This window comes from Dipodomys merriami, unplaced genomic scaffold (assembly GCF_024711535.1).
Source record: "Dipodomys merriami isolate MVZ:Mamm:240054 unplaced genomic scaffold, mDipMer1.0.p SCAF_4, whole genome shotgun sequence".
NCBI classification, from domain to species: Eukaryota; Metazoa; Chordata; class Mammalia; order Rodentia; family Heteromyidae; genus Dipodomys; species Dipodomys merriami.
This window is the reverse complement of record NW_027205603.1, coordinates 78225931-78298019: the sequence shown is the minus strand read 5'-3', so window position 1 is coordinate 78298019 and position 72089 is coordinate 78225931. Positions and strand designations below refer to the sequence as shown.

Genomic DNA, 72089 nt, shown 5'->3' with positions numbered 1-72089 from the left:
ACGGAAAGCATTTTATGGTGATGAATTGTGGTAATTAGGTTTGGCACTTGGGGCAAATACTGCAGGGCTTATGTTTTTATGAAGGGATAAAATACTGATCCCTGAACTTGAGTAATTCATCCAACACTTACAATAAACTGGCAGCAGAAAAGGTGGTGGAGTCTGTCTTCTGACCTCTATGTCCCTGCCTTTATTAAGAGTTCACACTACTCTCTCTCTCTCTCATATACATACATACACATATATACGTATATATAAAATTTGTTTTTATTAACAGGTTTATAGTGTAGAGGTGAGTGATTTTGAAAAGTCAGAGGAAAGAAGTCTTGGCCTTCTCCCGCCTCCCATATATTTGAATGAGATGTGCAGGTAGTTCATGCTGGTTACTCTCTCTGAGCAGCTCAGTTTTTCTGCTCAGAAAGCCGTTTACAATTCATGTTTGCAGCCTGCTCGTCTCTTTCCTCAAGGACACAGCCTATTTTTCTTTTCTCTTCCTCAACGAAGTGCACGGTATTAGAAACACTACTTCAAAGGCAATACTTGGATCAGGCTACACTAAAAACATCCCTAGTCAACCTGTCATAAATTTAAAACTTTTCAGTACAGTCAATACTTTTAAATGCTAAAGATAAGAAACGTGGCAATGGAAAAATAATCAGCAAATATATTCCCTAAGGAGGACTCTCCCTTTCTCCTCACCTGGCTTAACCCAAGGAATCTTTTTTATCTTCAAAATGTTGACAGTGGGAGTGAGCCAATAGGTACTAGCTCTAGTTAGAAGATGTCCGTTTCTAGCTTATGTATCTGGGTAGGTCTACCTTTGTTATTTTCACATCCATTGGCCATGCTGAATTCTTCGAAGAGCTTCGTTTACCAAGAATTCTGCTCTTGTTTTGTTTTTGTCAGATTGGCAACATTATAATCTAATGATTCCAAAGAAAATTTTCTTATTTTCACATGCAAATTTCATATTTCTCGCTATGAGAGCAAACTGTATAGGAATGAAGTCTCTAAGATGATCATGGAAGAAATATAGTTCTTAAAATCCTGACCAAACAAACTGGGATTGCACAAAAATCAACTAGAAATCTTGCTAACTATGCCAATTCATTGGTTCCAAGAGTTGGTATTTCAACTTAGTGATTCAAATGTGACAGCCTGGTTAGGAAGTGTTTATCATAAAAGGTATAAAGAATGTATTATAGTGGTTGTTTATAACGTTGGAGACTATTTATTTCTGTCTCCACTCATCTTGATTCAATATATGTTTATTAAATCACTTTATAAATTCCTGATATATGCTAGGAATAGAGCTCTGTGATAGGTGTTACATGACTATGAATTATTGTGGGCTAGGTGTTCATGGGCACAGCAATACAGAATCATGGCCCAAAGGGAAATCTAATCAGAGAGAATGATATATAAAAATATAGGTAATCATGATATAGACCATTAAAACAATGCTAGTCAGGTTCCTGTGGCTCATGCCTCTAATCCTAGCTGCTCTGGAGGCTGAGATCTGAGGATTACAGCTCAAAGCTAGCCTGAGTAGTAAAGTATGTGAGACTCTTATCTCCAATTAACCACTAAAATGCTGGAAGTGGGGCTGTGGCTCACATGGTAGAATGCTAACCTTGAGAAAAAAAAGCTCAGAGACAGCCTAGGCTCTGTGCTCTGCTTGCTCTCTCTCCCTCCCCCTCTCTGTCTCTGTTTCTCTCTGTCTCTACGTCTCTGCCTCTCTTTCCATCTCTGCCTCTCTCTCTCTCTGTCTCTCTCTCTCTGTCTCTTTCTCTCCCTCTCTCTCTCCCCCTCTCTCTCTCTCTCTCTCTCTCTCTCTCTCTCTCTCTCTCTCTCTCTCTCTCTCTATATATATATATATATATATATCACACTGTGGGTATTGTGCTTGGTGAAGCAGATGTGATAACAGCACTGAATCCATCCTTGGGAAGTTGAAGATTTCTCAGTGGATAAAAGCTCTAATATGGGATCTGAAGTAACAGAATTGCCTAGATGAAGAAAATCTGGTAAAGATGGATGAGTTAATTAGAAATATTTTAGCTGTATTTTTTGTCTATTTTTTTTGGTACTGGGGATTGAACCCAGGACATTGCATTTGCTTTCCCACATTGCAGCCCGAGTAATACATTTTTTAAAGTGTAATTGATTCAGGGGAGATATGTGGTGATGCAGTATTACAAGGGTACAGAAAGGATTGAGTATGAAGGGTGAAGTTGTTAAGAACAGGCCTGAAAGTGTGCATAACAGGGTGGTTCACATGTCTGTACTTGTCAGCTGTAGTCTGGGTCTCTTCTCTACAGCTTAGTGGCTTCCCTTTTCACTCTCCAAAAGTGAGATGTTATGCTTGGATAATGTATCATATACTCAGCCATTTAAAGCTAATGCTCAGGAGTTTGTCTTTCTGACTAGAGGAAGATGTATTGTCTATGAAAGAATCCAGCAAGAGAATGGAGTGATGCAGTACACAGGATAGATGGTTGAAGGCCAAAATTAGCCAACAGGTCATGCCATGGCAAATTAAAGCTTTCTTTTGAGTTTTAAGTTCACAGTAAAATGAAGCAGAAGGTAGAGAGATTCATTTCAAGAGTTTTGTTGTTGTTGACTCTTTTAGGCTTTTTTAAAAAGAAAAGATGAGGGTGCTGTCTCTGAACAAGACGTTTTTTCCTTTTCCAATGTGTATACTTTCACTTCTTTACTTCATTATTGATGCATATTGAAAATTAGTGGTGAGAAGTGACACTCTTTCTCTATTCCTGGTCATAGTGGGGAAGCATCTATTTCTCAGTGATTTCCTCCTCCTCTTCTTCCTCCATCCCCTCCTTCTTCTTTTCTTCCCTTTTCCCAGTTTTGATGGCATGGGAATTTGAACTCAAAGCATTATGCTTGTTAGGCAAGTATTTGATCACTTTAGCCATGCCTTCATCCTATAATATTGCAATTATTAATGGAAATTAATAGAAGCTAAACCAATAAAGCATAGGTTTCTTCCCAAACTCCACCTAGTATAGCTAATAGTCGAGCACATTAAGCTTCCCTTTGTAAAAATAATATTTAAAATAAAAAAAAATCTTGGTGAGAAAGGAAGAAAAAGATCATGCTTGTTCAGGTGCATATGTTATTTCTTCACTCTCTTATTTATTACATAGGTACCTAGTTGCTATGACAAACAGTAAGTATTTATGGAACAAGTACTGTTTAGGTTACTGTTCAATATTCTGGAGATAACATCAGTGAACGAAAAAGAAAATTATCTTCCTCCTTGTACTAAAAAGGGATCATAGACAAAAAAGCAAGTAAGATATGTGTGCATATTATAAACAATTCTGAAGGAAGTTAGCAAGGTGATATGCAAAAGAAAGAGTAACAGGATATAAACTCCACAGATTGTATTAGCAATAAATGTCACTCTGAGATTATCGTGTAGACCAATTTGTGAAGAGTCATCAATATAGAACTTTCTAGGCAGAGGTCATGGCTTGTGCAAAGACATTGAAGTATGGAAGCATTCAAGTTCAAACTACAGAAAAGGTTATGGTATACTTCAAGAGGAGTTAGGACAAGGAGAATAGCATAGGTAAAATCAAAGATGCAGCAGAAACAAGAACAGAAAAAAGCTGGCAGATGATTTGGAAATGGAATACAAGAAGCAAGGTTTCCTTTCACCTTATTGAAGGAAAACGATGATGGACTCAGTCACTGCTGATGTTTTACTAATCCTTGTGCATTTCTCTGAAACCTCCAGCCATTTGATAACCTGTGGTTTGCCTTCAAACAGAACTCAGACAAGCTCCCTAATTGGAGGCCCAGGGAAGGCATTTTGCCTTTGCTAATCAGGTAATTATTTAACAATGTGGACTACTTTAGTTTAGGGGAAAAAAAACATGTTAAATATTATCTACTTTCTCATGGGATTTTTAAAATCAAATCTTTCTCTTTGGTTTATAAACTCTAGTGGGTTTGAAGACAAACAATCTGGCTGGTTCTGGTTCATTTACATTTAATTCATTTCCATGTCATTCTTTCACAGTGGTTTGAAGTTTAAGAAACCTCTTGAGATTGACTTAGAAAAAAACCCACAACTAATTAACATTAAAAGGCCCTTTCAACTTTTTCTTCTCAAGAACAGGAAATTATGATTTCATAAACACAAATAAATGAAAACGTCCAATTCTACAGTTCAGTTTGAAGATAAAAATTTATGATGCTTGTGTAAATTTTAAATGAGCCAAATAGATTCACACATCCATGACAAAGGAAAATCAACTCTGGTACCACAACCCAGGGTGCGGTTTATGTACAGTGGAAAACTGTAGCAGAGAACTAGGAAGCAAGCATTTTACACGCCTTTATTTCCTCACTTAATTTCAGTGCAGTAAGTTATTGCTTTGCAGACGTTCCAGACCTTTGGGGGTAGAGGTGCGGGATCATCTAATCATAAACTGACACCATCTGAACAGTTTTTATGAGAGGTCATTTTATTGGTTAAAGCCCTGATGACTGCAAAAGAGGTTGATTGATGTGACTGAAAAAGTCAAAGGCGAGAGAGGTCTTCAGATACAGGAGACCTTAGCCCCTCAAATGAGAATGTCAAATGTAGAGATTCAAGCAGAGTCAACAAAATTCTGCAACTCTACAGCTTTAAACTTTGGCTTCCTCTCTTGGTTTCACGTGGTGACAAAATGGTTTTCTGTACCTGGAGGCTAGGTACTGCCTGGTTTAGTGGAAATCTAATGAGGGAGTAAAACGATGTTTGTGTGTTTCTCTCCCAGTCATTATAGTGAGAACTCCCCCCCCATCTCTGATTGGCTCCGGAGATGATCTCTGAGCCAATCACTGTGCTTAAAAGGTCGTGATGCTCTGATTGGCTGGTTCTTCGCTATGTGCTTCAATGTAGACTGAATGAGTTTTGCTTGACCTACCAGGTAAAGGACACGTGACCATTTCTTAGGCAACCTGAGGTGTTGTTTAGTGAAATAAACAATCCAACAAACAGCCAAATGAAAGTCATAGCCATGCTTGACGGTTCACAAATAAATACATAAATATTCATACTGTCCCCATTCTTCTGATGTCTGAATCTCTTTGTGGGGACAATTGCAACAGCAGCCTGGATTGTAGTCCATACTTGGTCATAAATTACCTAGCTGATGTGGCCAAATCCCATCACATCCCTGCACCTCAGTATCCTTATTTCTAAAAGGAGGGGATTGAACTCAATGTTCTCTCCAAGGGTTTTTTGGTTTTTTTTTTCCAACTCTGAAATGGTAATGATCCCAAGCTTGCCAAATGAGAATGGGAAGATTCTCCTGGCCTAGAATTTCATGGAAAACAAAACGGAAGCGGCCCCAGGTGCAGGGCAGAAAAGGGAGCCAGCAGACCCTGGGCCATAGAGAGAAGGAAGCACAAGCAATGCTCTGGGGAAGGAGGTCAATCCTAGGACAGGACGGCTCTGCAAGCCGAGGAGCGCCCCCCAGCCCCGCTGCTCTGCAGGCAGCACACTGGAGCAGGATGATAGTTGCCATAGAGAGGGACAAATAGACGGTTGTTTGGTGCAAGAACTTGGCTTCTGCCACAAAGTTTTACACTCAAAATAAATATTATATATGGCTCCCATCAGCACTGCCTGATCAGGAAAGAAAAACATATATAGTGTATTTCTTAGGTGTTGTAAATGTTGTAAGAATTCTACATGCTTATAATTTCTCATCTAGAGTCCTTGAAATCATATGTACTTTGGGATTTAATTGTTTTGGATATCATGCACCATATATTACTAAGTATATGGTATAGCAGAGCACACTGCAATCACATACACGTATATACACATGTATACACATATACACACAGATATGTATATTTACATGTTCTTATAGACATATATGCACATATATGTGTATAAGTATTTCTGCAATGAAATGTATGAATATGACTGTTTTATTGAGAGAAAGACCAACAATTAGTCTCCCTTTAGATCAGTTCAGATTGGATTTTTAAAAAAATAACCTTTCAGAGCTTTTAAGTTTTACAGTGGTGGTTAAGAAACTATGAACCTTTAGTAACTAGCTTTGGGATGGGTTACAGGAGGAGAATGAGGGTGTGAGGGAGAAGAGGGGGAGAGAGAGAAAATATTTGAAACATCATTGAATAAATTAAACCTTTTTCTTGACATTAGTTAATGCCAAGATACATGCAGTTTACCTCATTATCTTTTCCCTCTGTGCAAGTATGGTAGACATTTAATGGCTATTTGTGAAAAGGATCTGTTCCATCTATTTTTGCCATATTGTTACATATGTGTTATCACTCCACTCCTCCACCTCTCTGAATGGCCCATAGCAGTTCAAAGAATGACTACAGGGTATGCTTCCTTGAGCACTTTCCCTGGGTCTCTCTTTTGATTTTCATCAATTCACATCACTACCTTCTTGATCTGCTCTAGCTATTCTTCCTCTTCCTCTTGTGTTGTTGTGTTCCTCTTCTCTTACATTTCTGTCTATTTTCCATTGATGAGCAAATAGACCTCTGATGGTGTTTGACACAATCTCTGAGATGATCAACTAGAAGAGAAGAAAGGTTTATCTTGGTTCATGGTTTGTGAGCTTTCATCCCATGGTTGGTTGATCAATGCTATGTACCTCTGGCCAGGCAGCACATCTTGGTGTGAGGGCTTAGTGGAGGAACTTTCTTACCTCATGGCAGCTAGGACAAAAACAGGGTGAAAACAAGGGATACGGTCTCCATAACGTCTTCAAAGGTGTGTCCCTAATGTCCTAGATTCCTTCCAGTAGGCTCTACCTCTTACCATCTCCTAATCTTCCTACAGGCTGGAGCCAAGCCTTCAACAGAGGGGCTCTGGAGGTCTCTCCTTCTACTTGCATTTTCACATTCGCCTAACCTGTACCTCTAACTCATATCTCATCCAATCTCTAACTTTGGATCTTGACCTATACTTGATAAGACATTTGTCAAATCAACTGTGTTAACTTGGTTCAAAACCACCCCTTCTGGAGAGGTGATGGTGGTTCACACCCGTAATTCTATCTACCAGGAGGCTAAGATCTAAGGATTATGGGTCAAGCCAGCCCTGGCAGGTAAATCTGGGAGACTCTTATCTCCAAATAACCACCAGAACACTGAAGTGGAACTGTGGCTCAAAGTGGTAGAGCATTAGCCCTGAGCAAAAGATCTCAGGGATGACTCCCAGACCCTGAGTTCAAGCCTCACAACTGACAAACAAACAAACACAGTTCTTCTTTCTTCTTACCTCTTGTCCAACACACACATACAATACACCCCCCCTACACACACAGCCCTCCCCCCCCACAGCTCTACCCCTACCTTATCTTACTGAGAAAAACACCATTTATCCAGGTAACTAAAAGAGATTCCTGAATTATTATGCTCTATTAAGTATATCTCATTTTCAATCATTACCATGTATTTATCTTATCCATCATTTACCTTGCTGCTAATATTTGGAAACTCACCACCCTTTGCCTAGATTACTCACAGGCCTCTTAACTCCTTTGCTGTTCTCACCATTTTCCACAATCATTCTCTCTATGGCTGGCAGTGAAGTCTTTTGCAAACAAACATTGGATCAAGTTGTGGCCCTGCTTTAATCTGTGCCTTCCTTCACTCTTATGATTGAGTCCAAACTCCTTACATCAACATCATACTTCAAGCTACATGGACCCAAATTTCTAGACTATCATTCTGTACAGCAATCACAGGAAACCATTTGTAGTTCCCCTAGCCTGCTAAAATCACATTTTATTTGTCCTTCTTCTCTGGTCTTGAAAACTACTTGGTCTCTCAAATAGCCAACTTATTTATATTTATGACTCAAATTTACCCTAGATATCTTTTCCTCCAGGAAGTTTTCTGTTCATGCACAGTTCATATTAAGTACCCTCTCTGTACATCTATAGAACAGTTGATGACATCTATTCTAGCTAGGAACAGGGGACAGGAAATTTATATCCTCATTATTTAGAACAATATCTGATTTAAAATATCCTCAATAAACTTGTGTTGAATGAAAGAATGAACACACACACACACACACTCACTCACACACACACACCCTTTACATATTAAGGCTCTTATAAAGCATTTAATATCTTCCTAATTTCTTAAAATTCTGGTTAATGTAACCTGTAATCTCCAAATTCATCTGGCCTCAGTTTATTCTATATACACCACAGGACAACTTTATCAGTGCCTACAGCCATGGAGCATTTATAATATTCAGCAACCAGCAGGCCTTTTGATTTGGATACTTCCACTTTGCTTTTCCACACAGAGAACTGTACATTTATGAGGAACCACAACATGGTTTACAATCATGAATTAGTTTGTAAAAATTACCTTCTACCTTGATGTGAATTCACGTCATTTTTCCTTTCCCACATCATCATCCGAAGGCTTTATTCTCTTGGCCCCTACATATTTAAAATATTATTATGTAATAATATACAGTTGTTATGTGCATTGTGATAACCTGCTATAAGGATACAACACAAAAAGATCCAGCCAGTTCAGTTAGTATGTTCATCCCCAACATTAATTGTTGATTAATACAGAGTAATTGAATATATTTATGAGATACAATGTGATAGTTCAATGCATATATACATGTGTACTTATCAAATTAAGGTAGTTAATATTTGAATTTCCTTATTATTGTTTTGTGTTTAGAGAATATGAACTCCTCTGATCTCAAAATACATAGATTATTTGAACGGGAGAATATATCGCATCTATTTGGGTTTCGGTACCTATTGGCCAGCTTGCATTCCCCTCACCTCTGCCTCTGTGCTTCTAAATCTAGAAAATTCTCTCACTGCCATTTAATCCACCTTGATGGAAATGTTTCTTTTCCCTTCTCTCCCTGCTCCTCTTCCCTTAGCCACCATCTTCTCATGTCTGGATGGTAGCTCTAGGGGGCTGCTGTTCCCCTTTATTCACCTGACATACGACAGCCTGGATAATTCTACAAAAACAGTCCTTTGGGTTGCAGTGTTTCTCTGGAGTTTACAGGAAGAAAATTTGAACCTCTAGTGTATCATCTAAGGACTGGGACAAGTTGCTTCCTACTTCACTGAGATCTTGATTTCTCATGATCACCTCATGAAGATCTTTGAAAAGACATCCTCCATGTACCTTCTCTTCCTTATCTGACGTTGTGTAATAGTAATGGTCGCTAACTCCTAGGGTTGTTTGGATTACTGAATGAGACAATATATGAAAAGCCAATGTGACATAGCCATGACATGCAGTTTGGCCCCGATATTAATTTGTCATACTGTTAAAAATACACATTACACCCACCTGAGACTCTCATTAGCAATTCCTTATTAGGTTACTGACAATAAAGAGTTTAGTAACACATGCACAAATGCCTGTAATTAATACTGAAAAATGAAGTAAATAACTAGAACTCAGTTCTTTGCAATGAATAACTCCAGTTCTTAACATTCAAATGATGATATGCTCTTCTGGTCTTTGTTTTGCTAAATTCACTGTGACTCCCAACAGTTAAGCAACATTCAAAGGCGGTAGGAGATTGAAAATGGAACTATCTGCTTCTGGATCTCTTCATAGACTAACAATTTTATTTTGACATAAGATTTTTGTTTTGTTTTGAGTGTGTATATGGCTTTACTGGGGCTTGAGTGTAAGGCTTTGCATTTGCTTGAAAACTGAGACAAAAGCCAGAATTATTTGAGCTAATATCTGCAATAGTGGAGCACAACAAAGGCCTAACTACTTTTGGAGGGAAGTCTGGCTGAAATGCTCAAAATGAATGACACAAACAACGGCTGCAGTTGTAGCTCCTACTTCAATTCCTGATGTACAATAAAGTCAGCACACACACACAAAAATAAGTTGACCTAGAAATTAAGAGACTTAGCCCAAATTTCATCACTCGGCTAAACTAAAACAACTTCTACCTTGCTCCCAGATGCATCATATTTCTTTCCCCAGAAGCACCTACATGAGCCAGTTGAGAGCATCACTGTGACTTCCATCCACGTGACAAACACAGCAAAGAGACAAACAACGTTACCATAAAATGTAGCGTTTTCCCCCTTGTTTCCCTTGTGTGGAATGCATGGCAGCCTTAAGAGTGTGTTAGGAATAACTCAGTGTTTGTGAATGTTCTTAGTAAAGGATGAAGACAGTGGCCAATCTCAGCAGAAGGGAGATCTAAGCTTACAGAGGGAAGCAAGTTTACAAATTGCATTTGGAGTCACAGTAAATGATACTGGAAAGTGTTGAAAAGGTAGCTCTTAATTATAGCATAGCATCTCAAGGTCATGCAAGACACTCTGATTTTCAGTCTTCACATTCTCCCCAGCCTTTCCCCTGACTTACGGAAAGTCTGATTTTATTCATTGCTCTTCACTGAGTTTAATGATTAAACTTTGGCTTTAAAAAGGGCCAAAGCTCTCAGTTCATACTTAAAGCAGCATGTTACATATGGCCTTTAAACTTGGGTTTTCATGTTACCCGGAGGAAAGGGACTCAAGAATACATCAAATTCTAATGGAAAATATTTCTGAACTTTCCCACCCTTGAGCAGCTGCCTAGAAAAATCTCAAAAACGTACTTTGATTGCCCTCTTCTGGTGGGATGTAAGAAGCGCTAAAAAGAACAGCTATAGTATTGCACGTTCTTTGATGAAAGAATTTAAAAATATGGAATTATCCTGGGTAGAAGTTTATGGGCAGAATAACAGAGAAACAACGGGCTGATAGAATTCTCTTCTGTGACATAACACAAGTATAAGTCCTGATTAAATGAATTTTTAAAAAGCTACATTATCATATAGGTTGGTAAGAAGGCTTGGTCAATGTTCCATGGCTATTAGGAATGACCATGCTCATCTGCATTCTGGTTAGGGTTGACTTTGACCCCATAGAATTCAAATGGAAGCTAGCAAAAATGGAAACACGAATGTTACATTTGTGTCCATTTATTTATATACTACATATCTGGTGCTCATTGGGGACAGTCTATAGGAAGATAAAAAGCCACAGATTGATCAGACTGAAGTGTAAGAAAAGAAGTGTCTGGGGATCTATGGAGAGATCTTCTTTTTCAATATGAAACCATCTGGCATTCCTAAGCCAATGTTTAAGACTGTGATAAAGCCTAAAAAGTGTGTATGTACTTAGCATCTTGCCTCTGGTTCAGAATTGTGACTTTTAAAATTCTTTGGGCAAGTTGGCTTGGGTTTGATGTATGGCTGTGCTCTTAGCTACGTTCCTTTACACACGACCCCCAACTTCCATAAACACCACTTAAAAGAAGGTTCATAAGAGTGTGATCATGACAGTATGTGATTATGAAGAGTAAATCTGATGCATGCAAATTTCTTAGCTAGATTGGTGATAAGCACATGATAATTGCTCAAAAACGTTAGTGGTTAATGCTGTTCTATATCCAAAAAAAGGAGTGGTCAAATGCTCTATTCCCTAAAGGATCCATCAAGTCCTTTACTAAAAATTTTGCCATCAACACATTCTGAATATTCAGACAGTAGAACTACAGTGATTTCAAAACACCCTGCAGATCTTGGCTACTCTTCTTGATCTGCATTACAGTTTGTTTCCTGGCTGAGACTAACATAACACAGGAATAATTTTTATTTTGAAATAGGGTAAATTATTTTCTAAGTTTTCTCAGTACAGATTTATGGGGTCTAGTGTGATATTTCAAAATATGTATGTGGTTCATGATGATCAAAATAATTACTAGATTTATCAACTCAAACATTTGTCATTTCCTTGTAATGAAAGATTCAAAACTCCCTTTTAGCTCTTTGAAAGTGTATAATACATGAATATTAATTATTGCCGTCTGCTTACTGTGAACTAGACTACTGGAATTTATCAACCCTATCTAGCTGTTACTCAATATCAATGACCAACATTTTCTTACCTCCCCCATCCCAATCTCCCCAGCCTAAAGTAATCACTATTCCATTATTTAAATAAATTCTTCCTTAAAATGTCTTCAGGTCAAGTATTCAATAGGTAGCTTGAAATGTCAGATGTGATTTGAATTTTATAGGTTAATGAGAATTCTTGTGAAAGGCTTAGATAGCTATATGCTATAACCTGTGATGAATAGGAATTCACCATTCACACTGAAGGAAAAACACAAATTGAAAATGGCCAGACAATGATAATGATCTCAAGTTTCCATATTTTCTTGCCTTTTACGTAGCATCAATGCAGTAACTGTAATAAAGACTGTGCACATGACTATACCATACAGAAGATGAGTCAAAAAATTGTAAAGAGGGCTGGGAAGGTGGCTCAGTGGTAGAGTGATTGCCTTGCATGCCTGAGGCTCTGGGTTCGATTCCTCAGCACGACATAAGCAAAAAGAAAAAAGCCGGAAGTGGTGCTGTGGCTCAAGTGGTAGAGTGTGAGCCTTGAGCTGAAGAGCTGAGGGACAGCGCCCAGGCCCAGAGTTCAGGGCCCATGACCGGACACCCCCCACAAACAAAAAAATTGTAGAGGAAGATGGACTTTTGATGAGTTAAATTTTTAGAAATTAAAAAGAGGAGATCATTGTGCACTGAAGTGTTAGAATACTAGGCCCCAGAACACCTTGAAAATCGATTAGAGGATTATGAGTGTGAGCTGGTAAAAGAGAAAGAAAAGTGGTGTTAAAAAAGACTCTGTGCCCACTGAGTGGCTATGGATGAATTGCTGTATATGCAAAATGAACTACTAGAGTTCTATGGTTTAAATGATGGATCCAAGACTGGTGGATAGACTTACAAGACAGCTAAGAAAACTCCAAGGTCATAGCCCTTGAACCAGGAAAAAAAAATCCACTGGTAAACAGACAGCAATTATGAGAAGATGGCTGGACAGATGCAATCTAGTTTTGGAGCAGCCTGGAACCTCTTAGGACAAAGCCCTGTTCCTTAGAACAGTGAGAAGTGTCTTTGTAATGAGTCCCTGCAAGTACCGGAAGCATGAGCCCTCCATCACTTTCTTATTCTTTGTGTGACAGCTGCACAAACCCACTTTGCTTCCTGAATAGATCTCTTCCTGAATACACTTCTTCTTTTTGAGCTTTTGCCACTGGATCCTTCTGCTTGGAACACCATTCTTCTTTCTTGAAGGACTCTAATGAATAGATATCTCATATCTATTGTTTACCTCACATTCTAGCAACACCAGAAACATTCTGCTATTACTCACTTCAGTACCAGATTGATAAACCTTCATAACATTCTATGCTTAGTTCTAAAAATCAACTGATCTCTGTTAATCATATGTTTTCTTGTAGGTCCTTCTCTTTAAGAACAGTGGCTAGGTTTAATTCACTATCACATTCCCACTTCTGGCCTAAAACAGGTGCTCAAAACATTTAAAATAGTTGAAAAGACTTCTTGAATTTTGCTAGGAAGCATGTATAACTTGAGGTGACTCTTTAGATATTACCTCAAGAAAAAATCAATACAAAATTTTCAAGTCAACCACTAACACTCTTCTAAAGAAGCTCTACCAATCTATAATATATCAACTGTCTCAATGTAAGCTTACATTAGCTTAAATATTAGCTTAAATATGGTAAGCTTACATTAGCTTAAATATGTGATATACTAAGTACAGTATATTCTACAAGCATTTGTGACAACTATTTGATAGACAGTCAGAGGAGCTTTAGTTCACATGGTTGTTCATACTTCCTACAGCAACTTCCCATCAATTGTCCCATTAGGTGCTCACAGCTCTTCAATTTGGGCAGGCATTGTATTTTCCAGTCTTATAGAGAAGAAAATCATGATTTCTTTGTGTTTTCTCCCAGGTTTATCCAGTGAATAAATATTTAGAGTTGATAAACAGTAAATATTTAAACTCAGATCTTTTATTTGAACTGCAGACTTGCTTCTCAATTCAACCAGTGTGAGTGCAATGCATCTTGATCAATGCCACCCGAGCATCATTCTCTCCCAACCCCCAACTTTCCTACTTCTATTTTCACATATATATATATTGAATACTATGACTACATTCCTCCACATTCCTCTACTCACTGAGATAGATCTTTCTTTTTAAAAGCATACATATCTGACCAGGTAGATACAACCATTCTAACATGGGAACACCAACATTGAGAGGGACTGCTCTGGCAGGCGAGATGACACAGGCCTTAGAAAGAAATGTACTCATTACATGACTTATGTAACTGCAACCCCTTTGTATATCACCTTTCCAATAACAATAAAAAACGAAAAAAAAGGTATGGTTAAAAAAAATAGTACTGAACAAAGAACACACTATCAACCCAACAGCAAACACTGGAGGCTAGTTTCACTCATACCCTCCAGAAGGATAATGAGAAACTCAGGGTTGCTAACAAAGAAAACTAAACGTACCAGTTTATATGTTCAATTGTGAGGAGGACTTTATCTTTTGCAATTAAAGGGAAACACAGATGAAAGAACACACTCAAGATTCGACAGGTTTACTGAACTTCTAAGATAGCATGTTCAGCCAAAGCAAATATATAATACTAAACTCTGTATCCTGGTGGAGAGAAGGAAGGCCTGAATCACAGGATGGGGCCACTTGAATGATTCCTTTGAATCAGGAATCCATAATTCCCTTTACCCTGCAAAAATGTTTCAAAGAACTGTCAAAATATTTTCTATTGTAGCTACACCATTTTACATTCTCACCAGCAATGTGTAAAACATCCAACTTGTTCTCCTTAAAGAAGGATAGCCATCTATGCCATAGGAATAAAGTGGGAGATCATTGTGCTTTTTATTTTTTCTATATTTTGTTGGTCATGGGGCTTGAACTCTGGGCCTGGGTGCTGTCCCTCAGCTCTACAGCTCAAGGGGAGCGCTCTACCACTTGAGCCACAGCACTACTTCCGGTTTTCTGCAATTCTTAATTCAAGATAAGAGTCTCATGGACTTTCTTTTCCTGCCCTGGCTAGCTTTGAACTATAATCCTCAGATCTCAGCCTCCTAAGCCACCGGTGCCCAGCTGATCATTGTGGTTTTGATTCATGTTTCCCTGATGGCTAGTGATGTTGAACATTTTATTCCTGCATTTGTGAGGGATCTATATGTCTTCTTTGTAGAAATGTGTCTAGAAGTCCTTTGTCCATTTTTAAATCGAGTTATTTTTTGAGCTGCAACATTTCTTTATATACTCTACATAGTAAACCTTTATGAAATCTGTGATTTTTTTCCCCCATTTTGTATCTTGTTTTATTTTTTCCCACTTGCTTTATAGCATCCTTTGATGCCTAGTAGTTTTTAAAGTCCAACTTGCCTATTTCTTCTTTTGTTGTACTTTTAGCACAGCACATAAGAATTCATGGCTAAGTCCAAAGCCAAAAGTGTTTATGTTTATGGGTTGTTTATTTTGTTTCTGAGTTCATCTCATGTACTGTTGGTAGAAGGAAAATACCTTGAGGAAGAATATGCACACAGGGGCTGGGAAGGTGGCTCAGTGGTAGAGTGCTTGCTTTGCATGCATGAGGCCCTGGGTTCAATTCCTCAGCACCACATAAGCAGAAAAAGCCAGAAGTGGCACTGTGGTTCAAGCGGTAGAGGGCTAGCCTTGAGCTGAAGAGCTGAGGGACAGCGCCCAGGCCCAGAGTTCAGGCCTCACAACCAACAAAAAAACCCAGAAAACATAAAACAAGAATATGCACACAGGTTCATGAACAGTGGATTTAGGAATTCTTGATTTACAAGCCTCACAGCATTCTCAACTCAGCATCCAGCCATAGAGCTGTCCCCTTGGCTGGAGATGGATGATATCACATGGTACACCGCCACAAGCAGCAGCCTGGCTGTTGGAATGGCATGCCGAAGCATGGCTGAGGCAGCAGCATACAGGCAAGATTATGGGATTGAGGGCTGCTAAATAATTCCATATATCCATTGAGCCTGGGATTTCTTCTATAGGGCTTTGGGTCCTCACCAGGAAGAAGTCATATGTGGCTGTAGAAAAAGTGAGGGAAACAGGAAAGGCCCCATCAACCGTGGTGAAGCCCAGAGTTGGTAGACATAAAAAATTAAGGCACAGCACTGCATATACATTTTAGAACAAATGCCCACCACTATTTATGTCCTGAAACTATTATCCATAGTCCTGTCGAGTTACAGGGAAGTAACAGCTGTAGTTCTCATTTAGATAATAATGATCTACAGTGACATCTTTACTTACAGAAAGGATGGAAATGGTGACCTGAGTTCAGATGAGATGCCTAATTTTTTATCTGTTCAGTTCCTACAATATAGAGAATTGATCTATCATATTTTTACAACACATACATTTAATTACCAGAGACTCTGTAAAGCTAAAGACATCCTGGCCTAGGTTAAAAATAGCTAGCTATTTCATCCTGGAAATTTTCAGATGCTAACAAGATGAATTTTGACAGGATACATTGATTGGAACTCAATAGGAAAGTATTGCCATTAACATTCACCCACACACTCACTCAATAAACATGGAGTGCCTGCTGTTTTCAGTGCCGGGTTTTAGTATTAGGGGTATGGCAGTTCACCAAACAAGTGATTCCTCTGTACAGACTTCACATTCTAGTGCAGAAGGGAACAAACTAAATATATAAATTGTATATGAACAAATTAAAATATCTTCATTGTATATATAGTAACGTCATAATACCTTGGAGGAAAATTCAGGAGGACAGATAGTGAGATTCAATTTTTAACTTGATTCTCAGGTGGGGCCTCACTCCAAAGCAGTCAGCTAAAAAAATTGACTCAAGGAAGGTGGGAGGGAATTGAGAAGAGTCCACTAGAGATCAGAATTAGGTACATCACTTTATGAATGTGCTCTTTGTACAAAGTGGTACGTCGTAAATATTTTAAAATAAGCCTATCCTAGAGATGGTCATCTCTCTCCATAGTCTCGTCCCCTCTGCCATGAATATTTTATGGTGTCCTCAGAACCACTCGCTCACTTGAAGTATAGAACTTTTGTGACAATGACTTAGAACTTAGATTCTGCAAGATGCAAAGATGGAAATTCATAGGACATGTGTAAAATCCCGAGGAATCTCAGGCCAAAGAGCCCTTCTGAAATCAGAAAGGATGACCAGGAAGCCTTGATAATCTGACAAAGACTGTCTCAATGTAAGACAACGAGGCAGAATAAAGCCACAGAGTCCACGCCAGAACTAACAGACTGGAGAAAGAGACAGCCAAACACTCTGGGGACATTTGTTCTCTAATCCTCTTCATGCAGGTTTGGCCTAAATTCCTATAACTATCCCTGGTTATGACAAAACAATATTCTAAGAGAAGACATCTACCATAAATAACTATGCTGTTAAACATTCTGCTAACAAGTCACTAGGGATAAGAAAGTTCAAGTTTGAATGTGTATATGGAGGAACTGAGGCTCCCACAGAAATTATGAGCCTGAATTTTAGAGGCCACTTCTCTAACGTCCAGTTTCCTCACTTAGTTAGTGGCCTGGGTATCTTTAAAGGTGTAAGAGTTAAAGCAAAATAATAGTATCTATTCCTTCAGCTGTTCTGATAAAGAATGAATACTTAAAAAATACTTAGAACATAACCCAGCACGTATAAAATTATATATATATGCCTTGAAAATGAAATATGATATATTTTTCATTTAAATTTCTTTTATGTTACTCCCCAAACAACTTCTTTATATTCACCAAAGCGAAAAAGATTTACTGACATTTTTGAGAGTTCTTTTACAAAGAACTATTTTAAACAGTTCTTTTATATGAGCCTAGAAGTTCTATCAAGTTTATATCAACCTTTAAATGAATTTCAAAGTGAACAGTGTAAAAAATTAATGACAAAAAGATTATCAAATGAATACTTTATTAGAGTCATAACACTTATAAAATAAATTTCTTTTCATCATGGAGTTACCAGATTTTTAAGACCAACCAACACTTTCTCATTTTTACAGCTAAGATATGTCAAGAAATTCTTAAATGTCATAATTCTTGTTCAAGTGCTTTGTCACTCAATTCACAAATCTAGAATGCAATTAATCTATAAATCTAAGTATTCACAGTTAGGTGAGCTTTAGGTTTGGTTCTCAATGATATAGAAGCAACCCATTTACAAAAATGTCACCAATACATTTTAATGAAATCAGTTAATGCCACCAAGCATGGCTTGTTTGCTCCTTGGGGGAAAAAAAACCAAAATAAAAACTCACCAGTAAATTCTAGTAGAATACCTTTACATGATTCCAAGTAGAATGCACAATATCTCTTTATGGCACATTTATAACTTTATAATATATAATTCATAATACAGGGTTAGGTGTGTGGTATGGAGCTAGAAAAACACCACGTGAGTCAGATATGATAGAAGAGAAAGAAAAGAAACAAGTGGGTATAAAGTCGCAAGACTGATTTCTATAAGCCACATGTTTATACATGTCTCTTATCTTTAATGTTACCACAAACCAGGCTCTTAACAAATTTCTTCTTCATAGGGAAGTATTAGACAATCAGTATTTGATTCTTGGATATTGAACATGATACTCATTCATAGTTTTTGTATGTTCTATGAAGTCTAATAGTTCAATTGTATATGGCCTTCTTAGGTGATGATTCACCCTGAAATCAAAGCCATATAAAACCCTCTTTTTCCACAAATAGCCCTGTTAGGGAAATAGGAAATACCTTGTGTGGACAGTTTGGTGTGGGAACTGCAGCCTAACCCTAACTTGTTCTTCCATTCAAGTTATCTGGTATGTTTCCACTACCAGGGCTTCTACAAAGGGTTAAAATTGTTCTACTATTTGGCAAGACACGAGTTTTTGTGTTAGCTCTTCTTTTAAACTGATTTTGTCTGTCATCAAATTACAACAACGGCAACAACAAAAACATCCCATAGACTTTTTGACTATTATCAAAACATAGAAGAATCTATAGCTTTATGTTATATTTAATAATGTACTCAAATTTAACTCAGAAAGTTAATTAGAAGTTATCTCTTTAGACAGCTCTATTTGGAAAAGCTTCATATACATAAATATTCATCTATTCATGCACAGGGCAAACAACTGTGTTCTGAAGCATAAATAACCAAAATAAGACATAAATAGCTAGATTACAGTTCCTGTAGTGATTAATGATCTTGGAGGATCCTGTTTTAAGAACTCTCCAAGGAGAGTCTTGCACAGCTGTTAAGATACCATTAGTTTAATTAAACAACTAGGGCTCACTTCATAAATTGCCTTTTCCTATACCCAAGACATGCTGGAATTAGCTTGAGAAAGTATGTATATGCCCTTCTAAGGCTAATTATTTGATAATTAACAAAAAAGTGTTATTGCAGAATGATACTACGTATGATGTGGCTTGTCTAATGAGGTTTATATACTTTAATAACCAGTTCCATAAAAACAGGACATTTAAAGTTTTACACCAGAAGTTGACACATGTAGACTATAGGCTAAATTCTGTCTGCCTCCTATCTTTGTAAATAAAGCTTTATTAGAACACATCAACACTTACTAGTTTACATATTGTCTATATAGCTGCTTCCATGATGCAACAGAAGTGAATGGCTGTGACAGAGACTAGATGGCCTGTTAAGCTTAAATAAGTACCATCTGTCCCCTTTGTAGAAAAAGTGCACCTGTATCCTGTTGATATTGCAAATTCAGTGGGAAGTCTATTTGAAATGTGTTAAGATACTTATTAAAATCCTTACTAATTTTAAGGTTCAGGTCACTTAGCAACCAAACAAAAGGGATACTATTTTTTTCATGAAAAATATCTGTGTATTTTATGAACATAGAGGGGAACTTCTTTTTAGAAATAAAGAGATAGATGTAAAATAAAAGACTACATTTCTAATATAATAAAGTCAGAATCCCATCCATAAAATAATCCCAAAACTTCACTTAGTTTCTCTCTTTGTCTCTACCAGGTTAATTGCTTATGGAATGTTCCATTTGGACAAAACACTAAACAAATGGATAAGACATATAAAGTTGACAAGGGAAACTGACAAATAGCTGTTAGTTTCCAAGGAGTGTTATGGCCGCCATCTTCGTAAAGCCAGACCCAAACTGCAACCATAACAAGCTGTCGTCATGAAGGCAAAAATCTAAGAAAAAGAAAGAAAAACCGGCATCAGACTCATGACACTGACTTGAGGAAAACTCGTAGTTTCTAAAGAGAAACTATGAAGACTGACCAACTTAGCTGAAGATAGTTTAATATTTACAAAACTATTTTGTATTGGTCTTTTTTATTTTAATGTGTTTTATTTTTTATTTTCTTTTTTGGCTATTTTTATTTTCTTTAAGTAGTTGTATAAAGAAATTGCCATTTAATGGAAGAGTTTATGAATGCAGTGTATCTTGATTGATATATCATCTCTTCCAACCTTCTCACCCATCCCTTTCCACCCCACTGTTTCTCTTACTTTTCTTCCTTTTTAGGCTATGTATGGAATTTTTGCCATTTAACAAAGCAATTTATGTATACAATGCATCTTGATGTGTGTCAGCCTTTCAACATTTTCACCCCACTTTGACCCACCCCTTCCCTTATTTTTCTCAGTTTTGTGGTGTATATACAATGAATTCTTCCCTGCATTCTACTCCTTTCCCCATTCATTCTTCTACCGCCTGTACAAAAGAGTTGCCATTTAACAAAGCAGTTAATAAACACAATATATCTTAATCAATGCCACCTGTTTCAACATTCTGACCCATCCCTCCCCTACCCACTCCTCCTCTCACTCTTCTTAATTTTGTAGGATGTACACTGTATTCTTATCTGCATTTCCCCCCTCTTCTCCTCTTCATTCATCTTCCTCTTTCCCCTTGACCCCACTCCACCCCTTTTCACTACCTACTTTCTGGTATTTTATTTTGTTCAACTTTGAGTTTTGCCTTTCTAAGGAATTAAACTGAGATCTCCCTTTCCGTTCACACATTTGTATACACTTGTAAACCATCGACCTATTTACTTATCAGTGTGTAGGCTAACTTTGGCTTCTCCATAAAAGGGAAAACATAGATCCTTTATCTCTCTGGGCCTGACTTACTTCAGCTAGCAAAATACCTCCCCCAATCTTTCCATTTCTTTACAAATGGTACAACAGCATTCCTTCTAATGAATGAGTAAAATTCCATTGTGTGCATACACCATATTTTCAGATCCATTCATTCATTGGGTGGCATCTGGACTGATTCCATATGCTGGCTTTGGTGAACCCTTGGTGTGGGTTCTAGGGTTTGAACTCAGTCCTGGGGGCTGTCCCTGAACTTCTGTGCTTAAGGCTAGCATTCTATGATTTGAGCCACAGTTCCATGTCCCGCATTTAAGATGGTTAACTGGAGATAAGAATCTCACGGACTTTTCTGCCTGAGCTAGCTTTGAGCCATGATCCTTAGATCTCAGCCTCCTGAGCTGGTAGAATTATAGGGATGAGCCACTGGTATCCAGCTGAGTTTTTGGTCATTTGTACTGCTTATTTTATCCCTTTACACCATTCACTGCACCTTCTTTTAAACATCCTGGCTCATAATAATTTTCTCTTTGAAGACAGTCTTCTGTTGAACATTTGATTACATCCTAGACTCAGTTATTAAGTATTTATAAATCCCAGGCACTGTACTAAAAATTCAATATGAGTTATCTATTCATATTGTGGCTTTATAGCTAAGGAAGATAATAACTATCAAAACCTAAAGATGTAGCAAATCATTTCTGTGACTTTTGAAGTCAACAAATAAAACTCAAGAGATGAATCACAGGTCTGCTCTTTCCTAGGTGGGAAACAAGCTTCAAGCACAAGTCTGCAGCAGCTTGTAATGACCATCCCTGGTGTTTACTGAAGATTCCTTTAGATCCAACTATGTAGGTGTCTACTGTAAGCAAGAGCAGATAGTGATCATATCCTTTTGTGTTTATAATCCATAAAGAAATAGTTCAATATGGAAAAAGGTTATGATACAGTATAAACATTCTTAGTAGGAAACTAGTACTCAGGAAAGGAATGTCAGAATCACCTGTATTTTCCCAGCTTAATTACCTATAATTAAACTACTATTCTTCCCACTTTCTTTTAGTGGATGCTCTCTGATTTTTTTTAAAGTAATGCTGGGGATTAGACCCTTGGGCTCACATATGATTGGCAAACTACCACTAAGGTACATTCCTAGCCCACTCTGATACACCTCTTTAAAATAAATCATTATCTTTAAGTAGTTGTACATAGGAGGTTCCATTTAACAAAGCAGTTTTTGAATACAATGCATCTTGATCAGTGTCACCTCCTTCAAAATTCTTACCCCTCTCTGCTGTACCACTTCCCTTACTTGTCTTAATTTTGTAGTATATACAATGAACTCTGAAAGATCTCATATTGAAAACTTGAAATTGAAGATTTAAGGAAATGGAAAGACCTATGTTCCTAGAAGAATTAACATTGTAAAAATGGTAATACTTCCCAAAGCAATTTACAAATTCATAGCAATACCCATCAAAAATCACAACATTCTTCCATGAAGTAGAGAAAACACTCCAAAAATTCATATGGAGGAACAAAAATCCTGAATAGCAAAAGCAAACCTTAGCAGGCAGAACAGTGTTATAGGACTAACAACACCAAACTTCAAACTCTATTACAAATGAAAACAGCTTGATACTTGCACAAGAATAGGCCTAAGGACCAATAGAACAAAATAGAATATTCAGAAATCAACCCACAGACCTACAGCAACCTAATATTTGATAAGGAGGCCATAAACATAAACTGGAAGAATGTCAGTCCCTTTAACAAATGGTGCTGGCAAAACTGGATATCCACATGCAGAAATCTTATGCACTTCTCGTCTATTTTCCTCTGAGTGAGAACAATCGCTTTTGAGATCTATTACTAATGAGGAATTTTCCTTTTTTTTCTTAGACATACTAAAAGAGAAAGAAAAGTGAAAGATTTTAATGCAATGTCAAAAATGAATGGCTGAGCCGGGCGCTGGTGGCTCACGCCTGTAATCCTAGCTACTCAGGAGGCTGAGATCTGAGGATCGCGGTTCAAAGCCAGCCCGGGCAAGAAAGACCGTGAGACTCCTATCTCCAATAAACCACCAGAAAACCGGAAGTGGTGCTGTAGCTCAAGTGGTAGAGCGCTCGCCTTGAGCTGAAGAGCTGAGGGAGAGCGCCCAGGCCCGGAGTTCAAGCCCCATGACCGACAAAAAAAAAAAAAGAATGGCTGATCAAAACTCAGGTTTTAGAGACTTGCCTAGACTTGAGTATATGGATGAAATGAAATGGGATTTAATATTGAAGCATGTGGAAACTTTTTTCTTTTCTTTTTTCAAAAGGCATCTAGGAAGGAAGGACAATAGGGACAAACTCAGAAAAGAGGTACAACCAGAAATGAATTTCCCTATGAACAGCTCTGAAAATTGGGTTGTTGGGGGCAAAAGTATGCTGTAAGCAATTAGTGATATCAGCCCATCAAACAGAGTACCTTCTATTCTTACAAAAGCAAGAAGTAAGGGTGATTTATTAGTAGACAAATTTGTGGCTACTTTCAATGGTCTAAACAAGTGAAAATTTATTTAACGCTGTAGAAAAGGATGGGTTAGACCTTAAAAAACCCCAGGGAAGCCGGGCGCTGGTGGCTCACGCCCGTAATCCTAGCTACTCAGGAGGCTGAGATCTGAGGATCGCGGTTCAAAGCCAGCCCGGGCAGGAGAAACCGTGAGACTCCTATCTCCAATAAACCACCAGAAAACCGGAAGTGGCGCTGTAGCTCAAGTGGTAGAGCGCTCGCCTTGAGCTTGAAGAGCTGAGGGACAGCGCCCAGGCCCAGAGTTCAAGCCCCACGACCGACAAAAAAAAAAAAAAAAAAAAACCCAGGGAGAAAATTTGGCGGGAATTTTGATGGGAAACTGTCAACTCTAGTCCTTCTGTTTTGTAACATTGATAAAACAAGCATGTTTCCAGCTGAGATCCTTGGATCACAAGACTGAGAAAAATTTCATTCTGTCTGACAGGATGACAAGCTGGTAGAGGTGGTTTTATGAAAATGACAGAGGTGAGAGTTGAGGCTCACTGCTCCACCTGTAGGTAGGGCATCTATACTTTTATCTTGAAAATAATTGGGTATGACATACATTTTTATTAAATAAAATGATTTAATTTCTTACAAGAGAATGTTAAAAAATGACCCATCAGAAGCATAAAGCTTTCAGAGCCAGAAGGAGAATGACTGTCTACCTTCATCATAAGTCTACCTTCAGTGTAATTCACTGTAGACAGACAATGAGTTCTGATAAGTCTAACAGACTTGGATGCTTATCAGAGGTGTGCAAATCATCTGTCTTCTGCCTTTGCAATGCAGACTCAGACCTGTGCTGTCCAATGTAATAATCACCAACCATAGATGGCTATTTAAACTTAAATTTATTAAAATTAAGTAATACTGAAAATTCAATTCCTTAGTCATACTAAGACGTAAGTGGCAAATGAATACCATCTTGGATCACAAAGATAGAGTGTTAACTATGACTGTAAAAATCTTATTGGAATGTACTCTTCTAAACAGATTTTGATGACTACCTGGGGAGTATAGGCTATCTATAGGCAACCTTGATAAAATAGCAGAACACTAGAGTCATTAACATGCTACTAAAGCATTTCAAAAAGCACTTTAAGCTTGTGATAGTTAAAAAATTATCTCTAAGGAAGGTGGGTGATGGTGTAATTATGCCTGTAATCCTAGCTACTAAGGAGGCTTAGATCTCAGGATTGTGTTTCAAAGCCAGCCTAGACAGGAAAATCACTGAGACTGCTATCTCCAATCAACTGCCAAAAAAGCAATATTGGATCAAGGAGCTAGAGTGCTAGCCTTGAGTGAAAAGGCTGAGGGATAGCACTCAGGCCCTGAGTTCAAACCCTAGTACCTGCAGACACCCACACCAACACCCACATTCATACATTATCTGTAAGACACAAAATACGTCATTTCTTCATATTACCTATGCTGATACAAACTGACAGGTTCACTCTAATATATGCATCTAATATATGCTGAACAGTTTGGAAGCTTTCCACAGGATGTCCTCGCATGTCTGTTGCAATGGCTGGCACTTTGTCCCTCCTGCTCCCCTGCATTCTCCTTAGTATTAGGACCTGCACCTTGCTCACCGTATCCCCAGACTCATATGGAGGCTGCGGTAAATACTAACTCAATGTAAATGAAGTACAAAAAATGACACAGAGTACTAAAAAGAGCAAATTTTCTTTAACATGTCTGAAAAGCAAAAGAAGACCAACACAATTAGTTCTTTTTTTTTTTCACGAAGCAGACTTTGCTCTCCAAGATCAACAAGCACTGACTTGCTATCATCTTACATGGCTGTCAAATGCTTTGTGCTTCAGTTCCCAGTACAGGGCTGATGGTAGCCCTTCCTTTATAGGGTTAGTGTTCGATAATGATTATTGTTTAAGGCTAATGGATAATATATATGTATACACACATATACATGGACACACATGTATACAGATACATGCTGGTATCTTTGCGACAACAGTCCACCAGCAGTCTACCAGCTCTCCAATAAAGTGGTGGCTCCACTGTTTCTTAGAACTGAGTTCCCTTACCACATATGGAAACTGAGTTCCCTTTAGAATTACAGATATATGCCTGTGTACATATTCATACATATTTACATATACTTATACAGATATTTTTATGTATGTATATTATCATTATAATTTTTTTTTCAGGCGTGGGGCCTGAACTCTGGGCCTGGGCGCTGTCCCTCAGCTCTTGAGCTCAAGGCTAGTGCTCTATCACTTGAGCCATCGTGTCACTTCCGGCTTTTTCTACTTATGTGGTGCTGAGGAATCGAATCTAGGGCCTCATGCATGCAGGCAAGCGCTCTACCATTGGGCCACCTTCCCAGCCCAGTATATTATTTTTTGCATGACTGGGGTTTCAAGTCAAGGCTTCACGCTTGCCAGGCAAGCACTCCAGCTCTTTTTGTTTCATTATTTTTAAGACATAGTGTCTTATAGTTTTGCCTGGGCTGGCCCTAGATTACGATTTTCCCATCACTGTCTCCTGCATAGTTAGGATTACAGGTGTGTAGCACAATGCTCAATGCCTAGTCTTAAAAGAGATCAATGCTGCCTGGGGAGTTGTTGGAGACCCAGAGAATGGAGGGGCAGTGCTGGTGAGCTGGTGAGCTGTACCCTTGGGATACTTACTGTGGCCGCCACGTTGATGTTGTATTGGTTGTCATTCAGGAGAGGCTGCAAAGTCACGGTTGCATTGCACTGCAGGTCATGCAGGGAGGTGGCTGCTGCTTCCAATAAGAAGGCTCCAAAGTAGAAGACAAACACTATAAAATGGTAGGCAAAATCCTGGGAGATAGAGGATTATTTTTTGTTGGTATGCTTTCTGCACTTTATTTCACTTGATGTTTAGATAGCACAGAAGATGTCATCAATCAACCTTAATAGTATTCATTGCTTATTTTGGTTATTTCTATCATATCAGTGCATTGAATTATAAGTGGAAATCAATGAGCCCACTGTATTTGGTATAGTGGCAAACCTGATGTAATAAATGTTTTAGTAAAATATATGATTGTAATTTGGATTAAGATGCACAGATCATATTAATTAACATAGGATTAACAAGGAATCACATGCTGTCTTTAAAGTTCAAGAAATATATCATGTAAATTATATAATTTTATTATAGTTACATATAACATAATTAGCACACTATTTTTTAAAAAATTTTTATTGTAAAAATAACGTACAGAGCAGAGGGGTTACAATTACATGAGCAAGGTAATGAGTACATTTCTTATCAAGCATTGTTGCCTCTTCCTTTGTTTCCCCTTCCCATCCCTTCCCATTGCCCTCCCCTCCCCCCACACCAAAGTTGTAAAGTTCATTTTTCTACAAAATGTCTTGTATATCTCATTGTTGCAATGGGGTCCACCTGTATTCCTATTTAAACAATTTGTTTTGTCCCTTCCCCTCCACAAATTATACCAACATCAAATAGAGTGAAAACAGGAGTTATACCATGGGGGAGGGACATACAAAGCAACAAAGAAATCATCTTATAAATATGTTAGAAATAATAGCAAGAAAGAAAAACCATTTGAGTCCTTATCTTGGGACTCATTTTGCCTAACATCAACTTATCTGACCATTTCTACTTGTCTCAGACATATACTAGTTATTGCAAATAAGGGAAACCATGGGACCTATGTTCTTTGGGTCTGGCTTACTTCACTTAATATAATTTTTTTCGAGTCTTTCAATTTCCTAACAAATGTCATTCTTTCTGATGGAGGCACAGAATTCCATTGTGTATATATACCACATTTTCTTGATCCATTCATCTACTGAGGGGCATCTGGGTTGGTTCCATATCTTAGCTATGGTAAATAATGCTACAATAAACATAGTTGTGCTGGTAGCCTTAGTATGGTCTTGTTTGTGATCATTCAAGTAAATGCCCAAAAGTGGGATTGCTGGGTCATAGGGGAGCTCTATGTGGAGTCATTTGAGGAACCTCCATACTACTTTCCAAAGTGGTTGAACAAGTTTACACTCCCACCAACAATTGAGTAAGGTTCCCTTCTGTCCACATCCCTTCCAGCATCTGTTGTTGTTAGAGTTCTTGATTATAGCCATTCTAATTGGGGTGAGGTGGTATCTCAATGTAGTTTGATTTGCATTTCTTTTATGGGTAGAGAGGTTGAGCATTGCTTCATGTGTCTATTGGCCATCCTTCTTTCCTCTTCACAGAAGTTTCTCTGTAAGTCTTTAGTCCACTTATATATTGGGTGGTTGTTTTCTTTGAGGATTTGTTGTTGGGGATTTAATTTTTTGAATTCCAGCTATATTTTAGATATGAGACCCTTGTATGGCTAGTGAAGATCTCCTCCCAATCTGTGGGCTTTCTATTGCTCTTGCTAGCTATGTCCTTTGCCATGCAGAAGCTCTGCAATTTCATGCAATCCCATTTTTCCAACCTTTCTTTGATTTGTTGTAAGCATACTATTTTTGAGTCTTATTTTAATCATAGAATGCAATGCTATATCTCCCTATATTCTATTAAAAAGAAGTCATAAACTTCTGCAAAAAAAGTAGTACAACAGTTACTAGGTGATTTTAAATGTTGCTGGAATTATTGCAAAGCATTACTATGTTACAGTTTGCATCATTTTACCTGAGTTAAAAATCAAATTACTGCTCCTTGCTGTCAGCCCTTCCCAACCATTTCTTTGAGGTTAAAATAATGTTTGTTTTTTTGCCACAAAGATCTTGAAAATTCCAAAAATTTTCACTGTCCTTAGCTATAGTGACCATCTCTTGAACTTACACTGCTGTCTCAATAGAATTTTGTATTCTTTGACTAGCATCTTCCATTCTCCCCTCCTATACAAATATCAGTTTATTCTTTACTTCTACAAGTTCACCTTTTTTGATTTATTATATTAGTAAGAGCATGTGGTGTTTGCTATTGGGAGCTGGCTTCTTTTATTCAACATGTCCTCCATGTTCTTCTATGCTACTGCCTAAAACTGGGCTTCTTATTTTTCAAGGCTGAATAAAATCCCATTGTGTACATGCACTGTGTGTGTGTGTGTGTGTGTGTGTGTGTGTGTGTGTGTGTGTGTGTGTGTGTGTGTGTGTGTGTGTGTGTGTGTGTGTGTGTGTGTGAAGTAGAGCACTGTCCTTTAAATTCAGAGCCTCAAGCCTGCTAGGCATGTACTGTACCACTTGAGCCACACTTCATTCTTATGTAGCACATTTTAGTTACCCATTCATTCATTAATAGACAGTTAGGTTGATTTCATATCTTGGCTATCGCAAACAGTCACTTGGACATGTTGATTTCATTTCCTTTGGATGCATACTCTGATGTAGAAGGCTGGATTAGACTGGCAATCTATTTTTCAGTTTCAGAGAAACCTCTATACTGATCTCTGAAACACCTGTACTAAATTTACCACCTCACCAATAGTGTCCAAAGATTCCATTCAAAGTCTACTTTTCTCAACATTAGAGACTGCCTTTATTATTGACAGGACAACATTATAAGAAGGAACATTGTACTTCCTTTGTTAATGTCCCATGCAGAAAACAACTTTGTCCACAGAAGTGTTCTTATGCCTAGAATCATGAGTGAACAAAGTTATCTTATCACAGGTGAAAATGTCAAAAGCATAATGCTATTAATGCTTTCTACTGAACACTTCATTTATGAACTGATTCACTGTTGCCTTCCAAAGACTGAAGAACACTGGTCACATGTCTAAGTCACAGGAGATGCTCAAATACATGTGGCTGTGTAACCAATGCTTATCTGTGCAGGTCAAACTCCAGATCATTAGATTTGGATCACTGCTTTTGGAGATTAAATGTAATAGATATAATTAGTTGAAATAACTGAGAACTGGGGCTCATGAAGCACTTTAACATACTAAGGAGCCTCTTACTCAATACATATCCTTCCATCTTAAGGATAAATTCTGGTGATGTGGCCTCCCACTGTTGCATGATCTGGCCTGTATCTTTTTCCCTAGATGACATCTTGAGTGTCAACCATTTTGGCCTCATTTTGGGTCCTAGGATACAGTCTTGAGGAACATCTTAAGCTTCAGTGGACAGGAGATAAGCTACAGCCTCTGAGCTAAGGCTACATTCTTCCTGGGCAGCCCCTAAATGAATCAGCACAGTGTGGCTACCAGTGGTTGCTGACTTGTGCCCAACACAAGATCTGAAAGGGCAGGCTATGCTCTGGGGTTTTTCACTCATGAGTTGGCTAACATCACACCCAAGTCTGCCTTATTCTACTTACTTCTGCATTATCTTTTCTTGAGTGCTCTCTTCTCCCTCCACGTAATACAGGAAGAACAACAACAAAAAAAGAGAACCCTCTTGCATTTCTAAATGTTTCTTATAAGGCCATTCCTTTGCAGTGGGCTTGAGATTACACGGTGCTTCTCTGGTATGTCTTTCCTTCTTGGTCATTACCAAAGTCTAATCAGCCCTAGTTGAATGATCATTCCTTTACTGCTGTTTTTACTTCTAGACCTGGAGTACCATTGTATATCTAGGTAGGATCCCCAGTAAATATTCCCGACAGGTGGAGAGCTAGACCACATTGATATCTGGCTATCCTGGGTCTTTTATTCCAACTCCTACTGTGCATGAAGTAGGCACACGCCAAAAGATCTTCTGCCTGACACATGTTTTTGGATAGGCCAGGTCCTTTATGCTGAACTGGAGGTTGGCAAGTAATTCTATGCCTATGAACTTCCTGTGGAGCTTAGTCAAACAGATGACTACACTGTAACTCTGGAATTTCTGACTTAATAGACTAGATTAAACCCAAGAATGTGTATTTCTGATATGATTCCAGTTGATGGTGATGTTCTAGTCAGAGGCCAATCTTAAGACTTATGTACCCTAGAGCACTACCCTCTTGTCTTCAAAGAATTTTAGCTTCAAACATTGCTTGGATTTTTTTTTTTTGTCAGCAACAAGTGACAACTTGCACATTCTAATCTTTAGCCCATGTTGAAATTCTGTTCAGGGTAAGATTTTAGCCAAATAGTCAGGAAAAGAAAGACAGCTTCACTGTATATGGGGGAATCCTGGTTACATAACAGCAGTGTGGAGAAAGGGTTGACAACACTTTGATAGATTTTTCTCACTATCAAGAATGACAATAAACACCTGTCACCAATTTCAAAATATTGTGACAATGATTGACAAGTAAAATACTCATTGTCTTCCTCATGTAACTGTAACCCCTCTGTACAGCATCTTTACAATTAAATAAAAATTTTAAAAAAGAAGTGGATGGGGTGGGGTGGCAAACACAGATCAGGATGTTTACAGTGTTAAATGATGTCTATAATAGGAAAATAATCAAATGTGGATCAGTTACACCTTTGAGGAATAAAGGAAAACATGTTTAATTATACAGCATTTTTCATCAGCTCTTAATTTTCTAGAAGACCTCTTACTTAGCATACTTACTCCTAAAAAGGGTAAAGATATAAAATATGGAGTCTTTTCTTCATAATTAGGCCAAATACTATTTTTGTTTTTTACAAAACAAACAATAACAGCACCTGACAATTTCAACATCAAAAAGCTTTTCTTTTTTTGGTTAGAATGGGAAAATTTTTAGCTTAATATTGAACATGGTACCTAGTGCTGTGAATATGAACTTAGTTGAATGATCAATAAAACAAAAATATTATAGTAGGTATTCTTTAACAAATACTTGTAGAAAGTGAATCAGTAAGCCAGGCCCAAAGAAACATAGGTCCCATGGTTTCCCTTATTTGCAATAACTAGTATATGACTGAGTCAAGCAGAAAAGGTCAAATAAGTTGATGTTAGGTGAAATGAGCCCCAAGATAAATATTCAAATGTTTTTTTCTTTCATGTGATTGTTTCTAACACATTTATAAGATGATTTCTTTGTTGCTTTGTATGTCCCTCCCCCACAGTATAAGTCCTGTTTTCACTATATTTGATGTTGGGGGAAGGGACAAAACAAATTGTTTAAATAGGGATACAGGTGGACTCATTGCAATAATGAGGTGTACAAGTCATTATGTCGAAAAATGAACTTTACAACTTTGGTGAGGAGTGGGAGGAGATGGGAAGGAATGGGAAGGGGAAACAAAGGAAGAGGCAACAATGTTTGATAAGAAATGTACTCATTATCTTGCCCATGAAATTGTAACCCCTTTATACGGTATTTTCACAATAAAAAAAAAAAAGAAAAAAAAAGAATATTGTTCTGGGCTGGGAAGGTGGCTCAGTTGTAGAGTGCTTGCCTTGCATGCATGAGGCCCTGGGTTCAATTCCTCAGCACCACATAAGCAGAAAACCCAGAAGTGTTGCTGTGGCTCAAGTGGTAGAGCACTAGCTTTGAGCTGAAAAACTCAGGGACAGCACTCAAGTCCAGAGTTCAAGCCCCAAAACCAACAACAACAAAAAGAATGTTGTTCTGCTCTTAATAAACATTTGTTTAATCAAATGACTTTAAGGAAGAGATTTTTTTTACTTAAGCAAAGTAATTACATGTATCTTATGACTGGGTAAATAAACAGTTACTATTTTCTAAAAAAAAGAAATACTTTAATGTTATAACATAGCTTTAAAGTATTAATAATTAATTAATTTTAAATTAATTTTAAAATTAATATATTAAGTTTAATTTAATTATCTTATAGCATTAAAGTATTACCACAGGAGAAAATAATTATTTTTCAAGCGACTGCTCAAAAATTTCTAAATAAGGAAGTGGTTAATAAAAACCTTGAAGGCAGGAATTGGCTCCTGTAAAATAGGCTTATTGTATTCTGAGCCCTGTATGTGACAATCACTATAGCACACAGTACATGGCTGCTACAGGTTGAACATACCTAAACTCAAAAGCCAAACTCCACAACGCTTCACAATCTGAATATTTTTGAGCAGTAAGATCCTGCCAAATATTCAAAAAATAAAAACAAACCAATAACCTCTAAAATCTGAAAAACTTCTGGTGCCATGACTTTTGTATATGACATATTCAACCTGAACCAGTTTTTTGACTCACCAAGAGTAGTCTATTATAAGTTGAGTATATATGATATATATGATAGTTTTTATCATTTATGTATACTATCTGTAGTAATATTTTTCATATGTATATATGAGATCATTTTTGCAGATGACCTGTAGTACAGACTGATAAGTCTTCCAATTTTAAATGTCACTTGCATGTGGTTGTATGGTTAAAACAACAAACATCATTTATATTTCACTAAGCAGATGGAATGTAGATAGAATGCCATAAATTGGTGAAATACTAATTAAATTAAATTATGAAGGATGTTAATATTTGACTCAATTTCAAAGGTAAAAATACTATATACAAGCCCAGTTGTGTGTGTGGGAAGTTGGGACATATGTCTAATCAGATCATGAGTAATATTCAAAAATATATACATGTTAGTGCAGACATGCATTGAACAACTGAAAAAATGCTAGCTACTGTAGGTCACTGGAGACACTGCTTCTAGGGATTAACACCTTAGTTGCCAAGCTATGAGGAGATCCAGGAAGGTCACAGGAGGAAGGCCAGGACAGGGGGTGGTACAGCATTATGGGAGAAATAAGTCAGGGAAGTGATTATTGAGTACTGATGCACCAGTAGGGCCACAGAGGTTCAAACTGGTCTAACAGCATTTTTTTTAAAGACTGATACTAAAAGTACCTGGTTTCCCTCAACAATAACACTGCTTTATTACCACAACTTATGGGAAAGCCTAGCATTTAAAAAGAAGTGATTTGGGATCCATCCGTAACCTAATTATAGATCTTTGATCTTCATCATATGACCAAGTAATTTAAGGTGCTCTCTCTCTCTCTCTCTCTCTCTCTCTCTCTCTCTCTCTCTCTCTCTCTCTCTCTCTCTCTCTCTCTCTTTCTCTCTCTCTCTCTTTTTTTTTGGGTCCGGTTGTGGGGCCTGAACTCTGGGCCTGGGCGCTGTCCCTCAGCTCTTCAGCTCAAGGCTAGCGCTCTACCACTTGAGCCACAGCGCCACTTCAGGCTTTTTTCTTTTTGCTTATGTGGTGCTGAGGAATCAAATCCAGGGCCTCAGGCATGCAAGGCAAGCACTCTACCGCTGAGCCACCTTCTCAGCCCCAGGTGTTAAAGCATGTTTTGATTATATTTTTGAATTGGCATGCATATTGGTAATATGAGAGGGTTCCATGTGGTATTTTCACATATGCTCACAGTGTACTTTGAATAAATCCACCTCCTCTGCCATCTTCAAAATCCTCCCCTTATTCCTTCCCCTTTTCAAATACCATTTGGCAGATTTCTCTCTCTCTCTCTCTCTCTCTCTCTCTCTCTCTCTCTCTCTCTCTCTCTCTCTCTCTTTCTCCTTTTCTCTCTCTGTAATGTCATTTGGTCCTCTTTGCTCCTCAGTATTCCTTACAGAAATATTTTCTCATCACTAATGAGAAAATAGGAGAAAATTTAGGAATATACTATTAGCAAATTAATACAAGTAAAAGGGCTATCAATGGTCTAAACTATAAGTCTCGGTGTGTTTAAGGAATTAGGATGATTATTGATTGCTTATTATAATCCACTCCCCAAATCACTCATTATTTCCTTTATTCTTTAATGGTATCAAGTAAAGAAAGTATTATTTTCATTTTAAAAAGGAAGAAATTAAAATTCAGAGATCCCACCTATTTGGCCTAACACCACCCATAATTAAGAAAACAAATATAAAGCCTGTGAATAACTGTAACCTTTGAACTCTACTTCCTTCTTAGCTTTACATTAAGCTGTGCCATTGTTGAGAGGCTGGCTTAAAGTACAATCACCTTTGCTACAGTTCACTGAGGACAACATTTGAGATTATAGTTCTTATGCTGTAGAAATATACTTAATTCTGCCGAATAAAATGCTAGTATAGTTGGGAGAGCATATATAAAGCCTTATAAAAGTCAGATTCAAGTTTCTACATACTGAACTGTGTGTGATCAGCACTCAATGGGAGAAATATTCATGAACTTCACTAAAACCTTCCCCACCATGGCCTGGCATCATGTTCTTGTGGGCCTCTCTGCAATAGGCCCAGAGAATGAACAGCCACAAACTTGAAAGACAGGTGTCATATATGACATGGAAAACAGGAAGTTGATCCAATTGAATGGTGTCATAATTTAAAATATTGTTTTGATTGCAAATGTACTGCTTCAATACTCAGTTTTTTTAAAAGTCAGTTCTTACTGATTCAGGACAGGAATTGATTATAAAATGTGCTCCTTTCAAAATATCTGGAGAATAGAATATAGAAAAGAATATGGTTTTCTATTAAGAATATGGCCCTGAGGGTCTATGGGTCCTGCTTGTAAGGAATCAATCAACCACGTATAGAAAAAGTTTAAAAATGATCCCTGTATAAACCATGTTCAGATCATTATTTTCTCTTCTGTTTCCTAAGCAGTAGAGTAAAACAACTATGTACAAAGCATTTATATTATAATATGTTATTGTAAGTAATCTACACATAGCAAATGTCTGTAGGTTGCCCAGATTGCAGATTCTGTCTGTAGGTTCTCTGAGGAACTTGAGCATCAATGGAGTTTAGTACCTCTAACGGTACTGCAAAGACCTTTGGGGGGACAACTGGACATATGCAACTGTCTAAAGCAGAGATCAGTGGAAAATTTCAAAACAATACGATAATAGGCAGCTCTCAAAGGCATCCGTTTACATACTCAATTAATATAACAAAATTCATTTGTTTTGCACGATGTGAAAGTTTTGCAAAAAAAACTTACGATTCAGATCAAATCATAACAGAGTAACAGAATGACTTCTCATTTCTACTAGTGCAGGTACTTTACAACCGAGGCTCTGCTGTCTGGAGAGGCAGCCACGGGAAACCACAGTGGCTTCTGTGGTCTTACTTCTCTCCCATATGGAACAACAAACAGAACCACGACATAGACATTTCAGAACAGAATGAGGTACTCATGAATTTCTAATATTTTATTACAACAGATATAAAACAAATAAAAGTCCCTTACCAGGAAGTTCCAGTTGGCATTGATTTGAGTCACCATACCAGAGAGGAACATGGCCAGGAAGAGAAGGGAGAAGAAAAAGGCTGTCACAGAGACAAACATGACCCATCCTTGTAGCAAAGGTAGAGGGACATTGGAGGAGGCAACCAAAATCCAGACAAGACCTCCAAACAACTGAAAGGAAAGAAACACAAAGAAAGGGGGTAATCAGCTTGTGTAAAATGGCTGCCTTTGGTACCTGGATCAATTTCAGTATTTCTTTTTCTACAGATTCCTGTCCACATTTTTTTTTTTTTTTTACCATTCTGTTAGATACCATTTCTCTAACTTGATGCAAGATACCTCCTTCCCCAAAGGACTGAATCTGACTCTGGACCTGACCTTCCAGTGGAGTTCCCTTTCTCCAAGAGGACATCTGGCATTCAGTAATCACTTTCTTTAAAAAAACCAAACTTTTATTTATTTCTTATTATTGTTAAGTAGTTATACAGAGGAGTTTCAATTCAACATGTCAGTTTCTGAACACAATGCATCTTGAAGCAATCACTTTCTTATTTCCCATAGCCAATCATCATTTTCAGGTTTTTATCATGGCGCACTTGTACAACTCGGTACCATTTTGTACAGAATAAGTTGCACCTGTTGTTCATGACAGCAATAAAAGCTATCATTGTAACCTACGATGTACTGGACATCTAATAGATAGATTGGATAGTTAACACACAAAATTATAAGTTGAGTACTGTTCGAGGTGCTGGAAATGAAATGGTAATCAAGCAAGCTGTGCTTGGTCACTGCCATCTCAGAACTCAGTTTATTACAGGAAAGGGACAACTGAGAACGTGATTAAACAAATGGTGTTTCATAAATGTCACAACTGAGCAATTCCACACAGTTATGTTTAGCATCTAGACACATTCAAGAAACAATAATACCAAGGACAGGGTAGGAGTGAAAAAGATGAAAGTGACAATGATCCAGGGTCAGATCTCAAAGTCTAGCCCAGGTGAGGACCACAGATTGGCAGTTGCGAACAACTTGTGCCAAATGCCAGCAGTGAGAGAGCTGGCTAGGGACTGAGCTGAAGCAGCATGCAGATGAATTTCTGCTGAGAGACTAGGAGGTCATGATCAACTTCAGCAGGAAGTAGGGTGTCAAGCTTACATTTCCCACTGTTTTGGGCAGGATTGTGAGAATGGACTTGAGAAGAAAGTATACTGAACTGGAGATGACACCAGAGACTGATTACAACGATGTGTATTTATTAGCACTAGGTTGCTGCGAACACAGAGAAGTGGATGGATTTCTGGCGTGGGTAACTTTTTCAGCACTGGGTTTGAATTGAAGGCCTTGAGCTTGCTTGGCTAGGACTCTACCTCTTGAGTTATGCTTCTGGTCCTGCTTTTTGCTAGTCATTTTGGAGCTGGAGTCTAGTAGATTCTTCTTCTTGGACTATCTTCAAACCATGATCTTCTATATCTCAGATTCATGAGTAGCTAGGATTATAGGTGGAAGTCTCAGCACCCAAAAAATGGGCAACTAGTTATAAGTAGGAGAATACAGAAAGAGAAATAGGGGATAAAGAAAATGGGTTTTCCACTCAAAAAGAAATGTACTTAATTATATAACTGTAACCCCTCTGTACATCATCCTTACAATAAAACAAAAAGAAAATCTATGAATTATGAATCTAAAGCCTTTGGTTTCCTCTAGGCGACTAGAAAAGCAATGCAAAATATGCATCCTTTGCAGGGCATTAAAGGCCTTCAGTTATTCAGTTATTTGTCTTATGTTATTAAGTCCATCACAATTTGTATTATAAAGGAAAAAAATCTACAGCTCAAACATAAAGCTGTTTCACAACTATGTGGCCTGCTATTTGCTGTTCCTTCTTGGCAGCACACTAATTTTTGTTTCCACATCCCAAACCATTTATTAATTGTCAAGTACTCTGCTAGATTTGGTAACACCAAAACCTTAGCTCTATACTGGCTCTGAAGATGCTTCAGGTAGGCTGGAATATCTCCCTCCCCCCTTTCTCTCTCTGTTTTTCTCTCTCTCCCTCCTTTTTATTTCTCTTCCTCTCTCTCTCTCTCTCTCTGTCTCTCTCTCTGTCTCTCTCTCTGTCTCTCTCTCTCTGTCTCTCTCTCTGTCTCTCTCTCTCTCATACACATCCAGCACTATTAAATATATGTTTAGCGAAGATTAGTGTTCACATAACAGTTTGAGCTTATTAAGTATCTATATACTTAATAAAAATCACAAAAATCACTAGAAGCCAAAAATACAAGTTTTAATTAAAGATTTTTTTTTTTAAAAAAAGGCTCAGTCATATAAGTTGCTACTACTTTGTAGAAACATTTTCAGACATAATAAATCATTGCTTGACTGGTAATGTAATGATAATTAAAACATCAGTTTAACAAATTTATAGTTGTAGAAATATCTCAATTTCAACTTTCAAGTGAAAAATTAACAATCAACCCAGAAAATTTTAGAAAATAACTCTGAAGTAATGAATATTAATGCATATTAAAATTTAAAATTATCACTATCAGATATTATTAAAGAAATAAACTTGCTCCTGTTGATAGACTGTATAATTTTTATGCCACTTGATGAATATTTTATGGTAATTACAATGCCATTAATGGATCAGTCTAGGACTGGAGGTATGTCTTAGTAGAAACCTTGAGTAACATATGTAAGGTCCTAAGTTCAATTCTTAACACCACAAAAAGATGCTGTTGTTTTTAACTCTGTCACTACTGATGTACACTGCATTAAATATAGTTTAGGAAATGTTCATCATTATTTGATATCAAGAACCATTTACTGGGAGCCTATGTGCAAGTCCAACAGGTTATAAAGAATAACTGGGCATGGTTTATCAGGCCAATTAAATAGATAAACACAAATAATTCTCTGGAATGAAACAGCATTTAATAAACCTAGACTATAAATAAAACAGACCAGCCTCAAATCTACTTGGGATTGAAGAACTTTTAGGAAAAAGACAAGAAGGTGCAAAACACCAGAATCAAATGCAGTGAAAACAGGGGAGGGAAAGGGATCTAAAGGAATGCTTAAATGAGGATGCAGGTTGACCCATTGTGAGCTGTACAGGGCATTGTGTTGCAAATGAACTTTACAATGTAGGGGGGAGAGGGAGGAGTTGGGGAGGTCTGGAGGGAAGGGAGATAGGGGGGAAACAAAGGAGGAGGTAACAATGCTCCATAGGAAATGTACTCAATACCTTACTCATGTAACTATAAACCCTCTGTACAGTGTTTTTACTATATATCTATATCTATATCGTGTGTGTGTGTGTGTGTGTGTGTGTGTGTGTGTGTGTGTGTGTGTGTGTGTGTGTGTGTGACTCAGCACAGGGTGCTCTGCAAGCTTGGGAGCAGAGAGGAGAAATGTAAAGCTGGGAGTGGGGTAGGGCAGGGAGGCAGGAAGGCTGGTATAAAGCTGGTATAAAGCTTTCAGTACAGACCCATGTTTGGCCAGAGGAGCTTACAATGTACAACAGTATGGATGAAGTGAAGTGTTCAGTCATACAACTATAGCCCTTCCCACACCTCAAAGGCTTGGAAAGGAACTCAGCGCTTACACGAAAAGCAAACTCACCTCCTCATTTGTGATGTGTGTGTGCAGTATGACAAGGGAAAGAGGAGAGAATGTGTAAACGGCCTTCCCTCTCCATTAAACCGGGTCCAGTCCTGTCAGAGACTAGATTTGGATGACAGAGGATGAGCAAAGAAAAGAACAAAACCCATGTTGGAAAGCCATCTTCCTCATTCAAAAACATCACACTAGCTTTCTGAAACAATTATTTCTTTCCTATTCCACAATTTCCTTTTGACAAAGGCTACTTTTCCTCCCAATTTTCCTAACTTGGGCTCAAGATTAAAAACTGAGTTTAGAAGAGAAGCAAATACACAGAATAGTGATTATGCATGTGTGTATAATCAATGTATACATGGCATAATCACTATTCTGTGTATTTGCTTCACATATGTATGTATACATTGATTATACACACACACATAATCAATATTCTGTGTATTTGCTTCTCTCCAAGCTTTGGAAAGCTTAGATATTTACCAGCCATAGCTATTAGGCACCTGTTTATAAGTGACTCTGGAGGGAGTCCTGTTTTAGAGGTGAAAACAGAGATTCAAACTGATTAAAACCGAAGGGAGAACAGTTGATAAAGTGTCATAGCAACAGCAGAGTGCACACACCACAAAGAAAGGCACTCAGAATGCCATTCTTCACCCACATTGCGTCGTCTTGGATCTGAATCCACACTGACTGCTGTCTACCTCTCCTTACATTACTCCCCAGTGTTCTGAAGAGTCTGATAATTATGTACCAAACAGCCAACTGCACTTCAATTTGGAATGTCCCATAGGACCTAAGTCAGGGATCAGAACTCCACACCTCCAAGTGTGATTTTCCTTCCAAGAAGGAAAAGGGAAAATCTTCCTAGAAGTAGGTACAGGCTTCCCCTGGGATTGTTTTTCCCTTTTCTTCTTGGCCCAACATTAGATAGACGTAGCACATACATCACAGATACTCAAATATGCTGAAGTTTAGTAGCTGAAGCTACTAAACTGATACCCATTCCCCAAAGGAGTCTTTTTTTAAGTTTAATATATACTTGTCACTTTAGTTTGGCTTCTATAGATCAGGAAGGAATGGCTTTTCCATATCTCTTCCATGAGAAGACCAGGGGAAGTATTCTTCCACAAATCTCAGCAAGTTGGTGGTGAAGATACATCTATGCCTTCTCCCCACCACCCTGGAAAATATGCCATTGGGGAGCAAGTAAGGCTTGATATTCAGACTGGATTCGGTCATAGATATCTCAGTTTGTCTCCTACATGAATGGCCTGCTTCGTCTCTCCAGGTATTCCTTTCACAAATACCCCTTTGCTTTTCAACTGCCACTTATTACCCAAAGGACTGCTATTAAACTTATACCCTGACTTCCTAGCTAATACTCTGCAAACCAATGTAACACCTCTGTCTTTTGTATACATACATTATAGAACTGAGTAAACATGTTAATCCCTGTTCAGATCTTTTTTTTCAGTTAATGTTTAGAATGAGACTATAAAGAAGTATGTGAATTTGAAGAGCTAAAAGATCATTTTAACACCCCCAGAGAGAAAAATACTATTTAGCTTTTTCTGTGTACAACATACAATTTCCTAATTGTTTTGCCATTTATTACACATTGGACATTTCAGGGAGAGAAAAAAAACAGAGGAAAAAATCCAACAAAACAAAAACCTGGTATGACTTGTAGAGTTTTTTTTTAACAGTATGCCAAACGTAACAAGGATAACCGAAATATTAGCAAACATTTATTATGTTAAGCATTCTTATACTCCAAGCACTCTTCCAAGGATATGCCAATTTGATACCTATAAATGCTGATAACTAATATAATTCCCACTTTACAGATAAGTTAATTGAGGTACGGAGTCATTAATGACTTTTTCTAAGACACACACTTAAATGTTAGACCTAGGATTTGAGCTGGTAATAGATTTCCAGAGTTTATGAGTACATATGCATTTTTCTAGGATGTAGTCCACAACTTTCATGTCAATCATAATGGGGTTTGTGGTCACTTAAAATTTCAGAATACCTTATCTGCTAAGCATTCTTATTTTAATGAATGCTTACTTACTGGGTACCTACTCATAAACTACTATGGTATACAAGTGTTCAAGATGCCCAGAAGTTTCTTACTTTCTATAATTTAGCTTCATTTTTATCCTAAAGGGCATTTTTTAAAAGAACTAGAAACATACTTCAGACAACAGATACTATGTTGTAACTGGTGAGTACGTTTTTTTAAGGCAAGCCATGGGAGTAGAAGTTCATTCACGATGTAGTGCAGTCCAGAGGGAGCAACACTTTGGAATACTACAGCCCGCCTTCCCCAGCAAGACAATGCTGCTCTCCCTCCCATGTTCTTCTCCACTCTAGCTCCTGCCCGTCATCCTATATCCTGCAAAGAACAGGTCACACTCATTGATGTTTCTGACATGCAGGCCTCCTTCCATCCTTTTTCCCTTTTTTACTGTCTAGACTTTAGTACCATATCTTCCAGTAAGACTCTCTTGGCTGGATGCCATACTCAGTGCTTACATGTTTACTGATATATGTATCCTTCTTAGCATTTACACACTCTATACTAAAATGATAAGACTCGCATGCCTTTCACCCATGGATAGAGACGTCAGAATTGGTGACACTGTCTTAAATGTCTTGGATACCTCAAAACTCAAGACATTTATGTCCTCCTTGAAATGAATAGAAGCCAATCAGCATGGGTAATGAATGGTTCCACAGCAAATAGAAGTGTAGCTTGGAATGCTAGGAACACAAGTCTGGAGCCCAGCTGGTTCTCTGGCACACAAAAGTTGCTCAGAAGATGAGTAGTGAAGTAAGAAGTCCCTCTCAATTTTCAAGTAGTTATTGACACGACCACCTTCCATAAGATCTTAGGAGGTTAGAATGGAGAATCAAGGGTAAGTTGGCATCTCTAGAATACTTCCTTCATTAACAGCACTTTAACACCTTCTTAAGGCCCTGGATTTGCCCAGATAACCTACTATTACAGAGATTGCCTTTGGAATTTTTTTTTTTTGATCAGTTGTAGGGCTTAAACTCTGGGCCTGGGCACTGTCCCTTAGCTCTTCAGCTCAAGGCTAGCACTCTACCACTTGAGCCACAGTACTACATCTGGTTTTCTGGTGGTTTATTAGAGATAAGAGTCTCACAGTCTTTCCTGCCCAGTGTGGCTTTGAACTTGATCCTCAGATCTCAGCCTCCTGAGTAGCTAGGATTACAGGTGTGAGCCACCAGTGCCCTGCTGCCATTGGAACTTTTGACCAAGTTGTCTTCTTTTATCCTATCCCATGCTCTCCTGATCCTGTAAGCCTTGCTTAATAGCTTACATTTGAAATATGTCTCACATATAAGATTATACTTACGTCCTCACTATCAGACCCAAACGTTCACCTTTTTTTTTTGCTAGTCCTGGGGCTTGAATTCAGGTCCTTGGCACTGTCCCTGAGCCTCTCTCATGCAAGGCTACAACTTGACCACTTTAGCCCAGCTACACGTGTGGCTTTTTTGGTAGTTTAGCGGAAATAAGAGTCTCACGAACTTTCCTTCCCTGGGCTGTGTTTGAATGCAATCCTCACAGGCCCCGAGTTCAAGCCCCACCACTGACCAAAAAAAAAAAAAAAAAGAAAAAAAGAATGCAATCCTCTTCTTACAGGCATGAGCCACTAAGCACTTGGCTTCGTTTCAGTTCTTTAAATACGTGATGCTCATCCTAAAATGGGAGGCACATATCATAAAGAAGAAATGTGTACAGGCTCCTTTATGTTCTTCTTTATATTTTCTCTTGATTTTCATGCTTGTAATTAATTGTCATGTAGGTTAAAAATATCCCTGCCTTATTTGTCTATGAGCTGTACAAATCCCTCTGTTTATTCTGTTTGCCTCTTTCCTTCTGAAAGTCATTATATAAAATCTGCCTATGAAAAGGCTTGGCCCTCTTTGATGAAATAGGACACATGAGTCAAAGTGTAGCTCCCAGGAAGAATGATTACATGTTGACTTGGGTAAGACATAAAAAGTGTAACTACTCCAAAGTTACCTTTATCCACTCTAGCCAGTCCTTCTAGAATATTTTCACACACCATTCATGTTGTACCATAGATCATAGAACATTCATTAAGAATTGCATATAGGTAATTATCAACCCAGTTCCTGTCCTTTGTCACTGTAGGTCCTTTATTCAGCCATATCTCTGTAGGAATACCGTATCTACTGCCCTTAATATCGGGTATATTTCTACTGGGCTATATAAACCAAATAGAAATCTCACTTCTTTGACCTTTTCTGTTGAGGCTCAAGGTCAATCTTCCCCTCAACTTGGTTTAAGATTTTTCGAATTTTGTTTCTTCATTTTTCCTATAGGTCTATGAGTCAGAACCAATGTTTGGTAACAAGAAGCTTAGGTGAAGGCATTAATGTATTTTCTCTCATGAAAATTGAAAGGTTGTTTCCATGTGGATGGAGATCTTTAATGAACAGGCCAAGGACAAGTCTTATTTATGGGATTAAGATCTACTTAGTGAGAAAAATATATTCATGGAAACCACCCTTTTGCGCACTGCAAGCATACCAGGTCCCTTTGCAATCAAGATCTCACTTTCTGGCCAAGAAAAGAAAACTGTATATATCAGAACATTTATGTGAGTCTAGCCTCTAAGATTTTAGTTGAAAATATCTTGAAATGCCTTCAGCTGCATGATAGTTACCTTCCTCCTATACAACCTCAACCCCTCACCATTAGCCTTTAACATTCTATTTTGTGTGTGTGTGGGGGGGGCAAGGTACATGGTTCAAGTTCTTACCATCCCTCATCTCCAGTAGAGTAATTAGCCCCTTAACTGATCTACCTGCTGTTAGCTCTGTGTTTTTCATACAAACTTCACTAAGGATTCCTGAGGCAAAATGCTAACTAGGTTTATCCCTGGCCTCCATAGAGGACATCCTCCATCCCCCATCATAGACTCAAAGCTGTGGCTCTCAGTGAACCACAACCTCAGGCTGTACAGTTTCTTGACTTTTCTGTCACCCCTGCCAGGCATGTCAAGAAGGTCAACAGTCAATAGAAGCTTCCTGCCATGCTCTCTCTGTGGTTTGTACATGCCCCCATTTGCCCCTGGAATTGTCCTCCTTTTGTGTGGTTAAGGAACTCTTGCTCATCCAATGCTATCTTCTTTACAGCTGTGTCCTGGTTCTCTGTCAGATATTCTGTACCCAGCTTTCCCCTAACATATACAAGAACTTATTTTAGCACTTCATATATGATCATGTATTTCTTTTTTGACTTGATATTCCACCACACAAATTCTTCTAAGGACAGGAATTACCCTATTTCCAGGGTATAAAAGTAAACCTGGCTAGGCACCAGTGGTTCAGGCCTATAATCCTAGCTACCCAGGAGGTTGAGATCTGAGGATCTCCATTCTGAGCTAGCCCAGGTAGGAAAATCTGTGAGACTCTTATCTCTAATTTAGCACCAAAAAAGCCAGAGGTGGAGCTGTGGCTCAAGTGTTAGAGTGCTATCCCTGAGCAAAAATGCTCAGGGACTGCAACTAGGCCCTGAGTTCAATCCCCAGGACTGGCATGTATGCGCATGTGACACTGACACACACACATACACACACAAACCTGATGCATGGTATGTTCTTAATTATGGTGGTATGTTAAAGAAATTAAAACCATTCTGACTTCAAACACTGAAGTCAGAAGCATGTGAATCTTCTCTCATAAAGATATAAATGAATAGTTTATGTGTGTATATGTGGTGGGGGGAGGTAACATAGATAGGTTCCTACACATGATACTGAAATATATTGACAAATTTTATTCTTTTTGGTGTTTAATCATGTTTCTAGTATTTATTCAAATATATATAGGTAAATTTGCATGTGTACATGTGAATGCCTATTTATCTATAGGTGTGTGACTGTATATATGAAGGCTGAACCATGTGTTAATCAAGTTCGATCTTAAGAACCACCTGTGGCCATGCCACAATTTTGGAAAAACTGTGTAGTTTTACGAGGGAGAAAAGCAGGAAATGACTTATTCAATATTCCCTAGCCACACCCCTACCCCCTCACCCACAGTGGTTAGTTCTCAAATCTTGCTGAATTTAATAAATGGGCAGCTTAAAAAAAATACTGTTGCCATCCCATATTAATTAAACCAGAATCTCCGGGGAACCACCTAGAGTCAACTAAGTCTTCCCCTGTAGATTGAAATGCACAGCCAAGGCTGGTAACCATGGGAGGCTTGTCCAGCCTCTGTAGAGAAGACAGTTCTGTAAGTGCAAATTCTCCCTGTGCTGGCAGAGAGGGGATGGTCGGATCCAGTCGATCCCTGTCATTGTTTTCATGTTCTCTGGCACCTTACCACCCTTAAAACAGGTCTCAGACGTGTATCACTTCCCAGAGCCATTTTACTTTACCTCCTTTACCTTTTTCGTACATCAGCCTCCTTGTTAGTTTATAACAGAAGGTTTTGCTGCGAAGCCCAGGCTGACTTCTACTCATGATCCTCCTGCCTCAGGTGCCTCAGTGCTGGGATTACAGGCACGCACCAGCACTCCTAGTTTAACTACGCACTTTTGAGGCACTTTTGCCCCAGCTATCTCAATTCACCTTCAAGAATCCTTTCTGATTCTTGAATCATAGCCTACTGTGGCTCTTTAGACATTCTTGACTCTGTTGGTTAAACATGTGAGAGTTTGTCATGCATAGTTCCAAATACTAAGTCCATTTTGACGACCAATTATTTTAGCCTCTGCCAGTGTATCTGATGTCTCCAAATTCACTCATTTTGACCTTCCATCCAGATTCATATGTCTCCAAGATTTCTTCATCTATGCCCAATTGCCCAGTAGGAATGGGTTTGAGTATTAATGGAAGACTATGCTGATGATCTTGGAGTTTCATTCTCAAACTAACTCGTTAATTGTGCTCAAATCATTCAATTCTAATCTCTCCAGATATACCACACTCACAATATCACAGGTATAAGCCATTTCTTGGAGAGATAATACAAGAGATGTAAATAGTGATAGCCTATCAGAACTAGGTAACATGACCCTGGATTCTTAAGTGGAGAATATTGGTATGTGCCAGACGTTTGGATTTGGACCTCAGCTGTACTTACCAGTTCATCCATGCCACAGAGTAAATGTTAAGTTAGTATTGCAAAGCCAAGCCTTCCAGTTTAGGATGGAAAACACAATCCGTTTCTAAATCTCTTGATGTTTTACTGAATGGATGTTTCCAAATCACTCACTGAATACCTACTGTGTGCAAGGCATTCTTCAGGGAGCAAAGGTTCTTGTTCAACTTTGGGATTTCACAATGGCTAACTTTAAAAAGGAGGTTAACCTTAAAGTTTAAAAAGTGAGTCTATTTTGCATGAATATGTTGTAAATTCCAGCACAGGTGGAGTGTAGATATGAGCATGAGATAAACTTCTAAAAGAGCCAGGCAAGCACCTGCTGTCTGCCCAACAGGGATGGAAGAGAAGCCCAGAAAGTAGGAAATCTTTCTGTGAAGATCTTCCTGTTCTAAAGGTGTGTCCCTCCCACAGCTGCACAGCTCACCCAATACCACCCTTTCCTTGTTCTACTCCTATGGACATGGGCTGCTCATCCTGAGGTCTGGGGGATGTCTGTGATGGGCTCACACTCAAAACAGCCTCTTGCAGCTTTGCAGTCACCATCCAGCTACATAGACAGCCAACTTGCTCTTGTCTTTCTTCAGATTCAAATCTAGGCTAACCTTAACTTAGGGTGGCTTGGGCTCCCTTGGCATAATAGGGCAGAAAATCAATGCCCGCAAGGTGTTCCAGCCCCACAGGTACAAAAGTGAAACCGGAGTGACCCAAATCCAGGTTATGCAAACTCACTGGAGAGGAGACAGGAAAGAGAGATGGCAACTCCAAACCTAGCAAACAAAAATGAGCCTGCTCGCAGCAAAGTCACTGCCTTGCTAATATTTCACTCTCCTTGTCATTCCCAGGGCATGATGCAACGCTGGTTGCCCAATTCATATTTGCACATCCCCACCCCACCTCCCTCTTGTCCATAAATAAGGAGCTTCAAAAGCTTCCAAACTCCAGAAAATTCCTTTTTAAAGAGCTCAAGTGTCTAGCTGGAAGAAGGGGGCCAGGGGCAGGCGGGATGACCTCTCCCTCCCAGCCCCCTCCCCCCCTCGTGGGTCTAGCCCGGTTTGGGATTTGGTTAGGTCAGCTGGGAAGGCAGAAGGTGTAGAGGTGGGGAGAGAGGCAGGCGCGAGCCTGGCTACCACCTTTCCCCCACCGCCCTCTCAGCCGTTTGATTAGAAGCTGCCAAGCGCCAGGCGCTCACCTCACCCTTCTTGCAGCCTGCTCCCTGCCTGGCGTTTCCGTTCCCTAAGCCAAAGGGCACTCCGGATGGCAAGGGTGCGTGGAGGGGGTGGGGAACCAACCGTGCCCAGGTCTCCAGCCTCCTCTTCCTGGTGCCTCCGCCCGGTTCCCTCCCTCCCCCCTGCCTCCACACACACACTCACACACACACGCGCGCACACACACACACACATCTTGGCAGTGTCCTGGTCACCCCAGGGCACGGGGGAGGGGGGGTTAACACACCTTTGCACCAACCCCAACAAAATGGCAGGTTAGCAACAGGCCAGCCAGGCCAGGAGCGCCCTGCTTCCTCCAGCCCTGCGCTGCCCCTGCCGAAGCCCCGAAGTCCCCGAAGCCGCTCCCAAGTCCAGTCCTCCCTGGCCCCCCCAGTCCCCTCCAGGTCCCCGCTCCTCGGCGCCCTCGTCCCCCGGGATCGCTCTTTAGGGGTGCTCTCCATAGCCGGCGGCCGAGCAGGTGCGGGCGTAACAGGTGCCAGGCCGGAGGCCCCAGGCGGCGGCGCCGGGCCGGGAGAGGCACCGGACCCAGGAAAGGTCAGGTCGAAGGGAAGGAGGGGGGCGCACGGGAGGGGGTGCCTGGTCCTCGTCCCCCGGCCCCCGGCCCCCCCCCCCCCCCGGGCACGACCCTCGCCCGGAGCCCCACTTACAATCTCCAGGCAGACGAAGGCGCCCGAGTAGGTGCGCAGGATGTCGGGGCCCGCGGGCAGGGTGACCCGGGGCGACGGGAAGGACACGGCAGGGTTCGGGGGCGGCGGGATCGGCGCTCCACCGGCCGACATGCTGCCGAGGCCGTCGCTATGTCTCCGCGCGCCGCTGCCGCCGCCGCCGCCGCCGCCGCCTCGCGGGGTTTCGGGCCGAGGGCGCCCGCGGGGTCCCGGGCGAGGCGCGCGTGCGGGAGGGGGCGTGGCCGCGTGGCCCTCCAGCCGCCAGGCCCCGCCCCGTCACGTGGGTCCGGCCAGGTGAGCTGGGGGGGCGAGGGGGGGTGGAGGGAACCTCCCACGGCCCTCCCCTCTGCCCTCCCCCCTGCCCTCCCCAGATCATTAGTTCACCTGCTTCAGAATAGCCCGGCCCACCTGTTCCCTCTACCTGTCCATCCGCCCCTCTCCCCCTTCTCCACTCCCACAGCCCTTCCTCTCCCAACTTTCCACAGCTGGGTAGGAAGATCTTGATGCTGGGATTCAGAGGCCAGCTGGAGATCACGCGCCCCACTGCAAAGTGGGGTGTGTATGTTAGACTCTAATAAAAGAAAATGCTGTTGCAAGTTGGGGGTTCAGATGACTGGGCTCTCACACTTCAGTGGCCTGGGTCTGGCTGCTTTGAGCCCTGTGGCCACCTCTTCCCTGGCGCGATCTACCACATGCATGTAGCAAACATGCTTGTAACGGGGTTGGGTCCGTGGTAAGTGCTCTTCATGTGGTAGTTGAAATGATGACAACTCTTTTTCTAGCTCTCCCACACGAATCACTGCTCTGTGGACATGCATTTGTAACATAGATGATGTATGTATTCCGCAGAGAAATTGAATCTATGGTGTGTTTGTGTGTGTGTGTGTGTGTGTGTGTGTGTGTGTGTGTGTGTGTGATTTGAACTCAGGGCCTTGTGCTTGTTGGGTTGGTGCTCTTGTACTTGAGTCATGCCTCCAGCCTCACTTTTTGCTAGTTAAAAAGCCGAGGGGACTTTTCTACCTAGATTGGTTTCTGAACATGCTACTATCAGCAATCAGTCTCTTGAGTAGAATTACAGTGTCCGGCTAAGAACTTGTAATTGTTGATTTCACCCTTCAGAAATTTACCTCTTTCCATGGCTATTTAACTATTTAAAGAAGGATTTTACCTTATGATTTAGGTCCATACTTGGATTTGTCTCTGTGTGTCCCCGTGTTATTTTTGGCTTCAGTGTCAAAGTTTTATAAGTGAAATAGAAAATGATATTCGTTTGCTCAAAGATCTGCTGGAAATAATACACACGTAGCACTCACACATACACTGTTTGAAAAAAAAATTAGCTAATATCAGACATTCTCCAAATTGAATCCTGTTCTTGTCATTCCAGTTTTACCTTTGAGGAACTGTGTTTGCTCTATGCAGTAAAACCTGACTGTCAGCAGGGTTTACCCTGTCTCTTTATTATTTTAATAAGCGAAACTCCTAGGTGTGGTAGTGGCTACAGTGTAAAAACCACAAAACAAGGTGTGGAGGAAACTTTTTGTGTAATACCTCCTGTCATATAAACCTGTTGCTCATCACTTTCTGGTGTTTGATGTGTGCTGTGTGATGGGAAATTTTAAGTTTTCTACATTAATATGTTTGGCCAGTCTTTCATCAGACCTGCTTGGCCAAGAATTGTCTTTCTGTTTAATTTTAAGTCTAAAAGTTCTCCACAAACAATTTTTTAAAAAACCTGCAAAGGGAGATCAAAGAATTTATTATGAAGTTGTTTGGTACCAGGATGTACCCAAAACATTGTAGTAAATGAACTTGAAATGACCTTGGGGGTTTTAAGAAGTGCTAATGATTCAGCTTTAAATGAATTTATTTTTGAAAATGCCACCAAAGAGAAAATGTGTCACAGTACCCTTTTTGTTCTGTGCTCACAGATGCCCTGGATCCCTGTTCATACCTACTCTGTCTCTGCTACTTACTTTCAGTGATCAGTACAATGAAAAAGACTGACCTGGACATGAACTTTTAACACCTTAACCTTTTACTCTTTTGTCATCATGACTGTGGCTCACTGAGCTCCAACGTGGAAGATATTCTTCGAACTTCTTTTCTTGGAGTGTTAGATTGGCACTTTCAACCATCTTGCTACACATCTTGCCACTTGCCACCTTTAATGCAATGAAATCACAACTGGATCCACTGTATACACCTGGGAATTTTGTTACTTCAGTTCTCATTGGTGATTTTCCTTTATTCATCTATTTCTCTTTCATGACCAGTTCTTTGATCTCTAGCTGTTTATCCTCTTCCTATTCTCTCATTGGTCCCATTCTAGAATTTTCTGGCTGCCCTATCTAGCTGATTCTTTGAAGCGAACACCTTGATGATGCTTGAGTTAGCCCCAAAGGCTGATTTCCATCATGTATTTAACTGTGATCTCACCTTTGTGGGTCCATAGTCTTCAGCCTGAGTTCACCCCACCATGTACATCACTTCTAACTGATCCTGTCATTGTCCAGAGTTGGTGGACAACACTTAAATCCATTCCTGATCACATTACTTAGTATTAGTTGAACCTGAAGGATTGCCAGATGTCATTTTCCTCAATTTCCCTTCCCTTATTTCTCTTCCTTATTTTCATACCTTTTTTCATTGCACAGTCTTTGCACCTAACAAAAGCAAACAATATGTTGAATGAATGAAAACAAAGCCAGACCATTCCAACCTGCTCTCCTTTCTCTCTTTTTACAAAGGGCTTTCAAACATCTAACCAGTAATACTTGTAATGTTGCCATTCATTCAATTTTCCAGGACAAACACCTGGGTGTTTCCTTTGGTACCACCTTCTTTTATCACATATCTAACCATCTGCCAGGTTTTGCAGTTCTGCCATTTCCATCCTGGAATACACCCACTTCTCCACGCTGCATCACAAGGTACTGTCCGAGCTCACAACGAATACACTCCCTGTTTTCTTCCCTTGGATTCTGTCTTCTGATATGAAAATGACTTCTAGACCCAAACCAACTTCTGTTATTCTTCTACTTGAAACTCACCTAAGACCCCCTTACCTTTCTTAGGTTCAATTCCAAACACCATAGCAGGCATTTAAAGTATTTCTTGGGTGTGACTTCGGATCAGATTTTCCACACTCAGACTCATCAATCCATTTACAGTTTCAGCCCTCTTCAGCTTCTAACCTTTACACATTCTCCTCCCTTTGGTGAGTGATTCATTCTTTTTACTACTTCCATACCCCATAACCTATTTCCTGCCCAATTCCTTTGGTTCAAAGGGCCTGTGCTTTTTGTAGCCTATTTCTGCCTATTCAAGATGGCACAGGTCTCCTTCCAGCCTCTGTGTTTCCATTTATGCCTTGTTCACACACAGTCATACCTTATCAAATTGAAGTGATATTTTTATTTATTTCCTGTCTGTTAGTGTTCTGTAACAGGACAGTAAATCTCAAGGTTCAGTACAAGTAGTAAGAAAGGACAGATGTCAAATATGAATGTCAACTGTATATCAGACCACCAGAAGTTTTAAAGTGGGATGATTACAAAATTGTTAGGCAATCTATAACTCCTTAAGTTCTGTCAAAAATATGAAAATCTTGGGAATGAGAGGATTGGAAAAGGGGATTGGAGGGAGTGGCGAGGGATTCATACTTCACTCTCCCTCTCATTGCATGAAGTAGATGAACTTTAGTCACATTACATAATACAAATCCAAGTAACAAGTGAACTCTAATTTCTCTGCTTCACTACTTTCTCTCTGTCTTCTCTGTCTCTCTCTGTCTTTCTTTCCTTCCTTTTCCCTCTTTCCCTCCCTCCCACCCTTCTTTCTTCCTTCCTTCCTTCCTTTCTTCCTTCCTTCCTCTTCATTACATGTCTTTTTCCACATGCAAAGTTCAGCACTATTTCATTTTGTTATTATTTCTCATTTTGAATATTCTTGGGTGGTACTGGGGATTAAACTAAGGGCTTCACTAGGCAAGTGCTCAACCCCATTTTGCACTGGTTGTTTTTGAGGTAGGATTTCAGGAGTCTCTTGAACTTCTTTTCCATACTAGGCTGGCCTTGAACTGAAATTCCTTGATCTCCAAAGTAGATAGAATTACATGCATGGGAGACCTCATCAGCTCCTTTAGTAAACAAATTCACAGATTTTTCCCTTTTCTCTCTCCACTTTTCAATTTCTACTTTAAATTCAATCTTTGCCCCTCTATAGACAGGTACACAGTTTTCTTTATCACCCAAACCAGAAACACTTGAATTCTGTTCCCAAAAGAGTAACCAAAATTTGTTATTCTGTATTTACCTTTCTTGCACAAAACAACTAACATATTCTAAAACAACTATCTATGAAATAATAGTTTTCCAGTATTACAAATCAAGAAATACAAGAATTCTGTGATCCACTAGAGATGGGAAAGTAACAAAGACCACTCCCTGTTCTTCCCAGCTTGGAGGGAGTGTTTAGAGCCTAGGGAAGGGAGATGCTGGTAGAATCCAGCAAGCCCAACAGGTTGAGGCAGTGAAGATGTGAATTAAGGGAGTCACAGGAGGGGAAATCCACAGAGTATGAGACAGGGAAGAGCCACATCCAAGTAAAACCTGAGCAATGAATAAAGGGCCCCACAGATCTTCAGCTGGGTACTGACTGGTACACAAAGGAAAGTAGCTTACCCAGGGCTAGAGGAGAACACGCCAAAGGAGCAGATGTACAATCGAGTTCATAGAGGGCCAAGAATAGTTCACCTCTCCATCATCGAGTGAAAAATTTCCTATTTAATGGAGTACTGAATAGAGTATTCAGAAATGTTTTGCTTTCCTTTCTGGGGGGCAAAGTCAAAAATGTTAGACCAAGGCTGCTGCAATTCTGTACTGCAAAGCATTACAACACCATAAGCAGGGCTCAAATGACTCAGATAGATCACAGAATTATACCCACAAATATTACGGGAACACAAAATTGTCTAGCAATCAAGATAAACTTCACAGTGTCTTGAATCCAGTCATACAAAAAAAATCAGGAACTGGGAATCATGATGACAATGTAGGGAGTTACTATAAATAGATGCAGAAATAACCCAAATGATTTTTTCAGTACCAAGACCATTAAGACAATGATGCATAGTACATGCTCAGAATAAAGACTGAACAAATGATGCAGAACAGAGAAGATATAAAACAGACCCAAATTAAACTAGCAGCTATCCGTACTGAGAGATAAAAGTACTCTGCAGAAGATTAACAACAGCTTTTAGATGCTGTAGAAGATAAGATTAGTTAACTTGAAGTCAGAGAAAACAGAAAATAATATGAAATTCATGGGGGGGGGAAGATCTACAGAGTGAGCAGAACATCCTGAAAAGTAGGATAACTTCAGTGCTTTAATATAATTTTGATTACACTATCAGAGGGCAACAAGCAAGGAAAAGAATGAAAAATATTTGGAAAATCAATGACTGAAGTGTGTCTCTTTTGGTCAGTTATAGTCATATATGCAACCTAAAATTAGTAACATGAAGAAGTCTAAGCCAAGGAATGCCATAAATTACTTAAAAGCAATAAGAAATAGAAAATCTTTAAAGGAATTAGAAAAAAAGATTCATTTAAAAGCCAGACATAGTGATGCATTACTGTAATAACAGCAGTTAGAGGGTGAGGCAGAATCCTAAATTCAAGGCCAGACTAAGATGCATAGCAAGACCCTTATCTCAAAACAAATCAAAACAGAACAAATAACACCCCATCAAGCAAAAAGCCACATTGCCCACAGAACATCAAAGATAAAAGAAAATAGTAATGAATTTCCCAAAGGAAGAAATTTAAGAAGAGAGTAGAATAACACCATCAAGCTACTGAACAAAAGATATAGAAAAAAACACAAACATTGTAAAGAAAAGAGTATGCAACAAATGCTTTTGGTAAAACTGGAACAAAGAAGAGAGGTTAGCACCCTGTAGCTCACCCTGTGCAAAAGTCAATTGCAATTGTATCAAATATCTTAATGTAAGGCCGAAACGTTGAAACTCCTACAGGAGAACATGGTAAGAGGCATAGGTAATTACTTTCTGAACAAGACTCCATTTGCCCAGGAAATGAGAGTAAGGATTGGCAAATGAAATTGCAGCCAATTAAAAACCTTCTTCATTTTGTAGTAATCACTTATGAAAATCAAGAGACAATACACAATAAGAGAAAAAAATCCTCTGTAGCTATTCATTGGACAAAGGATTAATATCCCCACTATATAAATAGCTCAAAAATGGAAAACCAAATGTACAGATAATACAATTAATAAATTGGCAAATGAACAGTTTTCAAGAGAAGATGTACAAATCTCTAACAAATACATGAAGAAATGTCCAACACCCTTAGTCCTAGAGAAATACTGGGATTTCATCTCACTCAAATCAGAATAGTAATTATCAAAAAAAAAACAACAGCAAATGCTGGCAATGTAAATTAGTCCAGTCAAGATGGTAATCAGTTGGAAAATTCCTCAAGAAATTAAAAATAGATCTTCAGAATGAGCCTATGTCATTTTTTGGGAATATATCTGAAGGAATGTTAAAACAATATCTAAAAGAGATACCTGCACACACATTTATAGCAGCACATTTGCCTGGGAATCTTTGGAACCAATCCAGGTAGCCAACAGTCAATGACTGGGTAGAGAAAATGTGGTAAATATATACATTATTATTCAGATTATCATATTCACATTATCATTACATATGCACAGTATTATTCCACACTAAGATTGAATGGAATTATGTTGTTTGCAAGAAAATGGATGGAATTGGAGATTAATTATCATGTAAACAAGATAAATCCAGCTCAGAAAGGGAAAATATCTCATATTTTCACACATATGTGGATCTAAACCCTTAATATTATTATTATTAAGATGATTATTATGATATTCTATTCTCTTCCTCCTTTCTGTTGGTTCTCTCAGTCATCCTACTTTTACAATTATGTCATAGTATTTACTATGATGTGAACTTCAGGCTCCATTTGGATCCCATTGACTTTCCTATTGCTGTCTTCTTTCTTCTGTTCCAGGATCCCATCTGTACTACCTCATTATGTTTAGTCATTCAACTTCCTTAGTCTTCAGCCTGGGACAGGGACTCTGACTTTTCTTGGTTTTCATCATCTTTGACAGTTGTCAAAGATTTGTATAAGGTCTGAAAATTCAGGTTTGTCTGATAGACTCCCAGTGATTAGCAAAGTCTCCAATATTTGATCAGCAGAGACTAACCGACCTCCTTCACAGGATAGGTGGAACTCAATGAGCTCCTATAGTTTAAGACTCTGTCTCACCTTTACTAATCCATGGATTACTTGGCACATTAAGTATAGTCACTTCCAGCAACTCGAGACTTTTGATCAAAATTGACCATTTAGTTACATTTAATTACATAAATTTCACACTCCTTCTTTCATAGAAAACTTGTATATGTCACAGTTGAACTTAGGATTTTTCAAGAGTAGAACAGATGACTAAAAATACAGTTTTTGAAGTAGAGAGAATAATTTTCTGGAGAGTTAGATAAAATGACAGATGGCATATGTCATACTACCCTTTACCCTCATACCTATAGCAGACATCAGTAATTAATCATAGCACTCTTCCTCAGAACAGATGGCACATGGGTTTCAGGTGTTCATACAGGGGGTTTACAGGATGAAGAGCTGAAGTTTTGACAGAGGAATGAGATATTCTACAAGGCAGAGGGAAAAGCAACAGAAGGCCTACTTGATTAAGAAAGAAATCCTTGAACTATTCCATGTCATGGACACCAATTAATCTGGGTTGATTAACTCATCTCACGACTGGGAATCTCCAAGAGATTCTTAGAGAATCCTGGTATTATGTCAATGCAATATAAGGATAAACTTGTCTAAGACAGGCCTCCCAAAAAGCAGCTGCCCAGTGCACAGTCCGTGGTATTTGGCTGTGTCTCCATTTCTTAGGCTAAATCCACCCCAGGCTAATGTAAGCCTTGGGCTCCAGCCATGATTACAGCAAAAGAAGAACTGATGTACCTCCAACCATAAATCCTGTTGTGACGATGCCACCTCTAATTTGACATACCATATAACAAGGCATACACCCCAATGCCCAGTGCAGACTTGTCTTCCACCACCATGATTTAACTGGAAGGGTACAAATGGAGCCAAATGTCTGCCACATCTTAACAGGTTATCACACCAAGGAGGGGCCAGTGTTTGTCAAATTCTGCAACTTCAAAGTTCACAGTTCAAAGTTTGGTTGTCTTCTGAACAACCTTCCACAATGAATGAACAACTTGGAACCTATGCATATACTACTAATTCTAATAGTACTTCCCCAGGAATGCTAGTCTAGTCAACCTAGTGTGTGTGTGTGTGTGTGTGTGTGTGTGTGTGTGTGTGTGTGTGTGTGTGTGTGTGTGTGTGTGTGTGTTGTGGGTGCAAGCATGTGAACATGTATTTGTATGTATATGTTTTCACTCCTACTTGATGGTATTAATCATACAACAATGTAAATTGCTCTAATTTAGTTTCCTTACTTTTTATTTATTGTGACATCAGACATGAAAGAGTGAAGAGGAGGGAAAAGAGCCCATTTTAGAGAAGCAAAGTTTGTTAAGTGTGGAAATTAGTGCTTTTCCTTTTTAGTGTTCCTTCCTTCTTCATACCTGCTATCTGCCCTATCATACCTGTTAGCTACTTTGGTTGAATGCTTTTCTGTTTCACTGCATGTCCTCTACTCCATGTGTTCCTGCTTTTGTTGGTTTTTAAAACTCTCATTGCAAACTCATAGCCAGAACCTTGGTATCTCTGCCTCACTTTCTCAGTGGGACAACTCATGGAGATTGTCTCTGATGGGTTTGTTATGAAGCTCACCTCTTCTCATTCCATCCAAAAGCAATCAAAGAGCTGGTGTCATTTTCCAATCATGGTATCTATGTAGCATGGTTCAGCTCCCCATACTGACCTCTATTCAATGATATCCTAGTGACTAGTCAACAACAACTTAGAGTAGAAGGAATCTCTCCTTTGTAGCATGTGCCGATTTCCATGATGCAAGTATTTTCAACACAGTCAAATTCAAGCTAGTAATGTGAGCTCCCTGCAAGTTGCAATGTGTAGTATGATTTGTTCCATGGATATGGTAGATCTAGATACCTCGTAGAGTATACATAATAATCACTGGGAAGTACTTAGCAATTGCTCAGTTTGAGTGATTATGTCACCTTTTTTTTTTTTTTGTCGGTCGTGGGGCCTGAACTCTGGGCCTGGGCACTGTCCCTCAGCTCTCCAGCTCAAGGCTAGTGCTTGAGCCATAGAGCCACTTCCAGCTTCTTATGTGGTGCTGAGGAATCGAACCCAGGGCCTTATGCATGCAAGGCAAGCACTCTACCACTGAGCTACCTTCCCAGCCCCACGGTCATTTTAACACAATGTATCTACGTTATGGATATATAATTTAAATTATAGTAATGGTTCTGTGTAATAAGTGCTTGAAAAATTACTTAAAAATTTGATAGTAAATTCTTGCAAGCTGGGAGTGGGGGATTCAAGGCCCAGAAAATGTATTATTATGGGTTTTGCCCAGATTGAACTTTTCTCGAAAATACGTACGAGAGTTATCAGAAATAAAAAAAGAAAAGCATATACCAAAATTCACACATACACACATGGTTCGACACAGTATGTAAACACAACACACTACTACACACACATGCATATACACAAACAATTTCACACATAGGAATCAGAGACAGAAGGAAGCATATTTTGGCATCTCTGTACTGCAATTCCTGATTCTTCTACTCTTGGTGATGCTGTAGGGTCCCCATTTATTGGGACTCTAGTAGTGACTGGGGGTGAAACCATGCTTTATTTACCCTTTTCAAGTCCTACCACAGACTACAGGTGCACAGTCTTGGTTGATATGTTCACTTTGTGAATAGATTATGCCACTGATTACCTGAATGAAATTTGCTATAATTCCACATTTTGAGTTTTAACAAACTCACTATTGAAACCTATCTTTTCCAAATTCAAATTTAAACATATTAAAATGCTTCTCCTGGGGCTGGTAAGGTGGTAGAGTGGTAGAGTGCTTGCCTTGCATGCCTCAGGCTCTGGGTTTGATTCCTTAGCACCACATAAGCAAGAAGAAAAAAGCCAGAAGTGGCGCTGTGGCACAAGTGGTAGAGCACTAGCCTTGAACTGAAGAGTTGAGGGACGGCGCCCAGGCCCAGAGTTCAGACCCCATGACCAGACCCCCCCCCAAAATAAAAAATAAATAAAATGCTTCTCCTACATCTCTCCTTCTGCCCTATTTAATGACACTCCCTTAAAAAGCCAGGGGATCTTATGCTAAAATGTAAGCTATCCTGGGATTGCTAAGATGATAACTGTAAACCATAATGATAAACAAATTCATCTGTCCTCCTGTAAATTTCCCCTGTAACCTCTGTATGTGTTGCCTTTAAGTATCATTGGGGTTTTACAAACTGGTTTACAGTCCATATAATCATTAGAAAACAGACCTCTTTTTAATTAACCATACTTCATGACAATAATTAGTCTGCTATGTACTCATTAAGTGGAATTACCTATCATTTTCTCCTCAACATTGCATTTGTTTCCAAGCCTAAGACTGTCTCAGAGCTCCTCCCACGCTGGTACTCATTAACCTCTCTTCAAATACACTCTCATTTGAACATTAATGAGCTGTCTCTTTACCTCCAAAGAAACACTATCAAGAGAAACAATTGCACCTATAGTTTTGACTCATCTGATAATTGAGTTCTAGCATTCTATAAGAACTGGCTTTTCAGCTGTTATTACTGGTGGATGTGAGCCAAGTTGAGAATATGTATGTATCGATATCTTCACAATTACTATTTTGATATCCACTAATAAAAACAGTTGAAAAATAAATTTCAATGAGACTCTGGGACTAATGTTCACCTACAGGGTCAACATTTACATCTGTTATCGATAATCGGCTGTAAAGTTTATGCATAAATGTTCTATTTAGAAAAGGTATGCTATATAGTGTGTAGGGGATATATAGACTATATGCAAGCTACAAATACAGTTATGGAATTTTACAAAATGACACTCTCCTCTCTCTGTGCATATATAGATGCTGTCATGTAAACAGCCTGTTGTAGTTAGGCCAACTATTAAATTACACCGAGTCTGAATCCTAGTGCTACTAATTATCAGACATGTGGCCAGGTGCTTGCCACAGCACCATCTTTCTCTGTAAAATAGGAATCGTAATGGTACTTTCCTCTAAAAGTCGTAGTCAGTATTAGTTAAGCATTTAATGAGGCAAGTAGAAAATTCATGACTGTTATGAAATAAAGAATGTATTTTAAGCAATCAAATTTATACAACTGTGGGAGGAATATGGGGAAGGAAAGTTCTGGAAAGAATCAGGAAAAGTTGTTAACCAGCCCTGGCATGGGTGAATGAGTAGGCAATTTCCAGAAGCTGAGTAGATCTAGCTGCTGCAGAAATCTCTGAAAGGTGATTGGCTCTTGGTAGGTACTGCCTCTGTGAGTTCTTAGTAAAGCATCTGAGTGGGTGCCTGTGGTAGTTAAATTAATAGTTCGACTCTAGGTTTGAGTTTTAGATAACACGTAATCTTTTTGATGCATGCATTCCAAGTATTGCATGAAACTAATACTGTAAAAACAATGGCTGCTTATCTGAAATTCACATTTAGCTAAGTGCATCTATATTTTCACTTGCTAAATCTGGCAGTCAGAGCCTGTGATGAGTTTTGGTCAGCAGGAGCAATAGTCAGGATGGAGAATGAAGCATGGAAAGGGAAAACAGCAAGCCCGGAATAGATAGATCACACCTGTAATCCAAGCTCCTCAGGGGGCTGAGATCTGGGGATTGCAGTTCAGAGCCAGTCCAGGCAGGAAAGCCCTTTGAGACTCTTATCTTATTGATTAACTACCAAAATCTGTGCCTGTGGCTCAAGTGCTAGAGAGCAATCCTTGAGCAAAAATGCTCTGGGACAGTTCTCAGGCCCTGAGTCCAAGTCCTAAGACAGGTGCAATGCATGCATGTACACACACACACACACACACACACACACACACACACACACACACACACACACACACACACACAGTGGAAAACTTAAAAAAAAATAACCCAGAACCAGAACCACCAGAGAATTCATCTCTTAGAAGTTTGTCTGCTACTCCTTAGGCATGCACCTGTTTACTTGCCTTAGGGAGCCTCTTACAGCCTTGTAGAAGGAGCCTCATAGAAGGACTGATACCTTGGCCTCTTCTTGCTAGGCAAGGTAAGTCATAGTACTATGACATGAGGAATATGCACAAGGATGTGGGTTTTCTGGCTTTCTGTTTCTCCGTCAGTTCTTTCCTATGCTTTTCGTGGTTTCATGTCCAAACTCAGCTATTACTTTCCTTTCTCATTCCTGTAAGTTTCCCTACAACATCCAGTATAATCAGGACTTTGAATTTCCTATAATGAATCACAACTCTGCAATCTCAGTCCGTGCAGCATGTGTGGAAAAGACCATTCCTGATGGCAAGGGAAAGAACGTGGAAAGGCTTGACCAGTCTCCATATTGCATTTAGAATTCAAATCAATTTTGTGAGATTTCATCTTATGGTTGCTGTTGAAATACTTGAGAAAGATAAACTGTTTTCACTGCACTGTAATTCTGAGGACTTCTTTTTTTTCTTTTCTTTTTTCTTCTTTTCTCCAAGACGAAGGCTTGAATTCAGGACCTTGACCTTCCTAAGCCTGGCAATCTATCACTCAAACCATTTCTCCCTCCCTGTTTTTTCTTTCTTTTTTTAAAAACTGGTTATTTTTGAGATAGAATCTCACAAGCTTTTCTGCATGGGCTGTTCTCTAACTGTGGTCTTCTGGATCTCAGCCTCTGGGCAGAAAGGAGTATGGGAGTAATTCTGAGGATTTTAGAACTGGGATATTCTAGGTATTATCTTGGGGAGATAGCCCTGCTGGAAAGCAAAACTAAGTATATGGGTAGAGCAAAACATCTGTTCTTTATTTCTTCCTTCTATCCCTTAAATGGTGGTGATATCAAGATTGAAGGTAATCCCTTAACTTTACCAGATTTACTTTCTTCTCACATCTTTTGCCCACTGGCAGTCTTCTGTATTTCTCTATATCTGCCTGTCTTTTGATCTCTCTTGGTCTGTCTCTGTCTTTAACTGTCTAGTCTATCTGTCTGTTTCTCTCCATGTGTAAGAGAATGCTGTTCTTTGCAGTAATTACTTTGCAGCCTGAAACATGAGTTTTTAAACATTCATATCTTATCTTAGACCAGGAGATACATTATGATTAGTTAAAAAGATATTCATATTTTTAAAAATAGCAAAAAAAGAACTATAACCTGTAGTTTGGACCATTGCATACTGAATATTAGAATTTGATTAATTGCTGCTGGAGAGATTCCTTTCCTTTACAAAAATTATTCCAGCTCTTTTGTATAAGGTTAGGACACTCTTTCTTAGATATGATCATCTCTAGCTGAATGACCTAAATAGAAGAAAGTGCTTAGAAAAAATTGTTCTTTCCCACATTTTTCTTTCTTCTTTTTTGTATCTGTAAGGAGTTGTACAAAGGAATTGCCTTTAACCAAGTGGTTCATGAAGACAATGTATGTTGATCAATGCCGTCCTTTTCACCATTCTCAGCCATGCCTTCCCTACCTACCTCTTCCCTCCACACTTCTTAATTTTGTAGGATAGACATTGGATTCTTGACTGCATTCTTGCCTTTTCTTTCTTCTTCCACCTCCTCCTCCTCCTCCTCTTTTCCCATCTTTCTCCTCCTCCTCTGCCTAAAGGGCATATAAGTCAATACCTTTTTTTTAGTGTGCAATAATAGGCATGGAGAAGGCAAGACACTCTCTGTGGGCCTGTTTCACTTGAGGATATAGTGATGGCAAGCCATAGATGGGAGGGTACTTCATGTGCTTGGAAACTAGAAATAACCTGGGTTCTACGGGGGTGGCCATTCCAAGAGGGTTTTGGATTTAAGAGTGGAATTAAGATATTGAAGCCAGGTGAGCAGTTCATAGCTGGCTACACACCAAAGAGGAAGTGTATCCAGGTGGGCAGTCAGGCATCAGGAGGCTGCAGACACCCAAGGGCAACGTAATATGAGGACGCCAAAGTCTGACTGGGCAGGCAGCCATCAACTGAGAATGCCAGGGAGGGAAAGGTAGGGACAGCCAAGGAACCAGAAACTTGGCAAGCTTCTCGAACACCAGCCCTAGTAACACAAGACCTTGATAACAGGAATCAAGTCCCATTTATGATGTAGCTAGAAAGGCATGAGCCAAAGAATCTGACCTCAGATCCTGCTCCCACCAGGATCTCTAACCCAGGGCCCTTTCTATAGCTCATCTTCTAACCTAGGGCCTGTTCAGTGCCTGGCACAGAGAGAAGAAATGAATCACCATGAAGCACAATGTCTTTCACCTAGAATAGGGATTTTCTACTTCACTTTGTAGAGTTAAAAATGAATACAGTGAATATACCAGGAAATGCCTAGCATGCCTTGTAACAGGTGCTCCATAAAGAATAGTTCTCCTTTCTTCTTTTCAGGACCATTGTACATGTTCACTCTCAGTGAGGAGGAAGGCAGGGCATGATGGAAACCAAGTGAAGGGCTGCGATTCACACAGCTTGAGAGGAAAGTGAGAAGCAGGAGAGAAAGACTCCTATCAGCATAGATGTAAGAAGTGGTCATATCAGCATAGATGTAAGAAGTGGTGTTTTTTTAAAAAAAATATACTTAAGTAATTGTACATGGGAGATGCCATTTAACAAAGTAGTTTATAAATACCATGCATCTTGATCAATACCATGCACCTTCAACATTCTTACCCCACCTCCCTTCGACCCACCCCTTCCTTTTCTCTGGAACCTATTTTAACCTGATTTTTAAGATACTGCATAATGAGTTAGGATTTCTTTTGTTTTGATGATCCTCCAAAGATGTCCAAGTACCAAACCCTTAAAACTATAAAGGTTACCTTGTGTGTCAACAGAGTTGTGATTACAGTAAAGGTCTTAAGTACGGAGATTATCTTGGATTATCTAGATAGGACAGAAATCTGATCATAAGCATCTGTATGGTTGTGGGGGTCATAAAGAGACTCAGTACACAGAAGAAAGGAATGTGGTGACAGGAGTAAAAACAATATGTTGTCAGCTTTGGAAGTGAAGCAAACTGCATTCAAAGCTAGGAGAGCATGATGCTGCAGAAGACAAGAAAACAGATTCCCCCTTAGAGCCTCTGAAGGGACCTGGACTCTGTCTAAGCTGTGATTTTTGTCCAGTGAAATTGACCTTGGATAGCTGACTTCTACAATAATAGGCTAATTAAAGTATGCATGGCTATAAATTAGCAATCTTGTGGTGACCTGTTACAGCTCCTGCAAGAAACTCATATACTATCTAAATCACTTATGATCACTTATCTGGTTTCTATGAGAAGAGACTTTCCCTGGCTTTTGCCCTACTCTTACCCCTCTGAGTCTGGTTGAGGAGGACAGGTGGATGATATTTGCTAAAGTAGCTGGTCAGCCTGGATCATTAACTTTGTAAGGACATGATTCCTTTGGTCTTATTTATTTAGACATCTTTCACTCAATTGTATGGAACTAATCCCATTAGACCATTGCTAATTCCATACAATTCAACCTAAGAGGTTCTTAACAAGGTGTGTTGATCACATACATTCAAGTAAAAGAAAATTTTAAATATTTAGGGCTGCTCCTAAACCTTGTTGTTGCCTCCTGCAGTTCTTGAATCAGGAAAACAGCTATCTCAGATATCCCTTGGGATATCCAAGGGACTCTTGCTGCTTCTAGAAGTTATATCGCCTATAACTTCCTCTCCCTATATTGCTATAACTTCCTTCTTCTCACACCCAGAAGGTTAGCAAAGCCAATTATTCATAAAAAAAAAGTGGAGGGAGAAAGAGTATGGGTCTTGTCCTATAAGGTAGGATTAGTTGATTAATCTTGTCAACAGCTACACAAGTAGATGCTGTTTTGATTCTCATTTTACAGGTCAGGAAATCAAGAGAGAACTTAAGTAGATTCTCTAGGGTCATGTTTCTTGCTAATGATAATGCCCAGATTGAAGCTTAGTGTGGCTCCAACCTTCACCCTCTATTGTCTTTCAGAAACAGCAGTCTTGGTCGGAGCCTGGGAAAACACAGGTAACTTAAAGAAAATGTGTGTGTCTGCCTGATCTGTTGGAATGGAAGGTTCTGAGGTGTGGCATGACACACACACAGTTAATATCTTAAAATTCATGAAAGGATTCATGGTGCAACTGAACACAGTGAGACCCACATTTTGTGACAGAGACATAGCTGGTGATTATTACTGGTGATAAGTTTTTTTTTTTTTTTTTGCAAATTTCCTATACTCATTTTCTGCAGGCATGTGAACTGAAACGTTGATATTGTAGAAGACCTATAAGTGTAAGCAGTTTGTGAAGCTCATAGGAAGTAAGAAGAAACAAAGAGAATGGGTCTGCTTAAAAATACAAGATAACGGGCTGGGAAGGTGGCTTAGTGGTAGAACGCTTGCCTTGCATTCATGAGGCCCTGGGTTCGATTCCTCAGCACCACATAAGCAGAAAGAAAAAGCTGGAAGGGGCTCTGCGGCTCAAGTGGTAGAGTGCTAGCCTTGAGCTGAAGAGCTGATGGACAGCACCCAGGCCCAGAGTTCAGGCCCCACGACCGAACCCCCCCTCCAAAAATACAAGACAACCATATGCATATATTAGTATATGCATATATTAGTACTTTGGAGTATTAATATTCTATAAGTAGTGCTAGAATATTGAATCTATGATTGTGTTTGTCAATAAGTTTTGAGATTTCTATACTACAGAAAATTCCAGGAACTCTATTAATTTTGTAAAACCCAACCTTTTTAGTGTGAATATGAATAATAAAGCTTGTGGATCTGTTCTTCCTTACTTGCAATTTGAACACAGCAGTAGAAAACCAAGATTTCTGTTGTAATGGAGCTTGTGGATCTAGTTTTCTAAGACAACATGCATGATGCTTGTATTTTCACACCATAAGCACTGGGAGAAAAAAAACGTTGAAGACATTTATTATGGTGTATTTAGCTGAACTTCTAAATATCCAAAGATCAAGTTTACATGACAAATGAAAGAAAATGCCAAAGATAAGGAAGTCTGCTTCATCCTATTTCACACAGTGTGTTTTTACCAGAGTAATGTTCTTATTATTGGAGGCTCCAGTGAGATTTGGGTTCTCATTGCACTGCCCATTTGCAATTTCCTTTCCTATCACTCCAGAAATGAGACAGATGATGAAGAATTCTCAAGGATCTACATTTCCGAAATGCGTAATGGTACATAAGCTAAATAGAACATTGGATTCAATTTAGTCAAAAGTGATATTTGTTGGAAAGCAACTATTTACAAGATACATTGCAGGTCACTAAAAGCAACAAAGATTGATGATCATTCCTCAGTGGATTACCTGTGAACATTAATACCTGGAGGTGGGGGTTGTCTTCAAAGCCTAGAGGAGTCCATATAGATTCACTGGAATGAGAATTTTGCAAATATTTATTGTGTCACTATTCCGGGCCAATCTCCAAACACAGGTTCCAAATATTTAATTCAATGGTCGTTTGTCATGTAATTATAGAGCTCCTGTGAAGTACCAGGGGATTCAATGAAGACAAATGCTTTTTTGCTTAGGAATGCTCACTGGTGAGAAGAAACAACAAAGACAGCAGTCACAGACCCACTTGATTTCCAGGGTGGGATACATTCTCCGCCAGTCTCTCTGTCCTTTCTCCTCCACTCTGCTCTGCCCCTAGGAGGTTGTTCTGTAACTGAACTATAATGTACACTGTTCCCCTCTGGCTGCACACCCACCTGTTGAGCAGATGGTGGGAGGTAGAATACAGTGAGCTCAGTTTTCTCCCAGAAGGTTGCTGCCATCCCAAATACTGATAGAGCCCCTCTTGAACAAATTCTACAGCTCCTTTCATGTATCCATCATTATTTTCTCAGTCCAATGTAGTTTCATTCTTTAGCTTATTTAGACCTTCTAGTGGAAAGCCTAATGCTATTAGCTCTAAGATTTACAGTATTTTTTTTTTTACCATTTCCTTAGCCCTGCCCATGCCTTGAAACAGAAAGAAATTTGTTCACAGACTACAATTTAAACTCTACAAGGCTACAGTTTAGGTCCAGCTAATCTCTATCTCCTATAGTGGCTTTCATAAAATAGATCTTTGAGTAATAATCACTGAATTATGAAAGAATGCCCACGTTATCATGAACTGTCAAAAATATTGCCAAAGAGTAACAGAGGGTGAACAAGGAACATTCATATTAAGAATAGATCATCCAGGCACTGGTGTCTCACACCTGTAATCCTAGCTACTCAGGAGGCTGACATCTGAGGATTGTGATTCAAAGCCAGCCTGAGCAGGAAAGTCTGTGAGACTCTTCTCCAATAAACCACCAGAAAACCGAAAGTGATGCTGTAGCTCAAGTGGTAGAGTGCTCACCTTGAGCTGAAGAGCTGAGGGACAGTGCAAAGGCCCAGAGTTCAAGTCTCATGACTGACCAAAAAAAAAAAAAAAAAGAATAGACCAAAGATGACTGACAGTGAAATTGCTGAGTTCTAGAAAAGCCAGGACAAGTTTTCTTAGGTCATGTTCCAACACCACCACTTAGAAGTTGTATGTTCTTAAATTCAACCCAGCTATCTTAATCCTTATTTGCATAATACAATCATCTTGTTTTAGGATAAATAAGGTGAAATAAGTTTGACCAAATGTCTATACACTCAACATATGGTAGTTAGGATAAGTAATATTTTTTATGAGCTTTTTAATGCAATTATGGTATTTTATTAAAGGGACACTTGTTGGTGGAATTTTGCCTGCATAAATTATAGTCAGAGATAAAAATATTAATAAAAATATAAAGAAACTAAAATGAACAAAATTGGTCAATATAATAGTACAATAATGGTAAACATATTTTGAAGAGGTATTTGTTAAAATACAATAGACCCATGATCAAGAATAAACATCAGAAGAAAAAGAATAAAAATCAGGGTACTGTTCTTACAAAGAGGACTCAACAACCAAAAGTGCCTTTAAGTGCTAAAAGGGACCAATACAGGCTGAGAAAGTGGCTCAGTGGTAGAGTGCTTGCCTCACATGCATGAGGCCTTGGGTTCAATTCCTTAGCACCACATAAGCACAAAAAGATGGAAGTGGTGCAGTGGCTCAAGTGGTAGAGGGTTAGGCTTTGAGCTGAAGAGCTGAGGGATGGTGCCCAGGCCCAGAGTTCAAGCCCCATGACCCACAAGAAAAAAAAATAGAGACCAATGCTCAAACTACAACTAGAGAAATTCAGGTAATAACTAGAACTAAGTAGTATATGACTCTTTGTGCCTTCCTCTTCTAAGTTGGTCTTTTTGTTTATATATCTCCATTATTGCATACTTATGTTTTTGTGTCTTTGCTGAATGCTTAAAACTGTATTCAGTGCAACTGTATTATAAAATACAAGAAGTATCCCATTTGTCTTATTTTCTATTTGTCTGTTTTCTTTAATTTTGTTTTCATGTAGATTTCCCATGACATCAATTTCATATTTTCTAGGCTACTTAAATTGGGCATGTTAATACTACTAACTTAATTCATAGTTTATGTCATAATTTGCTGTGCCTTAAAGCATTGTAAAAGAAATAACTCAAGCTGTGGTTTTGGATATCTTTGTGATGCAAAGACTTATATTGCTTTATCAGCAAGAGTATTTCAGTTCTCTAATTAGAGAACTAGAACAGCTCTTTACAGACAGAAGTAGTATAACAAGAAAGGCCTCCAGGGCTGGGAATGTGGCTTGGGGGGTGGGGGGGGGTTAGATTGAATCTCTGCCCTGTTTCTTTACTCATTGCATGGATCCTTCAGGTAGATTCCTTCAAATAAATCAGGAATTGATGTTAGTTAGCTGCTTTATGAATTGCTGTCAGAGCTGGCCTGCGATCTCTGCCAATGATTCTCTATACTTGATACTTATATCACAAAATAATCTTGAGAATTGAGGTAAAGTTTTAAGCTAAAGAATGCCTCAAAGTATATCCACTATACTATTTAGCCACTTGAAGCCAAACACAAGACTACATATAGTCAGTGAGAAGTACTTGTATTTTGTGAGTACAGAGTATCATATTATCTTCATGTTCTGTATGTGTAGCCATTTCTTAGCAGCTCTTACTTAGGGTATAATGGCATTTGACAAAGAGTTAAGATCCAGGAATCTTCCAATGGCTGGTTAACACCTCTGTGGATTCAAAATGTCATGATGCCAAGAAATAATCTTGAAAACACCATTCTGTTCATTTCCAAAAGGCTTTCCAGCAAATCTCCATAGAATTGTTATATGATAATCATACTGTGAGAAAGTCTTTATCATGGGATTTACACTCAGCAGGACAGCTGGTCTCCTTGGCTCCATTTCTCCATGTCCACACCCTAATCTCCACTTTCCTTCTTGATACTGAGACGACAAGTTAAATAGATCTCAAGGAAAAGAAGGGAGAGCACGTATTTATTTACACGTCTTGTACTAAAAACTCAGTAATGTGGCCTGAATTATTCTTGGATTTGATCCCTGCAAAGTAAGGGCGATGATGAGCCCTAGTAACCAAGTACTGTTTCCTCACAATTTCCCCTATAATTCTTGCCTGTCCCAGCCACATTGAAATCTCCCCTTTTCAAGTGCGCATGCACTGATGTTCATTTCTATTGCAGTCCTTGCTAGCTGTACCATCTTGATGCAGATTTTGTTTTAAAAAAAATTCTAAGTACTAATTTGTTTATTTGAAGTGGAGATATCTCACTTTGGGCTTGTTTACAAGTCCTCTTAAAATATTAATTATCTGACAAAACTTTTTGCAGGTTTTTTCCCACTCCCTCTTCATTGATCTAAACAATTTGATAAAAACAAAAGGCAGAGAGCTAATGAGGGAAAATGGAAAAATAGAGAGACCAAAAATTAATGGGCCAGCTGGATAATTATGCCAGTAAACAGGCATTGTTTTGTCTATTTAGCAATTCCCACTTTCTTGTTTTGGAAATGGATTCTCCATCTTCACTCTTTCTAGGAAATGTTCTTTGTCCCATGCCCAAAGTTGAGCAAAGAAATCTAGAGTGACAGAATTTAACTGTCAAATCTTGGTTGTCCAAGTTGAAGATATCCTTGAATTTTTAACTCAAGGAACAAGACAGAAATGATACTCAGTGACTGGAGAGTCCATGTTGCCTGTGATGAGAAGATCTTTCTTATGAAAGTGAAGCCAAAATGTGGAGAAAAGATCTGTTAACATTCTAGAGACAATGCAGTTTCGATTCCCATTTGGACCCTGGACTGTATTTTTTCTTTTTGTGGTTATAACCCTTTTAATAAAATTTTATTTTTCTTTCTTTCTTTTTTTCTGGTTTGGCTCAACTAGCTTTTTGTTGGTTTGATGCCAGTTGATTTCAGTTAGAGAAATCAACTTGTCATAGGAAATCCTTTTAAAAAAGTAAAGTCTCATAAACCATCACTCCATGGAGACACAAGAAAGACAAAGAGAGAGGAGAGAGAGAGAGGGAGAGAGAGAATGTATAAGAGTTCCTAGAGGTGCCTAGATAGGAAATCTTGAAGTTGGAGTTAATTGAGGAATGAACATTAGTCCTGCCTGCTCTAGAAAGGGTTGAAGTCAAGGACAAAGAAGTTGGAAACTAAGAAGACATACAAATGAAGCTGTTGACCCTTATGAGTCAATCACAGAAGAATACAAAGAGCCAAAATTGGTTAATAAGAACCAACAACTGGGTAATAACCAAATTGCCTATGATTAAAGAGAATACATATGCTAGAAAGGTAGTTAAGAGTCAACATCTATCATGTAAAAGTTAACTTTCAGATACTAATGATACTCTGAATCCAGTACCCCAATGGATGGATGGTCATGTCTGTACATGAAGAAAAGAAGATTGTTAAATGTTGGCATGGATTTAAATAGAAAGCTCCATCACCCAAGACAATGAGTTCACTAAACACTTATTCACATAACAATACTTGTCATAATTAATTTGTATCATCTCATGATCCAATGTAGATACTTATTTTATAAGTCTCTGTATGTTAAACAAACAAGCAAAAAGCTAAGGAGCATGGTGGCATCTGCCTGTAATCTCAATTGCCTCAGCAAGTAGAGTTTAGAAAGATCAAAGTTAAAGGACAGCTTGGGCAAAAGTTAGCAGAAATTTTGATCTCAGTCAATAAGCCGGGCAGGGTACTGCACGTGTTGTCCTAGCTACAAAGAGGATCTCAGTTAAAGTCTGGCCCCAGGCAAATATGGAAGGCCTTAACTGAAAAATAACTGAAGTAAAAAATAAACGACGCTGAGACTCATGTGGTACAACATTGGCCTAGTATCAAATGTGAGACTCTGAGTTTTAACTCTAGGGATAAAACAACAACAACAACAAAACTTCGCTAATGATAGATTCCCATGAAGAAATCTAAGTATACAAAAACTCCAGTTTCTTTTATTTATTTTTATTTTTGGGGGCTTGGAGGGTGAAAAACATCTTTAATACAAAATATTTAACAAAAGATTTTTTGTTCACCAAGAAGCAGAGCACTAATAATTGTGATCATAGTTATAATAATAAAGCATTCAATTCTTATTTGCATATAAAAATACAGAATGCTTCACAAATTTGCGTGTCATCCTTGCTCAGGGGCTATGCTAATCTTGTCTGTATTGTTCCAATGTTAGTATATATGCTGCTGAAGTGAACACACACACACACACAAAAACCCAACTCGAATTTCATCGATGATTGTGCTCAATACTGAAGGATCCTTTATTCTGTCATATATTTACCAAAGCATTCTTTTAATCCAAATAATAACCTCCTTACATTTATATTAAATACAAGTCTATTTGCATGTATGGTTCCAGAGACATCTCTTACCTGAAGAAAGACAACCAATAAACACTAAGTTGCCTAAATCTAATCTTCTAAAGTTTAGTTTGCTGTATATGATACATATCATATTCCCCATTTGTATCATATTACTTTATTATTTTATCATTTTTAAAAGATTTTTCTCTATGTTGATTTGCTCATACTTACAATCAAATTGTAGGCCTCTTTATGTTGGTTTTTAGCATTCAATGTCTAAGGTCATGAATCTGCTAATGCTGTAGCAAGGACTATTGTATGGAGAATAAGAAACACCTCCTCTTAGATGATTAGAGCCCTAATTTAGAACAGAGGACAATTTTCCTTTTACTATTTTACATGAGCTTTATTGTAATCCATTGGAGAAAGTGTTCTTGGGGTCTTTTTAAGGAGGATCAAATTGGAAAAGGGGAAAGGGACATTAAATGATTTGCCCATCATCATTAATCAATGGAGCCATTTGCTTCCCCACATAGTACAGTTGTTTCACAGTAAAACAGCGCATATGCCCTTGAAAGAGCTTTTTTTTATAAATGGCAGTAACATATTCCTCTTAAAGCAGTTTCTTAGTTTCTAAACATGAGACTAGGCATAACTGGCCAAGGACTGAATTTCTTGAAAATGGTTCAGAAATCAAAA

At 38.9% G+C, this 72089-nt stretch overlaps 1 protein-coding gene and 1 non-coding gene across 2 annotated transcripts; both read right to left on the bottom strand.

The window, feature by feature from the left end:
- Positions 1–17884: 17884 nt before the first annotated feature.
- Mal2 (mal, T cell differentiation protein 2) lies at positions 17885–48589 on the bottom strand. The gene is made up of 4 exons (XM_069991308.1): positions 48348–48589; positions 35669–35839; positions 26283–26438; positions 17885–20154 (listed from the first exon to the last, which is right to left on the bottom strand). Exons 1-4 carry the CDS (start codon positions 48477–48479, stop codon positions 20083–20085), a joined length of 531 nt encoding a protein of 176 aa, XP_069847409.1. The 5' UTR covers positions 48480–48589; the 3' UTR covers positions 17885–20082.
- Positions 48590–71177: 22588 nt separating this feature from the next.
- On the bottom strand, positions 71178–71284 carry LOC138806431 (U6 spliceosomal RNA). The gene has a single exon (XR_011365874.1). It is a non-coding gene; the product is annotated as a U6 spliceosomal RNA (small nuclear RNA).
- Positions 71285–72089: the final 805 nt, after the last annotated feature.

What these genes read in the sequence shown, in the direction of transcription:
- Mal2 (XM_069991308.1), bottom strand. Translation starts at nt 48,479, where the DNA reads ATGTCGGCCGGTGGAGCGCCGATCCCGCCGCCCCCGAACCCTGCCGTG. An exon ending in ATGCCAACTGGAACTTCCTG is followed by an intron (nt 26,439 to 35,668) that starts GTAAGGGACTTT and finishes TCTATCTCCCAG; the next exon opens with GATTTTGCCTACCATTTTAT. An exon ending in ACATCAACGTGGCGGCCACA is followed by an intron (nt 20,155 to 26,282) that starts GTAAGTATCCCA and finishes TCTTTTTCTTAG; the next exon opens with ATTTTTGCCTTCATGACGAC.